The following is a 72,089-nucleotide window of genomic DNA, read 5'->3' as shown; positions in this document are numbered from 1 at the left end:
GTTTAGTTCTTAGGGTTAGGGGGGGCTAGGGTTTGGGTTAAAGTTAGGGGATAGGGTTGGGGGTTAGGAATAAAGTTGGAAGGTTAAGGTTAGGTTAGAGGGTTAGGATTTAGGGTGAGTTAGAATTAGGGTGATAGGGTTTGGGGGTTAGCATTAGGGGCTAGGGTTAGAGTTAGGGATTTTCCAGAAGCGAAATCCCTGGCCAGGGCGTTGCTGATGCTTTGGTTGGGGATTCCGGCATCTTAAAGCCCCTAATGTTACTTGTTTTTTATGTGGACAGTAACCTCAGGGGCTCCCTCTAGGAGCGGAATCCCTAGCCAGAGTGTTGCCTACCCTCTAGCCGGGTATTCTCGCATTACAAATCCCTTCATGTAACTCTCTATCAATGAACAGTGATGTCAAGGTCTTTCTCAAGACAGGAGTACCTGGCCAGAGCGCATGCTGTAAAGCGCTTGGGTGAGTGGGTTAGGGTTGGGGATAGGGTTGGGTTGTTAGGGTTGGGGTTAGGAGTTTAGGGTTAGAATTATGGATACGGTTAGTGGGTTAGGGAATTAGGGGTTACGGTTAGGGCTTTTCCAGGAGTGAAATCCCTGGCCAGAGCCATAATGGCTTAGGAATAGGGTTAAGGTGTTAGGGGTTGGAGTTAGGATTCGGGGGTTCTAATACGGTTAGGTTGATGGGGTAGGGTTAGGGTAAGTGTGGTTAGGGAGTTAGGGGCTTGGATTTAGAGGTTAGGTTGAGGGCTAGGAATAGGGTTGGGGTTACGAATGGGGTGAGGGGGTTAGAGTATTAGGGGTTAGTAATAGGGTAGGGGGTAAGAGCTAGGGGTTATGAATTGGGTTAAGGTAAGGGTGATGGTGTAGGGTTGGGGTAAGTGTTGGGGTTAGGCGGTTAGGGAGTTAGGGTTTTGAGGTTAGAGTTGGGTTTAGGAATAGGGTGAAGGTTAGTGGTTAGGGGGTAGGGTACTGGATAGGGGGTTAGGGGTAGGGATTAGGAATAGAGTCAGGGGTTAGGGTTTAGAGGTTAGGGGGTAGAGTTAGGAATAGGGTTAAGGTTAAAGGGTTAGGTTTAGGGGGTTGGGTTTAGGGTGCTAGGGTTAAGTTGTTTGGGGATTAGGGGATAGGGTTTGTGTTAGGGTTTAGAGGTTAGTGGTTAGAAATAGTGTTAGGGAGAGAGTGTTAGGGTTGGATTTAGGTGTCAGGGGGTTGGTGTTAGGGGATTAAGAATAGCGTTAGGGGGGTAGGGTTGGGGTTAGGATTTAGATATCAAGGGTTAAGGTTGGGGGTTAGGAATTGGGTTAGGAATAGTTTGAGTGTAGGGGGTGGGGGTTAGGAATGGGGTTGTGGTTAAGGGATAGGGTTTAGAGGATATGGGCTAGTGTTGGGGGTTAGGAATAGGGTTAGGGAGTTAGAGGTTGGGGCTAGGGTTAGAGTGGTAGGGGGTTGGGGTGCTATTTTAAAGGGGTTTGGGTTAGGCGGTTAGGATTAGGGGTTAGTTGTTAGGGTTGGGGTTGAGGGTAGGAATAGGGTTAGGCTGGGGGTTAGGGTTAGTTGTTAAGGGGCCATATATGAGGTTGGAGTTGGGATAGGGATTATAGTAAGGGGATACGGATATGGAATAACTTTAGAGGTTAATAGTTAGGGTAGGGTTGGGGTTAGGAGTTTAGGGTTAGAGATTGGTTTAGAATTAGGGATAAGGTCAGTGGATTAGGGAATGAGGGGTTAAGGCTTTTCCAGGAGTTAGGGTGTTAGGGGTTTGGGTTAGGATTAATGAGTTCAGAATGTTGTGGTAAGTGTTGTGGTTAGGGAGTTACGGGCTATGGTTTAGAAGTTAGGTTGAGGGTTTAGGAATAGTGCTAGGGTTGGAGTTTGGAATGGGGTGAGAGGGTTAGAGTGTTAGGGGTTAGTAATAGGTTAACTAGGGGTTATGAATAGGGTTAAGGTGAGGGTGATGGTGTAGGGTTGGGGTAAGGGTTGGAGTTAGGCGGTTAGGTTTAGGGAGTTAGAGTTTTGAGGTTAGGGTTGGGGGTTAGGAATAGGGGTAGGGTTGTGGTTTGGATTTAGATATCGGATTATGGTTGGGGGTTAGGAATTGTGTTAGGCGGTTAGGAATAGTGTGAGTGTAGGGGGTGGGGGTTAGGAATGGGGTTGTGGTTAAGAGATATGGTTTAGAGGATAGGGGCTAGTGTTGGGGGTTAGGAATAGTGTTAGGGAGTTAGAGGTTGGGGCTAGGGATAGAATGGTAGGGGTTTGGGGTTAGGTTGCTATTTTAAAGGGGTTTGGGTTAGGGGGTTAGAAGTTAGTGGTTAGGGTGGGGGTTGAGGTTAGTTGTTAGGGGGCCATATATGTAAGGGGGTTAGGAGATATGGATTAGAGTAAGGGGATAGGTTAGGTTTAAGTTTAGAGGTTAGTGGTTAGGGTTGTGGTTAGGGTTGGGTTGTTAGGGTTGGAGTTAGGAGTTTAGGGTTAGAGATTGCGTTAGAATTAGGGATAAGGTCAGTGGGTTAGGGAATTAGGGGTTAGGGCTTTTCCAGGAGTGAAATCCTTGGTCATAGCCATAATGGTTTAGGAATAGGGTTAGGGTGTTAATGGTTGGGATTAGGATTAGGGGGTTCAGAATAGGGTTAGGTTGAGGGGGTAGGGTTGGGGTAAGTGTTGTGATCAGGGAGTTAGGGGCTAGGGTTTAGAGGTTAGGTTGAGGGGTTAGGAATAGTGTTAGGGTTGGAGTTAGGAATGGGGTGAGTGGGTTAGAATATTAGGGGTTAGTAATAGGGTAGGGGTACGGGCTAGGGGTTATGAATATGGTTAAGGTGATGGTGTAGGGTTGGGGTAAAGGTTGGAGTTAGGCGGTTAGGGAGTTAGAGTTAGGGTTTTGAGGTTAGGGTTAGGAATAGGTTTAGGGTTTGGGTTAGAAATAGGGTGAAGGTTAGGGGGTAGGGTAGTAAATAGGGGGTTGGCGTTAGGATTAGGGGTTAGGAATAGAGTCAGGGCATAGGTTTAGGATTTAGAGGTTAGAGGGTAGAATTAGGAATAGGGTTAAATTTAAAGGGTTAGGTTTAGGGGGTTGAGAGTTGGGTTTGGGGCGCTAGGGTTAAGGGGTTAGGGTTTGTAGATTAGGGGATAGGTGGTTTGTGTTAGGGTTTAGAGGTTAGTGGTTAGAAATAGGGTTAGGGGAAAGGGTGAGAGTATTGGGATTAGGGGGTTAAGAATAGGGTTAGTGAGGGGGTAGGATTGGGGTTAGGATTTAGAGATCAGGGGTTAAGGTTGGGGGTTGGGAATTGGGTTAGGTGGTTAGGAATAGTCTGAGGGTAGGGGGTTGGGATTAGAGGGTTAGGAATGGGGTTGTGGATAAGTGATAGGGTTTATAGGATACGTGCTAGTGTTGGGAGTTAGGAATGGGGTTAGGGAGTTACAGTTTGGGGCTAGGGTTAGGGTGTTGGGTTGGGGCTGGGGTGCTATTTTAAAGGGGTATTGGTTAGCGGGTTAGGATTAGGTGTTGGGGTTCAGAGGTTAGTGGTAAGGGTTGGGGGTTAAGGGTAGGGTTAGGGTGGGGGTTAGGGTTAGTTGTTAGGGGGCTATATATGTACAGTAACGTCAGGTGCTCCCTCTAAAAGCGAAATCCCCGGCCAAAGTTTTGTCAATGCTCTGGCCGGGGAATCTTGCATTACAAAGCCCTTCTCATATCACTCTCCATATATGAACATTGACGTCAAGGTCTTTCTCAAGACAGGCGTCCCCGGCGAGAGCGCTTTCTGTAAAGAACTTGGTTAGGGTTAGAGGGTTTGGGTTAGGGGTTTAGGAGTTGGGGTTAAAGGGGTTGGAGTTAAGGTTAGGGACTCGGGAGTAAGAGGGGGTTAGAGGGTGAGGGTTTAGGTGGTTAGAGATTTAAGGGGTTAGAGGGTAGAGGTTATGGGTTAGAGGGTTAGTGTTAGGGGGTTATAGGGTTAGTGGTTGAGTTTAGGGTTACAGCTTTTCCAGAAGCGGAATCCCCAGCCAGAGCATTTCCGACGCTCTGGCTGAGAATTCCGGCATCTTAAATTCCCCAATATCACTGTTTATATATGGACAATGATGTCAGGGGCTTGCATTACAAGGCACTTACCGTCACACTCCATATATGAAGAGTGACATCAAGGTCTTTCTCAAGACAGGAGTCCTTGACCTGAGCGTTTGCTGTAAAGTTCTTGGTTAGCATTTTAGGGGGTTAGGCATTAGGGTTAGGCTTTTAGGGGTTAGGGATAGAGCTTTTCCAGGAGAGAAATCCCTGGCCAGAGCATTGCTGACGCTCTATTTGGGGATTCCGGCATCTTAAAGCCCCTAACGTTACTGTACATGTATGGACAGTGACTTCAGGGGCTTCCTCTAGGAGCGTAATCCCGAGCCAGAGTGTTGCCTACCTTCTGGCCGGGGATTTTCGCATTAATAATCCCTTCATGTCACTCTCCATATGTGAACAGTGATGTCAATGTCTTTGTCAATACAGGAGTACCTGGCCAGAGCGCTTGCTGTAAAGCGCTTGGGTGAGGGGGTTGGGGTTAGGAATATGGGTGGCATTAGGGGATAGGCATTAGAGGTTAGGGTTGCGGGTTAGGAATAGGGTTAAGGTTACAGTGTTAGGGTTAGAGGTTTAGGGGGTTGGGTTAGGGAGTTAGGGGTTTGGGTTAGGGGATTAGGGAATAGGGTTAGAGTCTAGAGGTTAGGGTTCGGGGTTAGAAATAGGGTAAGGGTTAGAGTATTCTGGTTATGTTTAGGGTGTTGGGGCTAGGGGTAGGGTTGAGGTTAGGTGTTAGGGAGTTAGGGGGTTAAGGTTTGGGTTATTGTTAGAATAAGGGGATACAGTTAGGAATAGATTTAGGGTTTAGAGGTTAGTGATTAGGGTTGGGGGTTAGAGTTGGGTTGTTAGTGTTGGGGTTATGGATTTAGGGTTAGGGATAGGGTGAGGGGGTAGGGTTAGGGTAAGAGTTGGGGTTAGGGGCTAGGGTATAGAGATTAGGGTTAGGAATATTGTTATGGTTGTAGGGTTGGGGTTAGAAATGGGGTCAAGGGGTTCGAGTGTTAGGGAAGAGTGTTAGTTAGTGTTAGTTAGAGTGTTACGTTAAGAATAGGGTAGGGGGTTTTGTATAGGGTTAAGCTGAGGGGGTGGGGTTGGGGTTAGGCTGTTAGAGAGTTAGGGTTTTGAGGTTAGGGTTGGGGGTTTTGGTTAGGAATAGGGTCAGGATTGGGATTAGGAATAGGGTGAGGGTTAGGGGTTAGGAATATAGTCAGGGGATAGGATTATGGTTAAGAGGTTAGGGGTTAGAGTTAAGAAAAGGGTTAAGGTAAAAGGGATAGGGGGTTAAGGGGTTGGGGTTAGGGTGATAAGGTTAAGGGGTTAGGTTTTGGTGATTAGGGTTTGGGGTTTGTGTTAGTGTTTTGAATGAGGGAGTAGAGTTGGGGTTAGGGTTTAGAGGTAAGGGGTTAAGTTTGGAAAAGGGTTAGGAATTGGGTGAGGGTAGGGGGTTGGGGTTAGGTGCTGCTGCAGTGTCCTCTGTAGGTGCTGCCACAGTGCCCTCTGTAGGTAGTTCCACAGTGCCCTCAGTAGGTGCTGCCACAGTGCCCTCAGTAGGTGCTGCCACAGTGCCCTCTGTAGGTGCTGCCACAGTGCCCTCTGTAGGTGCTGCCACAGTGCCCTCTGTAGGTGCTGCCACAGTGCCCTCTGTAGGTGCTGCCACAGTGCCCTCTGTAGGTGCTGCCACAGTGATGTCAGGGGCTTGCCCAGAGCTGGAGTCCCGGAGCAGAGCCGCTTCTGCCACTCTGCCTGGGATTCCAGCTCTGCTCCTGACATCACTGTCCATATATGGACAGATGTCAGGGGCAACGCAGGTTGGCGTTAGCGGTTAGGTTTGAGGGTTATGAAGAATTCGGGATAGGGTTTAGGGAGTAAGGGGTTAGGGCTATTCCAGGAGCGAAATCCCCAGCCAGAGCCATAATGGGTTAGGAATAGGGTTAGGGTGTTAGCGTTTGGGGTTAGGATTAGAAGGTTAGGAATAGGGTTAGGTGAAAGGGTAGGGTTGGGTTTAGGGAGTTATTGGCTAATGTTTAAAGGTTAACTTTGGGGAGTTTGGAATAGTGTTAGGGTTGGGGTTAGGAATGAGAAGGGGTTAGAGTGTTAAGGTTTAGGAATAGGGGATGGGGTTAGGGATAAGGGTTATGAATAGGGTTAAGGTGAGGGGTTAGGGTTGGGTAAGGGTTGGGGTTAGAGTTAGGGTTTTATGGTTAGGATTGGGGGTTAGGAATAGGGTGAGGGTAAATGGTTAGGGGGTAGGGTTTGGGATAGGGGGTTGGGGTTAGGGATAGGGTTTATAGGTTAGGGTTGGGGGTTAGAGTTAGGAATATGTTTAAGGTCAAAGGGTTAGGGGTTTGAGGGTTAGGGTGCTAGGGTTAAGAGGTTAGGGTTTGGGGATTAGGGGAAAGGGGTTGTGTTAGAGTTTAGGAGTTAGGAAAATTGTTAGAGTGAGAGTGTTATGGTTAGGCTTAGGGGGTAGGGTTTTAGGGAGAAAGTTAGGGGGTAGGGTTGGAGTTAGGGGGTTGAGGTTAGGGTTAGTAGGTTAGGTTTAGAAAGTTAGGGAGTTAACATTATGGGTTAGGGTTTGGGTTAGTATTAGGGGATAGTATTGGGGTGAAGGTGTTAGGGGTTGGGGTTAGGGGGATAAGTTTGGTTAGGGGGTTAAGGTGTGGGTGATTTGCTTATGGAGTTAGGGGTTGAGGTTAGGCGAAAGGGTTGGGGTTAGGGTTAAGAATAGGGTTAGAGTCTTAAGGTAAAAGACAGGGTTAGAATTAGGGGGTTAGGTGGCTAGGGTTAAGGGTTTAGGGGTTGAAATTATGGGATTAGGGTTAGAGTGTTAGGGTTTTTGGTTTAGGGGGTTGGGGGTCTTAGGTTTAGGGGGTTAGGGATAGTGTGAGGGTAAGTGGTTAGGGGTAGGTTTGGTTTTAGGAATAGGTTTGGTGTTAGGAGATAGGGTTTGGAGTTTAGGGTTGGGGTTTAGGAATAGGGTTAAGGCTATAAGGTTAGGGGGTTAGAGTTAAAAGGTTAGGGGGTTGGAGTTCGGATTAACGAGTTAGGGGATACGGTTAGAGGGTTAGGAATGGGGTTAGGGTTTAGAGGTTAGTGGTTAGGTTTGGGGGTTAGGGATGGGTTGTTAGAGTTGTAGTCAGGGGTTTAGGGTTAGAGTTTGGGTTAGAATTAGGGATAGGGTTAGTGGGTTAGGTCTTTTCCGGGAGAAAAATTCCCGACCAGAGCCATAATTGGTTAGAAATAGGGTTTGGGTGTTAGGGGTTGGGGTTAGTATTATGGGTTTAGGAATAGGGTTAGGATGAGCGGGTGGGGTTGAAGTAGAGGTTAGTGGGTTAGGGGTAGGAATAGAATTAAGGGTTAGAGTGTTAGGGTTTGGTTAGATTTAGTTCTTAGAGTTAGGGAGTTATGGGGGCTAGGGTTTGGGTTAAAGTTAGCGGATAGGTTTGGGGGTTAGGAATAGGTTTAGAAGGTTAGGGTTAAGGTTAGGTTAGAGGGTTAAAATTTAGGCTAAGAGTTAGAATTAGGGTGATAGGGTTAGGGGGTTAGCATTAGGGTTTAGAGGTTAGCGTTGGGGTGTTAGGGTTAGGGGCTAGGGTTTTGGGGTTAGGGGCTAGGGTTAGGGGTTAGGGCTTTTCCAGAAGAGAAATACCCTGCCAGGGATTTGCTTATTCTCTGGTTGGGGATTCCGGCATCTTAAAGCCCCTAATGTTACTTTGTTTTATGTGGACATTGACCTCAGGGGCTCCGTCTAGGAGCGGAATCCCCAGCCAGGGTGTAGCCTACGTTCTGGTTGGGTATTCTCGCATTACAAATTCCTTCATGTAACTCACCATATATGAACAGTTAGGGTTGTGTTGTTAGGGTTGGAGTTAGGAGTTTAGGGTTAGTATTAGGGATACGGTTAGTGGGTTAGGGAATTAGGGGCTACGGTTAGGGCTTTCCCAGGAGTGAAATACCTGGCCAGAGCCATAAAGGCTTAGGAATAGGGTTAGGGGGTTTAGAATAGGGTTAGGTTGAGGGGGTAGGGTTGGGGTAAGTGTTGTGGCTAGGTAGTTAGGGGCTAGTGTTTAGAGGTTAGGTTGAGGGGTTAGGAATAGAGTTAGGGTTGGGGTTAGGAATCAGGTGAGGGGGTTAGAGTGTTAGGGGTTAGTAATTTGGTTGGGGGTAAAGGCTAGGGGTTATGAATAGGGTTAAGGTGATGGTGTAGGGTTGTGGTTAGGCGGTTAGGGAGTAATCGTTAGGGTTTTGAGGTTAGGAATAGGGCTTGAATTAGGAATAGGGTGAGGGTATGTGGTTAGGGGGTAGGTTGTGGATAGGGGATTGGAGTTAGGATTAGGGGTTAAGAATAGAGTCAGGGGATAGGGTTAGGGGGTAGAGTTAGGAATAGGGTTTAGGTAAAGGGTTAGGATTAGGGGGTTGAGGGTTAGTGGGTTGGGTTTAGGGTGCTAGGGTTTGGTGGTTAGGGGCTAGGGCTTGTGTTAGGGTTTGGAGTTTAGTGGTTAGAAATAGGGTTAGGGGCTTAGGGTGAGAGTGTAAGGGTTGGGGGTAGTGTTGGGTTTAGGGGGTTAGAAATATGGTTGGTTTTAGGATTTAGATATCGGGGGTTAAGGTTGGGGTTAGGCATTGGATTAGGGGGTTAGGAATAGTGGGAGGGTAGGGGGTTAGGAACTGGGTGTTAGGGTTAGGGAGTTACAGGTTGGGGCTAGGGTTAGGGGGTTGGGGTGCTATTTTAAAGGGGCTTGGGTTATGGGGTTAGGATTAGGGTTTAGAGGTTAGTGGTTTGGGTTGGGGGTTAAGGGTAGGGTTAGGGTGGGGGTTAGGGTTAGTTGTTAGGGGGCTAGGGTGTGGGTTAAAGTTAGGGGATAGTGTTGTGGGTTAGGAATAGGGTTAGGGTTAATGTTAGAGTTTTAGGATTTAGGGTACGCGTTAGGATTAGAATTAGGGTGTTAGGGTGCCAAGGTTAATGGGTAAGGGTTAGCGGATAGTTAAGTTTTAGCGTTTAGAGGTTAGTGGTTAGGGCTGTGGGGTTAGCGTTGTGGTATTAGGGTTTGGGTTTAGGGGCTATGGTTAGAGTTAGGGAATAGAATTAGGGCTATTCCAGGAGTGAAATCCCCTGCCAGGGCATTGCTGAAGCTCTCGTTAGGGATCCCGGCATCTTAAAGCCCCTAACGTTACTGTTTATATATGGACAGTGACATCAGGGTCTCCCTCTTGGAGCAGAATCCCTGGCCAGATTGTTGCCTACGCTCTGGCCGGGGTTTCTCACATTACAAATCCCTTAATGTCACTCTCCATATATGAACAGTGACGCCAAGGTCTTTCTCAAGAAAGAAGTGCCTGGACAGAGCCCTTGCTGTAAAGCTCTTGGGTAAGGGGGTCAGTGTTCGGGTTAAGAATAGGGTGAGGGTAAGGGATAGAGTTTGGTTTAGAGCGTTAGGAAAAAGGTTGGCGTTAGGGGATAGGGACTAGAGTTTAGGGTTTTTGGGTTGGGGTTTAGGAATAGGGTTAAGGTTAAAGGGTTAGGGTGTTATGGGGCTGGGGTTAGGGTAATATTGTTAGGGGGTATGGGTTAAGATATTAAGGTTAAGGTTTTGGGATTAGGGGATAGACTTAGGGTCTAGGGGTTAGTGGTTAGGGTTGGGGGGTTAGGAATTGGGTTAGGGGGTAAGGGTTAGAGCGTTGGGGTTAGGTTTATGGTTAGGGTGTTGGGGTTAGGAATAGGGTTAGGGTTTAAAGGTTAGTGGTTAAGGTCCGGGTTGTTAGGGTTAGGGGTTTTCGTTTATAGTTTGGGATAGAATTAGAGTTAGGGAGTTGGGGGTAAGGGCTTTTCCAGGAGCGAAATCCTCAGCCAGAGCCATAATGGGTTAGGAATAAGGTTAGGGGGTTTGGGTCTTAGCATTTGGGGTTAGGATTAGTAATAGGGTTAGGATGAGGTTGTAGGGTTGGGGTTAGGGAGTTAGAGTTAGGGGCTAGGGTTTAGAGGTTAGGTTTGAAATAGTGTTGGAGTTAGGAATGAGGAGAAGGGGTTAGAGTGGTAGGGTTTAGGAATAGGGTAGGCGGTTAGGGCTAGGGGTTATGAATAGGGTTAACGTGAGGGTGAGTAGGGTAGGGTTGGGTAAGGGTTAGGGAGTTAGAGTTAGGGTTTTGAGGTTAGAATTGGGGGTTAGAATTAGGGTGAGGGTAAGTGGTTAGGTGGTAGGGTTTTGGATAGTGGGTTGGGGTCAGGGATAGGGTTTATAGGTTAGTGTTGGGGCTTAGAGTTAGGAATATGTTTAAGGTCAAAGGGTTAGGCGTTGAGGGTAAGGGTGCTAGGGTTAAGGAGTTAGGGTTTGGGGATTAGGGGATAGAGTTTGTGTTAGAGTTTAGAAGTTAGGTGTTAGAAATAGGGTTAGGGTGAGAGTGTTATGGTTGGGCTTAGGGGGCTATGGTTTTAGGGGGAAAGTGTTAGGGGTTGGGGTTAGGGGTATAAATTTGGGTTAGTCTTTGTGGGTTAGGGTTAGTGGTTTAGGGAGTTAGGGGTTGAGTTTAGGCAATAGGGTTAGGGTTGGGGTTAGGGTTAAGAAAAGGGTTTAGAGGCTTAGGGTAAAAGATAGGGTTAGAATTAAGTGGGTTAGGTGGCTAGGGTTAAGGGGTTAGGGGTTTGAGTTATGGGATTAGGTTTAAAGTTTTAGGGTTTTTGGTTTAGGGGGTTGGGGTGTTAGGTTTAGGGGGTTAGGAATAGTGTGAGGGTAAGTGGTTAGGGGTAGGTTTGGTTTTAGGAATAGGGTTTGTGTTAGGAGATAGGGTTTAGAGGTTGGGGTTAGGGTTCGGGGTTAGGAATAGGGTTAAGGCAAAAGGGATAGGGGTTGGGGTTGGAGTTTGGATTAACGGGTTAGAGTTAAGGGATACGGTTAGGGGATTAGGAGTAGGACTAGAGTTAGAGTTTTTGGTTTAGGGGGTTAGTTATAGGGTGAAGTTTAGCGAGTAGGGTTGAAGTTAAGGGTAGCAGGTTAAAGTTAGAAAGTTAGGGAGTTAACATTATGGGTTTGGGTTAGGGGTTTAGTATTAGGAGATAGGGTTAGATTTGGAGTTAAGGTGTTAGGGCTTGGGTTTAGGGGGTTATGTTTGTATTAGTGTTAGGGTCTGAGTTAGCGGTTTAGAGAGTTAGGGGTTGAGGTTAGGGGTAGGCGATAGGGTTGTGAGGTTAGGGTTAAGAATAGGGTTAGAGGGTTAGGGTAAGTGTTAGAATTAGGGTTCTGGGGTTAGGGGTTTGGTTATGGGGTTAGGGCTAGGGAATTAGGGTTAGAGTGTTAGGGTTTTTGCTTTAGGTGGTTGGGGTGTTAGGTTTAGGGGGTTAGGAATAGGGCGAGGGTAAGTGGTTAGGGCTAGGATTAGTTTTAGGAATATGGTTGGTGTTAGGGGAATGGGTTTAGAGGTTAGGGTTGGGGGTTAGGAATAGGGTTAAGGCTAAAGGGTTGCGTTGGGATTAGAGTTAGAGGGTTAGGGGGTTGGAGTTTGGATTAATGGTTTAGAGTTAGGTGATACGGTTAGGGGGGTTAGGAAAATGGTTAGGGTTTAGAGGTTAGGGATAGCGGTTAGGGTTGGGTTGTTAGGGTTGTAGTTAGGGATTTATGGTTAGAGTTTGGTTTAGAATTATGGTTAGGGTATAGTGGGTTAAGGCTTTTCGGGGAACAAAATCCCCGGCCAGAGCCGTAATTGGTTAGGAATAGGGTTAGGGTGTTATGGGTTGGGGATAGTATTATGGGTTTAGGAATAGTGTTAGGGTTGGGGTTAGGGAGTTAAGGCATTGAGATTAGGGTTTGGGGTTAGGAATAGGTTGAGGGTAAGTGGTTAGGGTTTTGGAAAGGGGGTTGGGGTTAGAAATAGGGTTAGGGGATATGGTTAGGGTTAAGAGGTTAGGGTTGGGGGTTAGAGTTAGGCATAGGGTTAAGGTCAAAGGGTTAGGTTTGGGGTTTAGGGTTAGAGTTTGGGATAGAATTAGGGTTAGAGAGTTGGGGGTTAAGGCTTTTCCAGGAGCAAAATCCCCAGCCAGAGCCATAATGGGTTAGGAATAGGGTTAGGGTGTTAGCGTTTGGGGTTAGGAAAAGGTTAGGATGAGGGGGGTAGGATTGGGGTTAGAGTTAGGGGCTGGGATTTAGACGTTAGGTTTGGGGATTTAGAATAGTGTTAGGGTTTTAGTGTTAGGGTTAGGAATTGGGAGAAGGGTTTAGATTGTTAGGGGTTAGAAATAGGGTAGGGGATTATGAATAGGGTTAACGTGAGGGTGAGTGGGTAGTGTTGTGGTAAAGGTCGGGGTTAGGGAGTTAGAGTTAAGGTTTTGAGGTTAGGGTTTGGGGTTAGGAATAGGGTTAGGGTGAGAGTGTTAGGGTTGGACTTAGGTTTAGGGGGTTTTAATATAGGGTTGGGGTTAGGTTTTTGGCTGCGGGGCTAGGGGATTAGTGTGTTAGAGTTTTAGGGTGAAGGTTAGGGGTAGGGTTGAAGTTAGGGTTAGGGGCTTGCGGTTAGGTTTAGCAGGTTAGAGTTAGAAAGTTAGGGAGTTAACATTATGGGTTTGGGTTGGGGTTTAGTATTAGAGGATAGGGTTAGGTTTGGCATCAAGGTTTTATGGGTTGGGTTTAGGAGGTTAGTGTTCGGGTTAGTGGCTTAGGGAGTTAGGGGTTGAGGTTAGGGTTAGGCAATAGGGTTGGGGGTTAGGGTTAAGAATAGGGTTAGAGTAAGAGTTAAGGTTAGAATGTGAGGGATAAGGGGTTAGGGGTTTGAGTTATTGGGTTAGGGCTAGGGAATTTGGGTTAGAGTGTTTTGGTTTTTGGTTCAGGGGGTTGGGATGTTAGGTTTAGGGGGTTAAGAATAGGGTGAAGGTTAGGGGTAGGGTTGGAGTAAGGTGTTAGCGGGTTAGCAGGTTAGGGTTAGAAATTTAGGGAGTTAACGTTATGGTTTAGGGGGCTAGTATTAGGGGATTGGGTTAGGGGTTGGGGTTAAGTTTAGGTTAGTGTTAGGGGGTTAGGGTTTGGATTAGCGGCTTAGGGTGTTAGGGGTTGAGGTTAGGGTGAGGCAATAGGGTTAGGGGGTTAGGGTTCGAAGGTTGGTGGCTTAGGGTAAGAGTTATGATTAGAATTACGGGGTTAAGGTGTTAAGCTTAAGGGGTTCCAGTTAGGGTAAAGAGTCTCAGGCCAGAGCGCCTTACATTCATTTTAAAGCCCCTTATATGCACAGTGACATCAGGGGATTCACCGGGCTCAGCGCTTAAAGTAGCGCTGTGCCCAGGGGCTACGGGGGACGTATCCATCATTACTCACATAAACATAGATATATACACATTGTACACACATACACATATACGCATTATAAAGATATTTACATAACAAACATACACACTTATACATACATATATACACATATTACACACACCTACATATATACACATACACGTTGCACATAGATACATACATATATATACATTACACACATAGACACGCATATACACACTATACACATGCATATGTATACATATTACATACACATACATGTTACACATAGATACATACACATATATATATATATATATATATATATATATATACATATATCTACAATTATACACATACATATATACACATTACACAGACATTGGCACAAGTATATAAACTTTAAACACTTTACATACATATATACACATTACACAGATACATATATCCACATTATACACATACATATATCCACATTACAGAAATACATATATCCACATTACACACATACATATATCCACATTACACACATACATATATCCACATTACACACATACATATATCCACATTACACACTTACACATATATCCACATTACACACTTACACATATATACACATTACACACATACATATATCCACATTACACACTTACATATATCCACATTACACACATACATATATCCACATTACACACTTACATATATCCACATTACACACTTACATATATCCACATTACACACTTACATATATCCATGTATATATGTGTAAGTGTGTAATGTGTATATATGTGTAAGTGTGTAATGTGTATATATGTGTAAGTGTGTAATGTGGATATATGTAAGTGTGTAATGTGGATATTTGTGTAAGTGTGTAATGTGTATATATGTGTAAGTGTGTAATGTGGATATATGTGTAAGTGTGTAATGTGGATATATGTATGTGTGTAATGTGGATATATGTATGTGTGTAATGTGTATATATGTGTAAGTGTGTAATGTGGATATATGTATGTGTGTAATGTGTATATATGTGTAAGTGTGTAATGTGGATATATGTGTAAGTGTGTAATGTGGATATATGTATGTGTGTAATGTGGATATATGTATGTGTGTAATGTGGATATATGTATGTGTGTAATGTGGATATATGTATTTCTGTAATGTGGATATATGTATGTGTATAATGTTGATATATGTATCTGTGTAATGTGTATATATGTATGTGTATGTATGTAAAGTGTTTAAAGTTTATATACTTGTGCCAATGTCTGTGTAATGTGTATATATGTATGTGTATAATTGTAGATATATGTATATCCACATTACACACTTACACATATATCCACATTACACACTTACACATATATACACATTACACACTTACATATATCCACATTACACACATACATATATCCACATTACACACTTACACATATATACACATTACACAAAAGAAAGGAGGAGACCTCCAGCTCACCAGTAGTTGCGTCTCCAGACACCTCGCACGGATCCCCGCTACGGCCAGCGGTAGGTATATCAGGAAAGAGAAAATCCAGCGCTGTTTTTGATTAAAAAGGAAAATTGTTCCCAATTTTATTGAAAAAATGGTTAAAAGTTACACGGAGACGCAGTCTCAGGGTGTATATATAGCGGGCTGGATGACCTTGGCCTACGCGTTTCGAGCAAGCGTGTTGCTCTTAATCATGGCAAAAAGGATATGAGTGCCCCCAATGCTGTGTCTGCTTTATATACAAAGCAAACTACTATTCCAGAGTCAGCATAGGCTGACATTGATTGATAATTAATTCCGCAGGTGGAAACTTTAACCCATGTAGTGAACATGGGTGGAGTGTGTTTTCGTTACTTTGTATAACATGGTAAATTGGCTCTGAGTATCAGCGATCCACTGGTTGGTTTTTTACAAAACCAGAGCACTAATATAATGCTCTGGTTTTTCAGATCGTATTTGTTGAACCTTGGATCGTTTGATATTGATTTTATTATGAGTACTGGCCAGAAATACAAATTGAGATAGTCAGCGAACAGAAAATAGACTCAGCATAAAGGGGGCAAACATATATTAAACATTCCAAATATATAACAAGCGAAATAAGAATAAAAGTAAAAATGAATACAGATATAAAAAGACATTTACAGATCATGATCTAGTAATCTAGCTTCTAATATATCTGAATCACATTAGGATATAAACAAAAACAACGAGACATCCGCTTGTATATAATATTTAACCCCTTCCCTCTTTGGCCGCTTTTGACCTTCCTGACAGAGCCTCATTTTTCAAATCTGACATGTTTCACTTTATATGGTAATAACTCCGGAATGCTTTTACCTATCCAAGTGATTCTGAGATTGTTTTCTCGTGACACATTGGACTTTATGTTACTGGCAAAATTTGCCCGATACATTCAGTATTTAATTGTGAAAAACACCAAAATTTAGCGAAAAATTGCAAAAATTTGCATTTTTCTCAATTTAAATGTATCTGCTTGTAAGACAGGCAGTTATACCACACAAAAATGTTGCTAACTAACATCCCCCATATGTCTACTTTAGATTGGCATCGTTTTTTGAACATCATTTTATTTTTCTAGGACGTTACAAGGCTTAGAACTTTAGCAGCAATTTCTCACATTTTCAAGAAAATTTCAAAATGCTATTTTTACAGGGGCCAGTTCAGTTGTGAAGTGGCTTTGAGGTCCTTAGATATTATAAACCCCCAATAAGTCACCCCATTTTAAAAACTGCACCCCTCAAAGTATTCAAAACAGCATTTAGAAAGTTTCTTAACCCTTTAGACATTGCACAGGAATTAAGGCAAAGTAGAGGTGAAATTTACAAAGTTCATTATTTTTTTCCAGAAATTCATTTTGAATCCATTTTTTTTGTACCACAGAATGTTTTACCCAAGAAATGCAACTCAATATTTATTGCCCAGGTTCTGCAGTTTTAGGAAATATCCCACATGTGGCTCTAGTGTGCTACTGGACTGAAACACCGGCCTCAGAAGCAAGGGAGCACCTGGTGGATTTTGGGTCTCCTTTTTATTAGAATATATTTTAGGCACCATGTCAGCTTTGAACAGGTCTTGTGGAACTAAAACAGTGGAAACCCCCCAAAAGTGACCCCATTTGGGAAACTACACCCCTCAAGGAATTTATCTAGGGGTGTAGCAAGCATTTTGACCGGCCAGTTTTTTTGAAAAAATTTTTGGAACTAGGCCATGAAAATGAAAATCTAAATTTTTTCAAATAAAATGTAGGTTTAGCAAATTTTTTTTCATTTCCAAAAGAACTAAAGTAGAAAAAGCACCACAACATTTGTAGAGCAATTTCTCCCGAGTAAAACAATACCCCACATGTGGTAATAAACGGTTATTTGGACACACAGCGAGGCTGAGAAGGGAAAGAGCGCCATTTGGCTCTTGGAGCTCAAATTTAGCAGGAATGGTTTGCAGAGGCCATGTCGCATTTGCAAAGCCCCCTAGGGGACAAAACAGTGGAAACCCCCAACAAGTGACCCCATTTTGGAAACTATACCCCTCGAGGAATTTATCTAGGGGTGTAGCAAGCATTTTGACCGGCCAGTTTTTTTGCAAAAATTTTTGGAACTAGGCCATGAAAATGAAAATCTACATTTTTTTCAAATAAAATGTAGGTTTAGCTAATTTTTTTTCATTTCCACAAGGACTAAAGGAGAAAAAGCACCATAAAATTTGTAAAGAAATTTCTCCCGAGTAAAACAATACCCCACATGTGGTAATAAACGGTTGTTGGGACACACGGCAGGGCTTAGAAAGAGCGCCATTTGGCTCTTGGAGCTCAAATTTAGCAGGAATGGTTTGCGGAGGCCATGTCACATTTGCAAAGCCCCTAAGGTGACAAAACAGTGGAAACCGCCAACAAGTGACCCCATTTTGGAAACTATACCCCTTGAGGAAATTATCTAGTGGTATAGTGAGCATTTTGACCCCACAGGTTTTTTGCAGAAATTTTTGGAATTAGGCTGTGAAAATGAAAATCTACATTTTTTCAAATAAAATGTAGGTTTAGCTAATTTTTTTTCATTTCCACAAGGACTAAAGGAGAAAAAGAATTTGTAAAGCAATTTCTCCCGAGTAAAACAATACCCCACATGTGGTAATAAACGGCTGTTTGGAGACACGGCGAGGCTGAGAAGGGAAAGAGCGCTATTTGGCTTTTGGAACTCAAATTTAGCAGGAATGGTTTGCGGAGGCCATGTCGCATTTGCAAAGCTCCTGAGGGGACAAAACAGTGGAAACCCCCAACAAGTGACCCCATTTTGGAAACTACACCCCATGAAGAAATTGTCTAGGAGTATAGTGAGCAGTTTGACGCTACAGGTGTTTTACAGAACTTATTGGAAGTAGGCCGTAAAAATGAAAATCTACATTTTTTTCAAATAAAATGTAGGTTTAGGTATTTTTTTTTCATTTCCACAAGGACTGAAGGAGAAAAAGCACCATAAAATTAGTAAAGCAACTTCTCCCGGGTTAAACAATACCCCACATGTGGTCATAAACGGCTGTTTGGACACACGGTAGGGCTCAGAATGGAACTAGCACCATTTGGATTTTGGATAGTGTCTGGGCGCCATGTCACATTTGCTGAGCCCCTGTAGTACTAGTACAGTGGAAACACCCCAAAAGTGACTCCATTTGGGAAACTGCACCCCCTGAGGAATCATCTAGGGGTATAGTGAAAATTTTGATCCCAAAGGTTTTTTGCTGAATTAATTAGAATTAAGCTATGAAAATGAAAAATATTTTTTTTTTCCAACAAGATGTAGTTTTAGATCAACATTTTTCATTTTTACAAGGAATAGAGAAGAAAAAGCACCCCAACATTTGTGAAGTAATTTCTCCCGAGTACGGTAACCCCCCATATGTGGTTATAATAGGCTATTTACGTATATGGGAGCATTCAGAAGAAAAGGAGCGGTACTTATCTTTTGGAGCGTAGATTTTGCTGGGATGGTTTGCGGACGCCATGTTGCATTTGCAAAACCCCTGATGTACCAAACAAAAGTGATCCCGTTTTAGAAACTACACCCCTAAAGGCATTTATCAAGGGGTGTAGTGAGAATTTAGACTCCACAGGTGTTTTTCAGAAATGAATACGCAGTGGATGGTGCAAAGTGAAAATTGCAATTTTTCCACTGATCTGCCCATTCACCGCACAACATGTTGTGCCCCTAGAGAATCTTACCCCATAAATTGTTAAGCGGGTTCTCCCGGGTATGGTAATGCCTTACTTGTGGCCATAAATTGCTGTTTGGGCACACTGTAGGGCTAAGAAGGAATAGACCGCCATTTTGAGCATGGATTTTGCTTGGTAACAGTTCTGTTTGGGGTTTTGCTGGTATTTCAGTTTATAATGTGGTGGCATATGTAATCTGTGCGGAGTATATCAGGGGTATATGTAAGCTGGGTGGAGTACATCAGGGCATAATAAAAGGGTATAATAATGGGGTAAATAATACAATTATCCATAGAAGTGTGTTACGCTGTGAAGCGATCCGTTATGCGCAGGCCGGTGTCACACTGATAAACGGTTTTCTTTCTTATCCCCCTTCTGTAACGCTCTGCACCTTTTGGGGACTTTTTCTCCTTCGTAGTTTGGGAAATATTACTGGGAACGTTTTGCGCTGGTATAATACGGGCGCCCTCGCTTCCAGCGGATGTGCTATGTCCCTTCCCTTTCCTAGTTCCTAAATACTAGGGCTCTGAAACTGAAGGAATGTTCCTATCCGGCCTGCGCATTGAGATGTTTTTCATCACCGCATTACTAGTGCCGTAACTTTTTTGTTTTCCAGTTGATTGAGCGGTGTGCGGGCTTGTTTTTTGCGAGACGGGCTGTAGATTTTATTGGTACCATTTTAGAACACATACGACTTTTTGATCACTTTTTATTTCATTTTTTGGTAAAGGAAATTACCAAAAACAAGCAATTCTGGAATCGTTTTTTATTGTTTTTTTTTATCGGCATCCACAGTGCGCCCTAGATTACATGTTAGCTTTATTCTGCGGGTCGATACGATTACGGCGATACCAAATTTATATAGTTTTTTTTATGTATTGCAGCTTTTGCACAATAAAATCACTTTTTTTATAAAATCATTTGTTTTCTGTGTCGCCATTCTAAGACCCATAACTTTTTTATTTTTGCGTGCACGAAACGGTGTCAGGGATTATTTTTTGCGGGACGGATTGTAGTTTTTATTAGTACTATTTTGGAGTAAATGTGACTTTTTGATCACTTTTTATAGCATTTTTTGGAAGGAGATATGACCTAAAAACAAAGATTCTGGCGTTGTTTTTCATGTTTTTTTTTTACGGCGTTCACCGTGCGGGATAAATTACATAATAGTTTTGTAGTTTGGGTCGTTACGGACGCGGCGATACCAATTATGTATAGTTTTTTTACGTATTGCGGCTTTTGCACAACAAAATCACTTTTTTTATAAAATCATTTGTTTTCTGTGTCGCCATATTGTAAGACCCATAACTTTTTTATTTTTGCGTGCACAAAGCGGTGTCAGGGATTATTTTTTGCGGGACGGATTGTCGTTTTTATTAGTACTATTTTGGAGTAAATGTGACTTTTTGATCACTTTTTATAGCATTTTTTGGAAGGAGATATGACCTAAAAACAAAGTTTCTGGCGTTGTTTTTCATGTTTTTTTTTTACCGCGTTCACCCTGCGGGATAAATTACATAATAGTTTTGTAGTTTGGGTCGTTACGGACGCGGCGATACCAATTATGTATAGTTTTTTTAATTTTTACGGTTTTTCCCATAATAAAAGACTAACTATGGGAAAAAAGTCAGTTTAGCTTTATTTTTATTTGAAATGTGTGTGTTTTTATTGTTTTACCACATTTTTATTAACTTTTTTTTACTTTTCTGACTTGTCACACTAGGGGACATGAGGGCCTGATGCCCCGATCGCTACTCTAATACACTGCACTACATACGTAGTGCAGTGTATTAGCGCTGTCAGTTATTCACTGACAGCAAGCCTATGAGGACGCGCCGCAGGCGGGTCCTCATCGGCTCCCGTACAAGGCAGACTCGGACGCCATTTTCTGGCGTCCGATTGCCACAGCAACCCAGCGATTGCATCACAGGGTTGCTGATCGGGTGAAAACCTATCAGATGCTGCGCTCTATTGAGCGCAGCATCTGAGGGGTTAATCTGCCGGATCGGAGAATAGCTCCGGTCCTGGCAGTTACAGGAGGGTGCCAGCTGTATAATACAGCTGTCACCCCGCGGTGATGGTGCCGGCTCTGCTTCTGAGCCCGCACAATCACTGCGCCGTACATGTACGGCGCTTTGCGGGAAGCACCTCCCGACAGCGCCGTACATGTACGGTGCATGTCGGGAAGGGGTTAAACAGAACATTGTATTCTTTTTAATCAAACCACATGTGCCAATACAATGCTCTGTTTAAATATTATATACAAGCGGATGTCTCGTTGTTTTTGTTTATATCCTAATGTGATTCAGATATATTAGAAGCTAGATTACTAGATCATGATCTGTAAATGTCTTTTTATATCTGTATTCATTTTTACTTTTATTCTTATTTCGCTTGTTATATATTTGGAATGTTTAATATATGTTTGCCCCTTTTATGCTGAGTCTATTTTCTGTTCGCTGACTATCTCACTTACATATATCCACATTACACACATACATATATCCACATTACACACATACATATATCCACATTACACACTTACACATATATACACATTACACACTTACACATATATCCACATTACACACTTACACATATATACACATTACACACTTACACATATATCCACATTACACACTTACATATATCCACATTACACACATACATATATCCACCTTACACACTTACACATATATACACATTACACACTTACACATATATCCACATTACACACTTACACATATATACACATTACACACATACATATATCCACATTACACACTTACATATATATCCACATTACACACTTACACATATATACACATTACACACATACATATATCCACATTACACACTTACATATATATCCACATTACACACTTACACATATATCCACATTACACACTTACATATATCCACATTACACACATACATATATCCACATTACACACTTACATATATCCACATTACACACATACATATATCCACATTACACACATACATATATCCACCTTACACACTTACACATATATACACATTACACACATACATATATCCACATTACACACTTACATATATCCACATTACACACTTACACATATATCCACCTTACACACTTACACATATATCCACATTACACACTTACATATATCCACATTACACACATACATATATCCACATTACACACATACATATATATACACATTACACACTTACACATATATCCACATTACACACTTACATATATCCACATTACACACATACATATATCCACATTACACACACTTACATATATCCACATTACACACTTACATATATCCACATTACACACTTACACATATATCCACCTTACACATATATCCACATTACACACTTACACACTTACACATATATACACACATTACACACTTACATATATTCACATTACACACTTACACATATATACATATTACACACTTACATATATCCACATTACACACTTACACATATATACACATTACACACATACATATATCCACATTACACACTTACACATATATTCACATTACACACTTACATATATCCACATTACACACTTACACATATATACACATTACACACTTACACATATATACACATTACACACATACATATATCCACATTACACACTTACACATATATACACATTACACACTTACATATATTCACATTACACACATACATATATATACACATTACACACTTACACATATATCCACATTACACACTTACATATATCCATATTACACACTTACACATATATGCACATTACACACTTACACATATATACACATTACACACTTACACATATATACACATTACACACATACATATATACACATTACCCACTTACATATATCCACATTACACACATACATATATCCACATTACACACATACATATATCCACATTACACACTTACACATATATACACATTACACACATACATATATACACATTACACACTTACATATATCCACATTACACACATACATATATCCACATTATACATATATTCACATTACACACATATATATCCACATTACACACTTACATATATATCCACATTACACACATACATATATACACATTACACACATACATATATACACATTACACACTTACACATATATACACATTACACACTTACATATATATCCACATTACACACATACATATATCCACATTACACACATACATATATCCACATTACACACATACATATATACACATTACACACTTACATATATCCACATTACACACATACATATATCCACATTACACACATACATATATACACATTACACACTTACACATATATACACATTACACACTTACACATATATGCACATTACACACTTACACATATATACACATTACACACTTACACATATATACACATTACACACATACATATATACACATTACCCACTTACATATATCCACATTACACACATACATATATCCACATTACACACATACATATATCCACATTACACACTTACACATATATACACATTACACACATACATATATACACATTACACACTTACATATATCCACATTACACACTTACATATATCCATATTACACACTTACACATATATGCACATTACACACTTACACATATATACACATTACACACTTACACATATATACACATTACAAACATACATATATACACATTACCCACTTACATATATCCACATTACACACATACATATATCCACATTACACACATACATATATCCACATTACACACTTACACATATATACACATTACACACATACATATATACACATTACACACTTACATATATCCACATTACACACTTACATATATCCACATTACACACATACATATATCCACATTATACATATATTCACATTACACACATATATATCCACATTACACACTTACATATATATCCACATTACACACATACATATATCCACATTACACACATACATATATCCACATTACACACATACATATATACACATTACACACATACATATATACACATTACACACATACAGATATGTGATTACTCCGGGGCTCCTGGAGATCTCCACACTTTATGAGTGCGTTCAAAAGTCTATTCCGAAAAACTTGCCTCTGGTAGAAAAGCAAAGGTCATTCCCAAATATATCGTTCAAGCTGATCATTTTTATTACTTTCTGGTATTCCAAATAGACGGATGTTATCTAACAAGACCTATTCTCTAGGTCCAGAAGTTTATTATTGTTATATAGCTTTATCTCTTCCTCCATGAATAGGTTACGGCCTAGAAGGACATTAAGGTTGTGAGTAATGCATGTAGTCTGATATTCCAATTGGTTAGATCTAGTGTTCAAACTGATCAAATCATCTTTTACTTCTTTAAAATCCATTTTCATTTGTTTGCGCTTCTCAGGCATCATCCTTTGCATCACGACCTCCATTGTTTTTTTTTATTAGCGCTGGCGGTATCTGCAGAGTGTCCGTACTAGAGGCCACCATTACTTCCGCCATCTGTGAAATTGTGCTCTCCTGTAAACTTACTTTCTGTGTGGGATCAGTTATTTTAGTTAAATCCCCAATTGTTCTTCTTCTTTACCCCTCCACCACCCATCAGAGAATTCTGAAAGTAAACTGATTTAAAGCAAGAAAGTTAAACCTCCCTTAAAGTTGTAACTTGCGCTTTGGAATGGAGAAGTTTCTTTGTTGCACTGGTTCTCAATACTTATTAGGTAAAAAAGAAAGGTTCAATGACACCCCTTCCAGTAGTAAACGTTTTCCTCCTGCAGCCACCCCTAAAACAGGAGAAGAGTTCCTTGTTTGTAGTCGGCGCCCTCCAGGGTTTAGATGCGTTCTACAATGCTGTTCTGTAAGGGGTCTTACATGTGCCGCTGCCGGAGCCGCCAGCCAAAGTGGCGTACAAAGTAAGTGCAGAGTTGCCAGCTTCAGTAGCAGTACGCAGTCCACAGCTTGCCTGCACATCACCTCCTGATCAGTGTTTGGGCATCCACTTGGCAAATGAGATTTCATGTGGATAAGTGTGAAGTTGTGCCTTATAGTCTTGGGAAGAGATGTCTAAGGGTGACATAATAAATCTATATCAGTATATAAATAGCCTGTATAAAAAATTATGGTGAAAAGCTGTTCCCTTTAAACTCCCCTTAAAAGACATGGGGCAACTCCCTCCATCTGGAGAAAATAAGGTTCAGTCTCCAGATGCGACAAGCCTTCTTTAGGGCATGACCACACATGGCGGAATTCCTCCGCAACTGTCCGCATCAATGCCGCACAGAATCTGCGTTGCAGATTCTGCAGCGGATCTGCACAAAATGTGCAGAAAATTGATGCGGACTGGCCGCTGCGGACTGCAGGAAAAGTGCTTCTCTTCTCCCTATTCAGTGCAGGATAGAGAGAAGGGACAGCACTTTCCCTAGTGAAAGTCAAAGAAATTCATACTTACCGCCCGTTGTCTTGGTGACGCGTCCCTCTTTCGGCATCCGGCCCGACCTCCCTGGATGACGCTCCAGTCCATGTGACCGCTGCAGCCTGTGCTTGGCTGCAGCCGTCACTTACACTGAAACGTCATCCTGGGAGGCCGGACTGGAGACAGACACAGGGAGTTCTCGGTAAGTATGAACTTATATTTTTTTTTTACAGATACATGTATATTGAGATCGGTAGTCACTGTCCCGGGTGCAGAAACAGTTACTGCCGATCGCGTAACTCTTTCAGCACCCTGGACAGTGACTATTTACAGACGTCTCCTAGCAACGCTCCCGTCATTACGGGAGCCCCATTGACTTCCTCAGTCTGGCTGTAGACCTAGAAATACATAGGTCCAGCCAGAATGAAGAAATGTCATGGTAGTAAAAACAATACGCTCCGCAGCACACATAAGATCTGCGGACTTCATTGCGGAATTTTGACTCTCCATTGAAGTCAATGGAGAAATTCCGCCATGAGTCCGCAACCAGTCCGCCACTGCTCCGCAACAGACAGAGCATGCTGCGGACACCAAATTCCGCTCCGCAGCCTATGCTCCGCAGCGGAATTGTACGCATCGTGTAAACGAACACTGCTAAATTAAAGTGAAAGTCAATGGAGAAACGGCTCCGCTGCGGATTAACGCTGCGGAGTGTCCGCAGCGGAATTTAAGTGAAATTCCGCTATGTGTGAACCCGCCCTAACTGTAAGAGCGGTGAATCTGGGGAATAGTCACCTCAGGAGCTGGTCACAGCAGGGACAGGTGATGGCTTCAAAAAAGGCAAAGATAATTTCTTACGGCAAACAAAATCCACACTTACTTAAATGTATAGAATTCTTGTATGAACAATTCTCCAGTCTGATCACCACATAGGATCAGGATGGAAATGTTTCCCTTTTGGGCAGATATGAGTTTGTTTTATTCCTTCCTCTTGATCAGTAGGAGGAAACAATGGTCTAAAATGTACCGCTACCTCTTACCTTCATCCACATCCTCTCTGATGCTTTGGTTGAACTTGATGTACATGTGTCTTTTCCCAGCGATGTAACTATATAACTATGTGAATGGAAATCATCGCTCCTCCTGCTAATAATTCTGCTTCTTTATGTTGGGTGAACTATAGGCCCACAAGATGTCAGGGCCCAGTTGTGAATGTGACCTCTGTATCCCCCACAGCTGCACCGCTGCCTCTCTCCTGCTGTATTCTGTCACTGCTGACAATTGTGCTTGTGTTTAACCCCTTCACGACCAGCCCACGTAGATTAACGGGCTGCCGTGCTGGGCTTTTCTCCTGCAGCCCGTTAATTCACGTGGTGTCAGAACAGCGTGCACAGCGCTCTCCCTGTGCTCTGAATCTCTCAGCACACGCTGCTACTAGCAGCCTAAGTGCTGAGAGAAGACATCAGGACCGGATTGGTGTCGGTCCTGATCACGTGATCACCATGATAAACTTATCATGATGATCACAGCAAAGTTTGTTGCAGCAACAAACTTTCGTGCTGTTTGTTACAAGGTTTCTCCTCCCTCCCTGTCAGATCGTTCTGAGACAGTGGGGGAGAAGAAGCTGTGCCGAGCAGCTGCTGTGTGTCTCATATAAAGACACAATGACTGTGAAACACACAAAAACACCTCCACATAGATAGTTTAGTGTAGGCAGCTAGTTATAGTTTAGGTAGATAGTACTCAGACTAGGACAATTAATTAGTTAATTAATAATCAATTAGGGCTTAGAATGTGTGTGTGTGTGTGTGTGTGTGTGTGTGTGTGTGTGTATATATATATATATATACACACATACACACACAGTATATAAATATATATATATATATATATATATATATATCTATATGATTTTATATATATATCTGTCTCTCTCTCTCTCTCTATATATATATATATATATATACCTATAAAATCATATATATATATATATATATATATATATATATTTATATACTGTGTATGTGTGTATATATATATATATATATATATATACACATGCACGTCTATATTATATATATATATATATATATATATACATACAAACACACACACGTAATATATATTATATGTAGACATATATTTGAAATTTGTTAATACTAAAAATTAATAATTAGGGATGTTATATATCTATATCATCAAATAGATATATACGTACATGTATACACACATATACTTATATAAATCTCTTCATATATTTGACACGTCTGTAAATTCTAAATACATTGATTCATTGTTAGGCTGTGTTCACACAGAATTTTTTGCAGGAGGAAAATTCCTCCTGCAAAAACTGCTCCAGACGTTTTTTGAACAGTGGTTTGCCAAAACACTCGTCGAGATGTTTTTTTTTACTCTTCTGACTGATTGAAATGGAGTTTTGGAGGCGGAAACCGCCTCAAGATAGGTCATGTCGCTTCTTTTTACCGCGATGCGTTTTTTTTGCTCACGGTAAAAAAGCTTGTCCAACTCCCATTGAAATCAATGGTAGACATTTTCGGGCGGTTTTTGACGAGTTTTGCGGAGCGGTTTCCGCGCCGAAAAACTCGTTAAAAAAACTCTGTGTGAACAGGGCCTTAGGGTTGTTCATAAATGTATTGATCAATGGATTAGTGGACTTTTTCTTTGTTACTTTTATTAAAACTGTTACAAAAAATAAGTAAAAAAAAAAATACGTAAAAAATGGCACGCAAGTTATATACCACTGAAGAGGCATTTGCTCTGTTGGATTCTGATAGTGAATGGGGTCACTTTTGGGGGGTTTTCGCTGTTTTGGTCCCTCCACGGCGTTGCAAATGGGATATGGCACCGAAAACCGTTATAGCAAAATTTGAGCTCCAAAACCCAAATGGCGCTCCTTCCCTTCTGAGGGCTGTAATGTGTTCAAATATAAGTTTATGACCACATATGGGGTATTGCCGTAATCAGGATACATTTCTTTACAAATGTTGGGGCGCTTTTTCTCCTTTATTCCTTGCAAAAATTAAAAAATGTCTATGTTTCTTCAGAAGAAATGTAGATTTTCATTTTCACAGAATATATACACCAATAAATTCAGCAAAAAATCTGTGGGGTTAAAATGCTCACTATACAACTAGATAAATTCCTTGAGGGGTGTAGTTTCCAAAATGGGGTCACTTTTTTGGGGGTTTCTACTGTTTAGGTACCACAAGACCTCTTCAAACCAGACATGGAGCCTAAAATATATTGTAATAAAAAGGAGGCTTCAAAATCCACTAGGTGCTCCTTTGCTTCTGAGGCCGGTGCTTCAGTCCATTATCACACTAGGGCCACATGTGGGATATTTCTAAATACTGCAGAATCTGGGCAATAAATATTGAGTTGCGTTTCTCTGGTAAAACCTTCTGTGTTACAGACATTTTTCTATTACAAATGAATTTCTGCAAAAAAAATTACATTTGTAAATCTCACTTCTACTTTGCTTTAATTCCTGTGAAATGCCTAAAGGGTTAAGAAACTTTCTAAATGCTGTTTTGAATACTTTGAGGGGTGACGTTTTTAAAATGGGGTGAATTATGGGGAGTTTCTAATATATAAGGCCCTCAAACCCACTTCAGAACTGAACTGGTCCATGAAAAAATAGGTTTTGGAAATTTCTTGAAAATGAGAAATTGCTGCTAAAAATCTAAGCCTTGTAACGTCCTAGAAAAATAAAAGGATGTTCAAAAAACTATGCCAACATAAAGTAGACATATGGGGAATGTTAACTAGTAACTATTGTGTGTGGTATTAATATCTGTTTTGCAAGCAGATACATTCAAATTTAGAAAAATTCAATTTTTTGCAAATTTTCTATAAATTTTGGTGTTTTTCACAAATAAATATTGAATTTATCGACCAAATTTTTTCACAGACGTAACGTACAATATGTCACGAGAAAACAATCTCAGAATCGCTTGGATAGGTAAAAGCATTCCGGAGTTATTACCACATAAAGTGACACATGTCAGATTTGAAAAAATTGCCTGCGTCCACAAGGCCAAAACGGCTGTGTCCTGAAGGGGTTAAAACCATGCACTTCTGATAATGATGATGATGATGATGATACATATTCATATAGTGAGAAAAGAACCTTATGATTTGTTATATATTTCTATAAGCTTAAACCCATATGTGAAGTCCAGTAGTGAATATAATTTTAGTCATGGAGTGAAAGAGCAGATCAGTAAAGGCCCATTTATAAGGGACAATTCTATCCCAGTTATATTTACATTCAGATACAAATAATCATTTTTTTTTTTATAAGAATGCTTTATATAAAGTACATTATCCTGATAATCTCCTCATGTAAATGGGCCTTTACAGCAGCTACCTGACTGTGAGAAAGGAACAAAGCTCCTTATTCAGATCCAAATCAAAAATACAAAGCAATAAAAATAATCAAAATGATATGAATCTGATAAACAGAAAAGGCAAATTACAGAAATTCTCAAATATATTCCTATCAGTGAAGAATTATACAAATCTTTCTGAAATTTCTTCTTCATAGACCTCTTTATACAATGTCCGTAGTGATCTAGTTGACCTGTTAAGAAGGAAATTAGTGTAGATTTTTTAGGGATTGGTCAATTTAGGATTTGAAAAATTAGCTTTATCCAGAAATAAGAAAGAAATTGTATTTTTTATTAATAGAGTAATTTTATGTTCTTTCTAGTTTTTGGTGCCACAATGGGGTGGGGTGTCGCTTTTTTATAAAATGGTGCATCCTTCCCATGTGCTGGAACTGAAAGGGTCCCTGGTGTGTGAGTGCGATGAGGAAATTAGATTGTGAGCCCCTCTGGGGACAGGGACTGATGTGAGTTACTATAATCTATCTATAGAGATGTATTTTGTAGCTGCTCTGGGCTCCCGCTGACTAATAAGGGTCCTGTATGAGTGCCCCCCATATAACAATGCTGTAGTAGGGTCAGAGAACCCCTGTAATGTATGAAATATAACAATTGTCTACATGTTTTGGACCTTTATAAAATATTTGTAAAATCTTTGAATCTGTTTCTGCTGCTTTTGTGGATATTTGTTATAATAAAAGGTTCCGCTGTTTACTACTTATTCTTGTCGTCTTTGTCTTTTTTTATACCGGTGATTGAGTGTTGGTTTATGTGTGTAATACAAAAAAAGAGAAAAGTTCTTTTAATCTGGAATTCAGTATTCCGGAAATTCTGATAAACCGACCCCAAATTGTAAGATAATCTGGAATCTGAGAAAACAAGAAGCAGAAGACTTAGGAGGGAGAAGCTATGATGAGACTCCCGGATTTCTACTTCTACAAGGACATTTTATAAACTTGTTTATTTTTCATCTAATCGTACAGAATGTCTGATAATCTGGGATCTGTCAGATCCCTCTACTGTTGGATTTACAGAATAATACTGCACTCGGATAAAGAACCAAGCTTTACGGGAGCTCCAATTCATTAACAAGTCTTACGTTACAGTTAGGTCCGGAATTATTTGGGCAGTGACACAAGGGGCTTAAAGTGCAGACTCTCATCTTTAATTTGAGGGTATTCACATCCTAATTTGAGGAATGTCTTAGGAATTATAGCTCTTTAATATGTAGCTGCCTCTTTTTCAAGGGACCAAAGGTAATTGAACAATTATCTCAATGACTATTTAATGGACTGCATGGGCTATTCCCTCGTTAATCCATCATCAATTAAGCAGGTAAAAGGTCTGGTGTTGATTCCAGGTGTGGCATTTGCATTTGGAAGCTGTTACTGTGAACCCACAACATGAGGTCAAAGGAGCTCTCAATGCAAGTGAAACAGACCATCGTTAGGCTGAAAAAAATGAAGAAATCCATCAGAGAGATAGCACAAATGTTAGGAGTTGCCAAATAAACTGTTTGATACATTCTTGAAAAGAAAGAGCGCACTCCAAAAGGCCTGGACGTCCACGAATGAAAACAGTGGTGGATGATCACAGAATCCTTTCCATGGTGAAGAAAAACCCTTTCACAACATCTACCCAAGTGAAGAACACTCTCCTGGAAGTAGGAGTAACAGTATCTAAGTCTACCATAAAGAGAAGACTTCATGAGAGCAAATACAGAGGGTTCACCACAAGGGGCAAACCATTAATCAGCCTCAAAAATAGAAAGGCCAGATTAGACTTTGCCAAACAACATGTAAAGAAGCCGCCCAGTTCTGGAACAGCATGAAACTAAGATCAACCTGTACCAGAATGATGGGAGGAAGAAAGTATGGAGAAGGCTTGGAACGGCTTATGATCCAAAGCACAAAACATCCTCTGTAAAACATGGTGGTGACAGTGTGATGGCATGGGCATGCATGGCTGCCGTAGGCACTGGGTCACTAGTGTTTATTGATGATGTGACTGAAGACAAAAGCAGCCGGATGAATTCTGAAGTGTTCAGGGATTTACTTTCTGCTCAGATTCAACCAAATGCAGCAAGGACGTCGCTTCACAGGACAGATGGACAATGACTCAAAACATATTGCGAAAGAAACCCAGGAGTTCTTTAAGGCAAAGAAGAGGAATATTCTGCAATGGCCAAGTAAATCACCAGATCTCAACCCGATCAAGCTGCATTTCACTTGCTTAAGACAAAACTTAAGGCAGAAAGACCCACAAACAAGCAACAACTGAAGACGCTGCAGTAAAGGCCGGGCAAAGCCTCACAAAGGAGGAAACCCAGCGTGTGGTGATGTCCATGGGTTCCAGACTTCAGGCAGTCATTGCCTGCAAAGGATTCTCCACAAAGTATTAAAAAAAAAAACATTTTATTTATGGTAATGTTAATTTGTCCAATTACTTTTGAGCCCTTGAAATGAGGAGGTTGTGTAGAAAAATGGTTACAATTCCTAAACGTTTCACAGGTTATTTTTGTTCAACCCCTTTTATTAAACCTGAAAGTCTACACTTCAATTGCATCTGAGTTGTTTCATTTCAAATAGAGCCCAAATCATGAAGACTGTGTCACTGTCCAAATAATTCTGGACCTAACTGTATAAAATGTGGCTACCTAAGCAGGGGTGTAACAAGGAGCCATGGGGCGCAGGAGAAAAACAGAACGGGCCTCACTGCAAAGATGATCATCACCAGCAGCAAGTGTGTCCAGGAAATTGAGAGTTATGATTTGTATGGTTTTCAGTCCCAGTAGGTGCACAAAAAACAAATTCTGGCACCCCTCCATCATGCACAGTGAATCCCAACTATTCCTCCCCTTTAATAATATGGAGATGACCCCTTAGATGCTGGATTCTATAAAAGCTGCTATGTCTGATACAGCGGCAGACACAGACAGCTGAACAGTATATGGGCCCAATACCAATAATATGTCTGCCCCTAGCCTTCTACCTTGGTTGTTATACACTTGTGACTAGGATCATATGCAAAAATCCTAAGGCCCTAAAGCAAAACTCAGAATGGGTCCCACGTCCAACTGAGAGCTCCAGCAAGTGTACTACACCTTTATTAAAGGTAACATCCTTTATTATGTTTTTGGATCCAAAATTCTGTGCCAATAAATTTCATAATACACCGCATTCCAAATTATTATGCAAATGTTATTTTTCGCTGATTTTCCTAAATAGTCGATGCAAATGACAGTCAGTATAATCTTCAAGCCATCAACCATTGGAATATAATGCTAATTTTATTGAACAAATCTCCTAATGATAATAGATTTTTTTTTAGAAGTAAAAAACTCAAAATGCACGGTTTCAAATTATTATGCACAACAGAAATCAAAACATTTTAAAGGTTGTAAAGAGAACTAAAATGGTAATTTGTTGAATTTGCAGCGTCAGGAGGTCATATTTACAGAAATCAAAAGCTCTTTCAATCAAAAAAAACTTAGCAGGCCAAGTTCCATGTTAACATAGGACCCCTTCTTTGATATCACCTTCACAATTCTTGCATCCATTGAATTTGTGAGTATTTGGACAGTTTCTGCTTGAATATCTTTGCAGGATGTCAGAATAGCCTCGCAGAGCTTCTGTTTTGATGTGAACTGCCTCCCACCCTCATAGATATTTTGCTTGAGGATGCTCCAAAGGATCTCAATAGGGTTGAGGTCAGGGGAACATGGGGGCCACACCATGAGTTTCTCTCGTTTTATGCTCATAGCAGCCAATGACACAGAGGTATTCTTTGCAGCATGAGATGGTGCATTGTCATGCAGGGAGATAATTTTGCTACAGAAGGCACGGTTCTTCTTTTTGTATCACGGAAGAAAGTGGTCAGTCATAAACTCTACGTACTTTGCAGAGGTCATTTTCACACCGTCAGGAACCCTAAAGGGGCCTACCAGCTCTCTCTCCCCATGATTCCAGCCCAAAACATGACTCCGCCACCTCCTTGCTGACGTTGCAGCCTTGTTGGGACATGGTGGCCATTCACCAACCTTCCACTACTCCATCCATCTGGACCATCCAGGGTTGCACAGCACTCATCAGTAAACAACACGGTTTGAAAATTAGTCTTCATGTATTTCTGAGCCCACTGCAACCGTTTCTGCTTGTGAGCATTGTTTAGGGGTGGCCGAATAATAGCTTTATGCACACTTGCAAACCTCTGGAGGATCCTACACCTTGAGGTTCGCGGGACTCCAGAGGCACCAGCGGCTTCAAATACCTGTTTGCTGCTTTGCAATGGCATTTTAGCAGCTGCTCTCCTAATCCTATTAATTTGTCTGGCAGAAACCTTCCTCATTATGCCTTTATCTGAACTAACCCGTCTGTGCTCTGAATCAGCCACAAATATTTTCACAGTACGATGATCACGCTTAAGTTTTCTTGAAATATCCAATGTTTTCATACCTTGTCCAAGGTATTGCACTATTTCACGCTTTTCGGCAGCAGAGAGATCCTTTTTCTTTCCCATATTGCATGAAACCTGTGGCCTGCTTAATAATGTGGAACGTCCTTCTTAAGTAGTTTTCCTTTGATTGGGCACACCTGGCAAACTAATTATCACAGGTCTCTGAGATTGATTACAATGATCCAAAGAGCCCTAAGACACAATACCATCCATGAGTTTAATTGAAAAACGAATAATTAAATGTTTATGACACTTAAATCCAATGTGCATAATAATTTGGAACACGGTGTAAAAATATATATAATGAATGTTATTTATCCATTAGGGGATTTGATTTATGCATAGAGGTGCTATTGTATGTTCTCTTTTCCTGGCCAGGAGATTCTTTTAAACTTTTGTTGTATATATTAATATTGCCGGTATTATCTGGAATTGAAAATAAAGTATTTTGATAAATGTTTATATAACCCAAGAGTGCCCAGTTATATTTCTGGATCATTTTTTTCTTTTTTCAATAATCTTTATCAGAAATGGCACCGTGCTATATTATATTGCAATTTTGGGTTCTTTAGGTATGGTTTAGTTATAACCACATCTTTTTTCTATACAAATTATTTTGGAGGGTGCTTTTTTCCCTCCCTTTTTGCTTATATACCTTGAGAATTGAATTAACTATATTTTCTCTTTGGATTTGAGGGCGATCAGTGGTGTGTCCTCAGTATGGCTTATTGCCTAGATTTAGAGGTGGATGCTCGGATTGCTGCACTTTTGAATTGTGAAATGATTATACCTGGAGGCAAAATACAAGCAGGATCTTCCTCCGGAGGACGGCTGGCCATGAAGCTACGCGACAGTGCATCAGCCTTAATATTTTTATACCCAGCCCTATAGGTAACCAAAAAGTTGAATCTGGTAAAAAATAACGCCCATCGAGCTTGTCTCGGGTTTAGCCTCCAGGCAGATTCTAGGAAAACCAGATTCTTGTGGTCGGTAAGGACCGTTACCTGGTGCCTAGCCCCCTCCAGGAAGTGGCGCCACTCTTCAAATGCCCATTTAATGGCTAAGAGTTCACGGTTGCCAATATCATAGTCACTCTCAGTGGGCGGAAACTTCCTGGAGAAGTAGGCACAGGGACGGAGATGGGTGAGGGAACTGGTACCCTGGGACAAGACAGCCCCCACTCCCACCTCGGACGCGTCAACCTCCACGATAAATGGCTCCATTTGGTTTCGCTGAACCAGCACTGGGGCCGAGATAAAGCACTTCTTAAGGACCTCAAAAGCCTGGACCGCCTCCGGAGGCCAGTGGAGGAGATCAGCACCTTTACGAGTGAGATCCGTAAGAGGCTTAGCGATGACCGAGAAGTTAGCAATAAATCTCCTGTAATAATTAGCGAACCCCAAGAAGCACTGTAACGCCTTCAGGGAGGCAGGTTGGACCCATTCCGCCACAGCCTGGACCTTGGCGGGGTCCATGCAGAATTCATGAGGAGTGAGGATTTGACCCAAAAATGGTATCTCCTGCACCCCAAACACACATTTTTCGGTCTTCGCAAACAGTTTGTTTTCCCGAAGGACCTGGAGCACCTTCCTGACATGCTCAATGTGGGAGGACCAGTCCTTGGAAAACACAAGTATGTCATCAAGGTAATCATGTTTTCAGTACGGGACAGTAGTTCCACGGAGAGGCAGGGACTCCTAGCGTCGTACATAACTACGACGCTAGGAGCCCGGCTCCCTGCACTGAGTTCGGTCCGGGACTTCCGGCCGAAATACGTCCGTCCATTACGGACGTTAATGTGCTCGTGTGAACCCAGCCTTATGCAGGCAGCCTAGTAATACGCTGAGCAGCAGCGCCATCGTGTGGTCAATGCAGGGAAATGCACACTATATCTATTTATTATATATTTTAGAAAGTTTGTTTGAAGCCCGATCGTGATACACTAGGCAGCAGCGCCATCGTGTGGTCAATGCTGAGAAATCTCACTAAATTTAATGTAAGGCAGGCAGCCTAGTGATACCCTGAGCAGCAGCGCCATCGTGTGGTCAATGCTGGGAAATGCACGCTATATCTATATATTATATATTTTAGAAAGTTTGTTTGAAGCCCGATTGGGATATGCTAAGCAGCAGCGCCATCGTGTGGTCAATGTTGAGAAATCTCACTAAATTGGATGTAATGCGGGCAGCCTAGTGATACGCTGAGCTGCAGCGCCATTGTGTGGTCAATGCAGGGAAATGCACACTATATCTATGTATTATATATTTTAGAAAGTTTGTTTGAAGCCCGATTGTGATACGCTAAGCAGCAGCACCATCATGTGGTCAATGTAGGGAAATGCACACTATATCTATACAATATATATTTAGAAAGTTTGTTTGAAGACCGATTGTGATACGCTAAGCAGCAGCGTCATAGTGTGGTCAATGCTGAGAAATCTCACTAAATTGAATGTAATGCAGGCAGCCTAGTGATACGCTGAGCAGCAGCAGCGCCATCGTGTGGTCAATGTTGGGAAATGCACACTACATCTATTTTATATATTTTAGGAAGTTTGCTTGAAGCCTGATTGTGATACGCTAAGCAGCAGCGCCATCGTGTGGTCAATGCTGAGAAATCTCACTAAATTGAATTTAATGCAGGCAGCGCCATCGTGTGGTCAATGCAGGGAAATGCACACTATATCGATTATATATTTTAGAAAGTTTGTTTGAAGCCCGATTGTGATACGCTAAGCAGCAGCACCATCGTGTGGTCAATGCTGAGAAATCTCACTAAATTGAATGTAATGCAGACAGCCTAGTGATACTCTGAGCAGCAACGCCATCGTGTGGTCAATTCTGGGAAATGCACACTACATCTATATTATATATTTTAGGAAGTTTGTTTGAAGCCCGATTGTGATACGCTAAGCAGCAGCGCCATCGTGTGGTCAATGCTGAGAAATCTCACTAAATTTAATGTAAGGCAGGCAGCCTAGTGATACGCTGAGCAGCAGCGCCATCGTGTGGTCAATGCTGGGAAATGTACACTATATCTATATATTATATATTTTAGAAAGTTTGTTTGAAGCCCGATTGTGATATGTTAAGCAGCAGCGCCATCGTGTGGTCAATGCTGAGAAATCTCTCTAAATTGGATGTAATGGAAGCAGCCTAGTGATACGCTGAGCAGCAGCGCCATCGTGTGGTCACTGTTGGGAAATGCACACTATATCTATATATTATATATTTTAGAAAGTTTGTTTGAAGCCCGATTGTGATACGCTAAGCAGCAGCGCCATCGTGTGGTCAATGCTGAGAAATCTCACTAAATTGGATGTAATGCGGGCAGCCTAGTGATACGCTGAGCAGCAGCGCCATCGTGTGGTCAATGCAGGGAAATGCACACTATATCTATATATTATATATTTTAGAAAGTTTGTTTGAAGCCCGATTGTGATACGCTATGCAGCAGCGCCATCGTGTGGTCAATGCTGAGAAATCTCACTAAATTGAATGTAATGCAGGCAGCCTAGTGATACGATGAGCAGCAGCGCCATCGTGTGGTCAATGCTGGGAAATGCACACTATATCTATATATTATATATTTTAGAAAGTTTGTTTGAAGCCCGAATGTGATACGCTAAGCAGCAGCACCATCATGTGGTCAATGTAGAGAAATGCACACTATATATATATATATATATATAATATTATATATTTTAGAAAGTTTGTTTGAAGACCGATTGTGATACGCTAAGCAGCAGCACCATCATGTGGTCAATGTAGGGAAATGCACACTATATATATATATATATATATATATATAATATTATATATTTTAGAAAGTTTGTTTGAAGACCGATTGGGATACGCTAAGCAGCAGCGCCATCCTGTGGTCAATGCTGAGAAATCTCACTAAATTTAATGTAAGGCAGGCAGCCTAGTGATACGCTGAGCAGCAGCACCATCGTGTGGTCAATGCTGGGAAATGTACACTATATCTATATATTATATATTTTAGAAAGTTTGTTTGAAGCCCGATTGTAATACGCTAAGCAGCAGCGCCATTGTGCGGTCAATGCTGAGAAATCTCCCTAAATTGGATGTAATGGAAGCAGCCTAGTGATACGCTGAGCAGCAGCGCCATCGTGTGGTCACTGCTGGGAAATGCACACTATATCTATATATTATATATTTTAGAAAGTTTGTTTGAAGCCCGATTGTGATACGTTAAGCAGTAGCGCCATCGTGTGGTCAATGCTGAGAAATCTCACTAAATTGGATGTAATGCGGGCAGCCTAGTGATATGCTGAGCAGCAGCGCCATCGTGTGGTCAATGCAGGGAAATGCACACTATATCTATATATTATATATTTTAGAAAGTTTGTTTGAAGCCCGATTGTGATACGCTATGCAGCAGCGCCATCGTGTGGTCAATGCTGAGAAATCTCACTAAATTGAATGTAATGCAGGCAGCCTAGTGATACGATGAGCAGCAGCGCCATCGTGTGGTCAATGCTGGGAAATGCACACTATATCTATATATTATATATTTTAGAAAGTTTGTTTGAAGCCCGAATGTGATACGCTAAGCAGCAGCACCATCATGTGGTCAATGTAGAGAAATGCACACTATATATATATATATATATATATATATATATATATATATATATATATATAATATTATATATTTTAGAAAGTTTGTTTGAAGACCGATTGTGATACGCTAAGCAGCAGCACCATCATGTGGTCAATGTAGGGAAATGCACACTATATATATATATATATATATATAATATTATATATTTTAGAAAGTTTGTTTGAAGCCCGAATGTGATACGCTAAGCAGCAGCACCATCATGTGGTCAATGTAGAGAAATGCACACTATATATATATATATATATATATATAATATTATATATTTTAGAAAGTTTGTTTGAAGACCGATTGTGATACGCTAAGCAGCAGCACCATCATGTGGTCAATGTAGGGAAATGCACACTATATATATATATATATATATATATATATATATATATATAATATTATATATTTTAGAAAGTTTGTTTGAAGACCGATTGGGATACGCTAAGCAGCAGCGCCATCCTGTGGTCAATGCTGAGAAATCTCACTAAATTTAATGTAAGGCAGGCAGCCTAGTGATACGCTGAGCAGCAGCACCATCGTGTGGTCAATGCTGGGAAATGTACACTATATCTATATATTATATATTTTAGAAAGTTTGTTTGAAGCCCGATTGTAATACGCTAAGCAGCAGCGCCATTGTGCGGTCAATGCTGAGAAATCTCCCTAAATTGGATGTAATGGAAGCAGCCTAGTGATACGCTGAGCAGCAGCGCCATCGTGTGGTCACTGCTGGGAAATGCACACTATATCTATATATTATATATTTTAGAAAGTTTGTTTGAAGCCCGATTGTGATACGTTAAGCAGTAGCGCCATCGTGTGGTCAATGCTGAGAAATCTCACTAAATTGGATGTAATGCGGGCAGCCTAGTGATATGCTGAGCAGCAGCGCCATCGTGTGGTCAATGCAGGGAAATGCACACTATATCTATATATTATATATTTTAGAAAGTTTGTTTGAAGCCCGATTGTGATACGCTATGCAGCAGCGCCATCGTGTGGTCAATGCTGAGAAATCTCACTAAATTGAATGTAATGCAGGCAGCCTAGTGATACGATGAGCAGCAGCGCCATCGTGTGGTCAATGCTGGGAAATGCACACTATATCTATATATTATATATTTTAGAAAGTTTGTTTGAAGCCCGAATGTGATACGCTAAGCAGCAGCACCATCATGTGGTCAATGTAGAGAAATGCACACTATATATATATATATATATATATATATATATATATATATATATATAATATTATATATTTTAGAAAGTTTGTTTGAAGACCGATTGTGATACGCTAAGCAGCAGCACCATCATGTGGTCAATGTAGGGAAATGCACACTATATATATATATATATATATATATATATATATATAATATTATATATTTTAGAATGTTTGTTTGAAGACCGATTGTGATACGCTAAGCAGCAGCACCATCATGTGGTCGGTGTAGGGAAATGCACACTATATATATATATATATATATATATATATATATATATAATATTATATATTTTAGAAAGTTTGTTTGAAGACCGATTGGGATACGCTAAGCAGCAGCGCCATCCTGTGGTCAATGCTGAGAAATCTCACTACATTTAATGTAAGGCAGGCAGCCTAGTGATACGCTGAGCAGCAGCGCCATCGTGTGGTCAATGCTGAGAAATGCAAACTATATCTATATATTATATATTTTAGAAAGTTTGTTTGAAGCCCGATTGTGATACGCTAAGCAGCAGCGCCATCGTGTGGTCAATGCTGAGAAATCTCACTAAATTGGATGTAATGCGGGCAGCCTAGTGATACGCTGAGCATCAGTGCCATCGTGTGGTCAATGCAGGGAAATGCACACTATATCTATATATTATATATTTTAGAAAGTTTGTTTGAAGCCCGATTGTGATACGCTAAGCAGCAGCACCATCATGTGGTCAATGTAGGTAAATGCACACTATATATATATATATATATATATATATATATATATATATAATATCATATATTTTTGAAAGTTTGTTTGAAGACCGATTGTGATACGCTAAGCAGCAGCACCATCATGTGGTCAATGTAGGGAAATGCACACTATATATATATATATATATATATATATATATATATAATATTATATATTTTAGAATGTTTGTTTGAAGACCGATTGTGATACGCTAAGCAGCAGCACCATCATGTGGTCGGTGTAGGGAAATGCACACTATATATATATATATATATATATATATATATATATATATATATATATATATATATATACCAAAGACAAAAGAACAAGTAACAGCACCAGGACTTCAGCGTTGGGGAGATGTTGGTTTATTCACCACCAGGTGGAAGAATGAGCAACGTTTCGGTTCACACCTGAACCTTTCTCAAGCTAATTCAAACAGTGTGCAGTACCACATATATATAGGAGGATACACAAAGTATACAGTACACAGTGCAATTATATAATATGCATAAAAAATTGAATCCATGTATAGAATATATTCATATAATTAGTGAAGACATATATTAAAGTGACCAGTGCATTGATTTCAGTGCAACATCTCTCAATATAGAATACAGATATGTATATAACACAGGTAATACTATAATTACCCTATTTAATGATATCATATCCTAATGAAGGGGCGGAGCAGAGGAATCATATCGAAAACTAGTAAAATACAGGAAGATTTTAAACTTGTATTGTAAAACTTACATTATCGGCTCTCGGTGAAGCATGGAACAAGCAATGGCGTCCCACGATCAGTAATGCGCATGCGCAAGATGGCGGACTGGCGGAAGTGCGTCACATGGAACGCATCCCCGGAACGCAGTACAGCTGCGCATGCGCAGATGGCTCATTCCGTCACAGCGCATATTATAGCAGGACAGAGTAATAATCAACTGCTGGATTTATCCGGCAATGAGTATTTTAATGTAGATACCCTGCCACCAATGTGTATGTATAGTTTTATGTCTATATATAATTCTGAGACTCAATATGGAGTCTAGAAAAGAAGGGGGCCACGGACTATAGCATAAGTAGGAGAAGTGGCTGTGTCCCAATAGGACGAACAGCCATATATCCTGGAACAAAAGTTAAAGTGGTGTATCCCACCCGTCTATGTATTTACATAGGACCTTATCGATATAAATTATAGAACAAGACATATATAAAGGTGGGGGAGTCATATATAAGTTCAAAATGCCATATAAGCTTTATTCCAAATCTTTCACAGAGTGCATAGATTATACAAATATGTAAATAATGAGCAATCAATAAAACATAACTAGCCGAAAAAAAAACGTAGCCTCTGCTCCCATGTTGTACATCCCTTCATATGGATCAGTATCTGTAATAGAAAATAAATTGGTGAGATCCTGAGGAGGGACTGGAAGGTTCTGAGCAGAGCCTTTCCGGAAATAATTGAATTCCAGGAGAGACCCATGATGGCCTACAGAAGAGGCAAAACGATTAAGAATAGTCTGGTGAGAGCTGATATTGGGTCGAATCGAATGAGTCAAAGATTTTTGGCACCTCCCAAATTGGGTTGCTACCCCTGCCTGGGCTGTAATATTTGCGAGTACATGTTGAAGGGTGATTCGTTTAATCATCCACAAACTGGTAGTGTTATCAAAATTAAGGGCTTTTTCACATGTCATTCATCTTTTGTGATCTATCTATTGAGTTGCCCTTGTGGTCTACACTATGTTGGTGAGACTACAACGGAAATACATCTCAGATTGAGAAACCATAAATCTAACATCAAAACAAAGAGACAGGATCTACCAGTGTCGAGACACTTTTGCGAAAAAAATCATAGCTTGTCACAGTTGAGGTTCAGAATCATTGACTCTGTACCTCAAATGAGACGCGGTGGGGATAGAGGTTTGGCTCTCAAAAGAAAAGAGCTAGAGTGGATCTATAAGTTGGAAACAATGTCTCCTAAGCGGCTGAATATAGAATATTCTTATGGCCCACATATCTAAAAATGTATCTTGCTACATAAAAAATGGGGGGCAACTTGCCTGATGGTCTGGGGGATACGATTGGTCAACATTCCCGATTGGTATTGTATGTGCCTTGTGTATACATAATTTGGAGTCTTATTTTGTCTCTGCTTATGCTTGCCTTTTTAATTTTTAAATGTTAATTTTCATTATAATTTTGGGTTTAGTGTTTATATCAATATTATATGGTAATTTGCCTCTCTTTTCTCTTTCTTTTTCTATATGTTCGTAGAAATATACGGATATGTCAATCACTTTGAAGGATTCCGGAGAACAGCAGAGGCCTAGTTTTGGGATTATTATGCCCCACTTGAAATCGCATACCTACGTCTCTCTATATCCAGCATTGATTTTAGCATCACAGCATATCTATCGTGTATGAATTTATAGTTAATTATATTCATTCTGGAGTATGGCCCCTATCGTATTGTAGATTTGTTATCTTTCTATTTATCAGCATGTTTTTAATGGAAATATATTATCTATGATATACATGCTTTATATGAGTTATTTTCGATATATTTAATATATTTGACATTTATGTCGGGGATCATCAATGCCTATCCATCATGGTTACTTATTAAATCCCATGGTTGACTATAGTCATATTCTCATTTCTATGGGATATCTGAGATATATATATATATATATATATAAATCTCCATTCTTTTCAAAATCATGCCCATAGACATTGATGATCTCTTTACATTTTGATCTGTACGATATTGGTCCACATATTACCCTCCAGACAGTTCATAGAACTGAATTGTTTATATTCAGTTCATTCTATATCTTATCGCTACTCGCGCCTGCGCAATGGGATTGGAACGCAAGCTCCATCCCCGCGCATGCGCGATAGCGATTGCGTTCCACGATGCGCTTCACCGGATTTGATATCCGGTATCAATGCCATCTTGGAGCATGCGCAGTGCATGCGCGCGAACTCTACACGCTGGCCATATGGAGAGAGTTCAAACTGTAAGTTTATTAAATCTAATTAATTGATAATGAGCCTCTGCTGTTCTCCTAATTAATCCCATTACACTTAGTTTACACTATCTATGATATGTATAAATCATGTCTTCAAATATATTGCCGTTTATTAATAGCGTTTTGAAGACTCATTGCTGCACTGTCTGTATAAAAGTCATAATACACTGCTATGTACACATTTTTATGGATTTTATGAGAATTGTACTGTCAATTTGTTTGATTGTCAGTTGATGTACGTTCACCCTATATATACTTGGCACTTTTGTTAGTTTGTCATGGCTTGAGAAAGGTTCCTGTTGAACCGAAACGTTGCTGTGTTTTTTTGAGGTGAATAAATCCACTTTGCTTGCATCTGCCTTGAAGTCCTGGTGCCATCACTGCTTTCTACGTTGTCTTCTATCTATAAAATAGGGGAATTGATTCATCCCCTGGTGACGAGCACATTGCCTGATTTTCTGTTATTTTGGAGTGCTGTGTTTTTCCATTGCTGGACTATATGTATATATATATATAGTATGCATTTCCCTACATTGACCACATGATGGTGCTGCTCCTTAGCGTATCACAATCGGTCTTCAAACAAACTTTCTAAAATATATAATATTATATATATATATATATATATATATATATATATATATATATATATATATATATATATATATATATATATATAGTGTGCATTTCCCTACATTGACCACGTGATGGTGCTGCTGCTTAGCGTATCACAATCGGGCTTCAAACAAACTTTCTAAAATATATAATATATAGATATAGTGTGCATTTCCCTGCATTGACCACACGATGGCACTGCTGCTTAGCGTATCACTAGGCTGCCTGCATTACATTCAATTTAGTGAGATTTCTCAGCATTGACCACACGATGGCGCTGCTGCTTAGCGTATCACAATCGGGCTTCAAACAAACTTTCTAAAATATATAATAGATATAGTGTGCATTTCCCTGCATTGACCACACGATGGCGCTGCTGCTCAGCGTATCACTAGGCTGCCTGCATTACATTCAATTTAGTGAGATTTCGCAGCATTGACCACACGATGGCGCTGCTGCTTAGTGTATGACAATCGGGCTTCAAACAAACTTCCTAAAATATATCATATAGATGTAGTGTACATTTCCCAACATTGACCACATGATGGCGATGTTGCTGCTCAGCGTATCACTAGGCTGCCTGAATTACATTCAATTTAGTGAGATTTCTCAGCATTGACCACACTATGACGCTGCTGCTTAGCGTATCCCAATCGGGCTTCAAACAAACTTTATCAAATATATAATCTATAGATGTAGTGCGCATTATCCAGCATTGACCACACGATGGCGCTGCTGCTTAGCGCATCACTATCGGTCGTCAAACAAACTTTCTCAAATATATAATATATAGATATAGTGTGCATTTCCCAGCTTTGACCACATGATGGCGCTGCTGCTCAGCGTATCACTAGGCTGCCTGCATTACCTCCAATTTAGTGAGATTTCTCAGCATTGACCACACGATGGCGCTGCTGCTTAGCGTATCACAATCGTGCTTCAAACCAACTTTCTAAAATATATAATATATAGATATAGTGTACATTTCCCAGCATTGACCACACGATGGCGCTGCTGCTCAGCGTATCACTAGGCTGCCTGCCTTACATTCAATTTAGTGAGATTTCTCAACATTGACCACACGATGGCGCTGCTGCTTAGCATATCCCAATCGGGCTTCAAACAAACTTTATCAAATATATAATCTATAGATGTAGTGCGCATTTCCCAGCATTGAACACACGATGGCGCTGCTGCTCAGCGTATCACTAGGCTGCCTGCATAACATTCAATTTAGTGAGATTTTTCAGCATTGACCACACTATGACGCTGCTGCTTAGCGTATCACAATCGGTCTTCAAACAAACTTTCTAAAATATATAATATATAGATATAGTGTGCATTTCCCTACATTGAACACATGATGGTGCTGCTGCTTAGCGTATCACAATCGGGCTTCAAACAAACTTTCTAAAATATATAATATATAGATATAGTGTGCATTTCTTTGCATTAACCACACGATGGCGCTGCTGCTCAGCGTATCACTAGGCTGCCTGCATTACATCCAATATAGTGAGATTTCTCAACAATGAGCACACGATGGCGCTGCTGCTTAGCATATCCCAATCGGGCTTCAAACAAACTTTCTCAAATATATAATATATAGATATAGTGTGCATTTCCCAGCATTGACCACACGATGGCGCAGCTGCTCAGAGTATCACTAGGCTGCCTGCATTACATTCAATTTAGTGAGATTTTTCAGCATTGACCACACAATCGCGCAGCTGCTTAGCGTATCACTATCGGTCGTCAAACAAACTTTATCAAATATATAATATATAGATATAGTGTGCATTTCCCAGCTTTGACCACATGATGGCGCTGCTGCTCAGCGTATCACTAGGCTGCCTGCATTACCTCCAATTTAGTGAGATTTCTCAGCATTGACCACACGATGGTGCAGCTGCTCAGAGTATCACTAGGCTGCCTGCATTAAATTCAATTTAGTGAGATTTCTCAGCATTGACCACACAATGACGCTGCTGCTTAGCGTATCACAATCGGGCTTCAAACAAACTTTCTAAAATATATAATAGATATAATGTGCATTTCCCTGAATTGACCACACGATGGCGCTGCTGCTCAGCGTATCACTAGGCTGCCTGCATTACATTCAATTTAGTGAGATTTCTCAGCATTGACCACACGATGGCGCTGCTGCTTAGCGTATCACTATCGGTCGTCAAACAAACTTTCTCAAATATATAATATATAGATATAGTGTGCATTTCCCAGCTTTGACCACATGATGGCGCTGCTGCTCAGCGTATCACTAGGCTGCCTGCATTACCTCCAATTTAGTGAGATTTCTCAGCATTGACCACACGATGGCGCTGCTGCTTAGCGTATCACAATCGTGCTTCAAAAAACTTTCTAAAATATATAATATATAGATATAGTGTGCATTTCCCAGCATTGACCACACGATGGCGCTGCTGCTCACCTTATCACTAGGCTGCTTGCATTACATCCAATTTAGTGAGATTTCTCAGCATTGACCACACGATGGCGCTGCTGCTTAGCGTATCACAATCGGGCTTCAAACCAACTTTCTAAAATATATAATATATAGATATAGTGTACATTTCCCAGCATTGACCACACGATGGCACTGCTGCCCAGCGTATCACTAGGCTGCCTGCCTTACATTCAATTTAGTGAGATTTCTCAACATTGACCACACGATGGCGCTGCTGCTTAGCATATCCCAATCGGGCTTCAAACAAACTTTATCAAATATATAATCTATAGATGTAGTGCGCATTTCCCAGCATTGACCACACGATGGCGCTGCTGCTCAGCGTATCACTAGTCTGCCTGCATAACATTCAATTTAGTGAGATTTCTCAGCATTGACCACACTATGACGCTGCTGCTTAGCGTATCACAATCGGTCTTCAAACAAACTTTCTAAAATATATAATATATAGATATAGTGTGCATTTCCCTACATTGAACACATGATGGTGCTGCTGCTTAGCGTATCACAATCGGGCTTCAAACAAACTTTCTAAAATATATAATATATAGATATAGTGTGCATTTCCCTGCATTAACCACACGATGGCGCTGCTGCTCAGCGTATCACTAGGCTGCCCGCATTACATCCAATATAGTGAGATTTCTCAACAATGAGCACACGATGGCGCTGCTGCTTAGCATATCCCAATCGGGCTTCAAACAAACTTTCTCAAATATATAATATATAGATATAGTGTGCATTTCCCAGCATTGACCACACGATGGCGCAGCTGCTCAGAGTATCACTAGGCTGCCTGCATTACATTCAATTTAGTGAGATTTCTCAGCATTGACCACACAATGGTGCTGCTGCTTAGCGTATCACAATCGGGCTTCAAACAAACTTTCTAAAATATATAATAGATATAATGTGCATTTCCCTGAATTGACCACATGATGGCGCTGCTGCTCAGCGTATCACTAGGCTGCCTGCATTACATTCAATTTAGTGAGATTTCTCAGCATTGACCACACGATGGCGCTGCTGCCTAGCGTATCACAATCGGGCTTCAAACAAACTTTCTAAAATATATAATATATAGATATAGTGTGCATTTCCCTACAATGACCACATGATGGTGCTGTTGCTTAGCGTATCACAATCGGGCTTCAAATAAACTTTCTAAAATATATAATATATAGATATAGTGTGCATTTCCCAGCATTGACCACACGATGGCGCTGCTGCTCACCATATCACTAGGCTGCTTGCATTACATCCAATTTAGTGAGATTTCTCAGCATTGACCACACGATGGCGCTGCTGCTTAGCGTATCACAATCGGACTTCAAACCAACTTTCTAAAATATATAATATATAGATATAGTGTACATTTCCCAGCATTGACCACACGATGGCGCTGCTGCTCAGAGTATCACTAGGCTGCCTGCATTACATTCAATTTAGTGAGATTTCTCAGCATTGACCACACGATGGTGCTGCTGCTTAGCGTATCACAATCGGGCTTCAAACAAACTTTCTAAAATATATAATAGATATAGTGTGCATTTCCCTTCATTAAATTCAATTTAGTGAGATTTCTCAGCATTGACCACACGATGGTGCTGCTGCTTAGCGTATCACAATCGTGCTTCAAACAAACTTTCTAAAATATATAATATATAGATATAGTGTGCATTTCCCAGCATTGACCACACGATGGCGCTGCTGCTCACCTTATCACTAGGCTGCTTGCATTACATCCAATTTAGTGAGATTTCTCAGCATTGACCACACGATGGCGCTGCTGCTTAGCGTATCACAATCGGGCTTCAAACCAACTTTCTAAAATATATAATATATAGATATAGTGTACATTTCCCAGCATTGACCACACGATGGCACTGCTGCCCAGCGTATCACTAGGCTGCCTGCCTTACATTCAATTTAGTGAGATTTCTCAACATTGACCACACGATGGCGCTGCTGCTTAGCATATCCCAATCGGGCTTCAAACAAACTTTATCAAATATATAATCTATAGATGTAGTGCGCATTTCCCAGCATTGACCACACGATGGCGCTGCTGCTCAGCGTATCACTAGTCTGCCTGCATAACATTCAATTTAGTGAGATTTCTCAGCATTGACCACACTATGACGCTGCTGCTTAGCGTATCACAATCGGTCTTCAAACAAACTTTCTAAAATATATAATATATAGATATAGTGTGCATTTCCCTACATTGAACGCATGATGGTGCTGCTGCTTAGCGTATCACAATCGGGCTTCAAACAAACTTTCTAAAATATATAATATATAGATATAGTGAGCATTTCCCTGCATTAACCACACGATGGCGCTGCTGCTAAGCGTATCACTAGGCTGCCCGCATTACATCCAATATAGTGAGATTTCTCAACAATGAGCACACGATGGCGCTGCTGCTTAGCATATCCCAATCGGGCTTCAAACAAACTTTCTCAAATATATAATATATAGATATAGTGTGCATTTCCCAGCATTGACCACACGATGGCGCAGCTGCTCAGAGTATCACTAGGCTGCCTGCATTACATTCAATTTAGTGAGATTTCTCAGCATTGACCACACAATGGCGCTGCTGCTGCTTAGCGTATCACAATCGGGCTTCAAACAAACTTTCTAAAATATATAATAGATATAATGTGCATTTCCCTGAATTGACCACATGATGGCGCTGCTGCTCAGCGTATCACTAGGCTGCCTGCATTACATTCAATTTAGTGAGATTTCTCAGCATTGACCACACGATGGCGCTGCTGCCTAGCGTATCACAATCGGGCTTCAAACAAACTTTCTAAAATATATAATATATAGATATAGTGTGCATTTCCCTACAATGACCACATGATGGTGCTGTTGCTTAGCGTATCACAATCGGGCTTCAAACAAACTTTCTAAAATATATAATATATAGATATAGTGTGCATTTCCCTGCATAAACCACACGATGGCGCTGCTGCTCAGCGTATCACTAGGCTGCCCGCATTACATCCAATATAGTGAGATTTCTCAACAATGAGCACACGATGGCGCTGCTGCTTAGCATATCCCAATCGGGCTTCAAACAAACTTTCTCAAATATATAATATATAGCTATAGTGTGCATTTCCCAGCATTGACCACACGATGGCGCAGCTGCTCAGAGTATCACTAGGCTGCCTGCATTACATTCAATTTAGTGAGATTTCTCAGCATTGACCACACAATGGCGCTGCTGCTTAGCGTATCACAATCGGGCTTCAAACAAACTTTCTAAAATATATAATAGATATAATGTGCATTTCCCTGAATTGACCACATGATGGCGCTGCTGCTCAGCGTATCACTAGGCTGCCTGCATTACATTCAATTTAGTGAGATTTCTCAGCATTGACCACACGATGGCGCTGCTGCCTAGCGTATCACAATCGGGCTTCAAACAAACTTTCTAAAATATATAATATATAGATATAGTGTGCATTTCCCTACAATGACCACATGATGGTGCTGTTGCTTAGCGTATCACAATCGGGCTTCAAATAAACTTTCTAAAATATATAATATATAGATATAGTGTGCATTTCCCAGCATTGACCACACGATGGCGCTGCTGCTCACCGTATCACTAGGCTGCTTGCATTACATCCAATTTAGTGAGATTTCTCAGCATTGACCACACGATGGCGCTGCTGCTTAGCGTATCACAATCGGACTTCAAACCAACTTTCTAAAATATATAATATATAGATATAGTGTACATTTCCCAGCATTGACCACACGATGGCGCTGCTGCTCAGAGTATCACTAGGCTGCCTGCATTACATTCAATTTAGTGAGATTTCTCAGCATTGACCACACGATGGTGCTGCTGCTTAGCGTATCACAATCGGGCTTCAAACAAACTTTCTAAAATATATAATAGATATAGTGTGCATTTCCCTTCATTAAATTCAATTTAGTGAGATTTCTCAGCATTGACCACACGATGGCGCTGCTGCTTAGCGTATCACAATCGTGCTTCAAACAAACTTTCTAAAATATATAATATATAGATATAGTGTGCATTTCCCAGCATTGACCACACGATGGCGCTGCTGCTCACCTTATCACTAGGCTGCTTGCATTACATCAAATTTAGTGAGATTTCTCAGCATTGACCACACGATGGCGCTGCTGCTTAGCGTATCACAATCGGGCTTCAAACAAACTTTCTAAAATATATAATAGATATAGTGTGCATTTCCCTGCATTGACCACACGATGGCGCTGCTGCTCAGCGTATCACTAGGCTGCCTGCATTACATTCAATTTAGTGAGATTTCTCAGCATTGACCACACGATGGCGCTGCTGCTTAGCGTATCACAATCGGGCTTCAAACAAACTTTCTAAAATATATAATAGATATAGTGTGCATTTCCCTGCATTGACCACACGATGGCGCTGCTGCTCAGCGTATCACTAGGCTGCCTGCATTACATTCAATTTAGTGAGATTTCTCAGCATTGACCACACGATGGCGCTGCTGCTTAGTGTATGACAATCGGGCTTCAAACAAACTTCCTAAAATATATCATATAGATGTAGTGTACATTTCCCAACATTGACCACATGATGGCGATGTTGCTGCTCAGCGTATCACTAGGCTGCCTGAATTACATTCAATTTAGTGAGATTTCTCAGCATTGACCACACTATGACGCTGCTGCTTAGCGTATCCCAATCGGGCTTCAAACAAACTTTATCAAATATATAATCTATAGATGTAGTGCGCATTATCCAGCATTGACCACACGATGGCGCTGCTGCTTAGCGCATCACTATCGGTCGTCAAACAAACTTTCTCAAATATATAATATATAGATATAGTGTACATTTCCCAGCATTGACCACACGATGGCGCTGCTGCTCAGCGTATCACTAGGCTGCCTGCCTTACATTCAATTTAGTGAGATTTCTCAGCATTGACCACACGATGGCGCTGCTGCTTAGCGTATCACAATCGTGCTTCAAACCAACTTTCTAAAATATATAATATATAGATATAGTGTACATTTCCCAGCATTGACCACACGATGGCGCTGCTGCTCAGCGTATCACTAGGCTGCCTGCCTTACATTCAATTTAGTGAGATTTCTCAACATTGACCACACGATGGCGCTGCTGCTTAGCATATCCCAATCGGGCTTCAAACAAACTTTATCAAATATATAATCTATAGATGTAGTGCGCATTTCCCAGCATTGAACACACGATGGCGCTGCTGCTCAGCGTATCACTAGGCTGCCTGCATAACATTCAATTTAGTGAGATTTTTCAGCATTGACCACACTATGACGCTGCTGCTTAGCGTATCACAATCGGTCTTCAAACAAACTTTCTAAAATATATAATATATAGATATAGTGTGCATTTCCCTACATTGAACACATGATGGTGCTGCTGCTTAGCGTATCACAATCGGGCTTCAAACAAACTTTCTAAAATATATAATATATAGATATAGTGTGCATTTCTTTGCATTAACCACACGATGGCGCTGCTGCTCAGCGTATCACTAGGCTGCCTGCATTACATCCAATATAGTGAGATTTCTCAACAATGAGCACACGATGGCGCTGCTGCTTAGCATATCCCAATCGGGCTTCAAACAAACTTTCTCAAATATATAATATATAGATATAGTGTGCATTTCCCAGCATTGACCACACGATGGCGCAGCTGCTCAGAGTATCACTAGGCTGCCTGCATTACATTCAATTTAGTGAGATTTTTCAGCATTGACCACACAATGGCGCTGCTGCTTAGCGTATCACTATCGGTCGTCAAACAAACTTTCTCAAATATATAATATATAGATATAGTGTGCATTTCCCAGCTTTGACCACATGATGGCGCTGCTGCTCAGCGTATCACTAGGCTGCCTGCATTACCTCCAATTTAGTGAGATTTCTCAGCATTGACCACACGATGGTGCAGCTGCTCAGAGTATCACTAGGCTGCCTGCATTAAATTCAATTTAGTGAGATTTCTCAGCATTGACCACACAATGACGCTGCTGCTTAGCGTATCACAATCGGGCTTCAAACAAACTTTCTAAAATATATAATAGATATAATGTGCATTTCCCTGAATTGACCACACGATGGCGCTGCTGCTCAGCGTATCACTAGGCTGCCTGCATTACATTCAATTTAGTGAGATTTCTCAGCATTGACCACACGATGGCGCTGCTGCTTAGCGTATCAATATCGGTCGTCAAACAAACTTTCTCAAATATATAATATATAGATATAGTGTGCATTTCCCAGCTTTGACCACATGATGGCGCTGCTGCTCAGCGTATCACTAGGCTGCCTGCATTACCTCCAATTTAGTGAGATTTCTCAGCATTGACCACACGATGGCGCTGCTGCTTAGCGTATCACAATCGTGCTTCAAAAAACTTTCTAAAATATATAATATATAGATATAGTGTGCATTTCCCAGCATTGACCACACGATGGCGCTGCTGCTCACCTTATCACTAGGCTGCTTGCATTACATCCAATTTAGTGAGATTTCTCAGCATTGACCACACGATGGCGCTGCTGCTTAGCGTATCACAATCGGGCTTCAAACCAACTTTCTAAAATATATAATATATAGATATAGTGTACATTTCCCAGCATTGACCACACGATGGCACTGCTGCCCAGCGTATCACTAGGCTGCCTGCCTTACATTCAATTTAGTGAGATTTCTCAACATTGACCACACGATGGCGCTGCTGCTTAGCATATCCCAATCGGGCTTCAAACAAACTTTATCAAATATATAATCTATAGATGTAGTGCGCATTTCCCAGCATTGACCACACGATGGCGCTGCTGCTCAGCGTATCACTAGTCTGCCTGCATAACATTCAATTTAGTGAGATTTCTCAGCATTGACCACACTATGACGCTGCTGCTTAGCGTATCACAATCGGTCTTCAAACAAACTTTCTAAAATATATAATATATAGATATAGTGTGCATTTCCCTACATTGAACACATGATGGTGCTGCTGCTTAGCGTATCACAATCGGGCTTCAAACAAACTTTCTAAAATATATAATATATAGATATAGTGTGCATTTCCCTGCATTAACCACACGATGGCGCTGCTGCTCAGCGTATCACTAGGCTGCCCGCATTACATCCAATATAGTGAGATTTCTCAACAATGAGCACACGATGGCGCTGCTGCTTAGCATATCCCAATCGGGCTTCAAACAAACTTTCTCAAATATATAATATATAGATATAGTGTGCATTTCCCAGCATTGACCACACGATGTCGCAGCTGCTCAGAGTATCACTAGGCTGCCTGCATTACATTCAATTTAGTGAGATTTCTCAGCATTGACCACACAATGGTGCTGCTGCTTAGCGTATCACAATCGGGCTTCAAACAAACTTTCTAAAATATATAATAGATATAATGTGCATTTCCCTGAATTGACCACATGATGGCGCTGCTGCTCAGCGTATCACTAGGCTGCCTGCATTACATTCAATTTAGTGAGATTTCTCAGCATTGACCACACGATGGCGCTGCTGCCTAGCGTATCACAATCGGGCTTCAAACAAACTTTCTAAAATATATAATATATAGATATAGTGTGCATTTCCCTACAATGACCACATGATGGTGCTGTTGCTTAGCGTATCACAATCGGTCTTCAAATAAACTTTCTAAAATATATAATATATAGATATAGTGTGCATTTCCCAGCATTGACCACACGATGGCGCTGCTGCTCACCATATCACTAGGCTGCTTGCATTACATCCAATTTAGTGAGATTTCTCAGCATTGACCACACGATGGCGCTGCTGCTTAGCGTATCACAATCGGACTTCAAACCAACTTTCTAAAATATATAATATATAGATATAGTGTACATTTCCCAGCATTGACCACACGATGGCGCTGCTGCTCAGAGTATCACTAGGCTGCCTGCATTACATTCAATTTAGTGAGATTTCTCAGCATTGACCACACGATGGTGCTGCTGCTTAGCGTATCACAATCGGGCTTCAAACAAACTTTCTAAAATATATAATAGATATAGTGTGCATTTCCCTTCATTAAATTCAATTTAGTGAGATTTATCAGCATTGACCACACGATGGCGCTGCTGCTTAGCGTATCACAATCGTGCTTCAAACAAACTTTCTAAAATATATAATATATAGATATAGTGTGCATTTCCCAGCATTGACCACACGATGGCGCTGCTGCTCACCTTATCACTAGGCTGCTTGCATTACATCCAATTTAGTGAGATTTCTCAGCATTGACCACACGATGGCGCTGCTGCTTAGCGTATCACAATCGGGCTTCAAACCAACTTTCTAAAATATATAATATATAGATATAGTGTACATTTCCCAGCATTGACCACACGATGGCACTGCTGCCCAGCGTATCACTAGGCTGCCTGCCTTACATTCAATTTAGTGAGATTTCTCAACATTGACCACACGATGGCGCTGCTGCTTAGCATATCCCAATCGGGCTTCAAACAAACTTTATCAAATATATAATCTATAGATGTAGTGCGCATTTCCCAGCATTGAACACACGATGGCGCTGCTGCTCAGCGTATCACTAGGCTGCCTGCATAACATTCAATTTAGTGAGATTTTTCAGCATTGACTACACTATGACGCTGCTGCTTAGCGTATCACAATCGGTCTTCAAACAAACTTTCTAAAATATATAATATATAGATATAGTGTGCATTTCCCTACATTGAACACATGATGGTGCTGCTGCTTAGCGTATCACAATCGGGCTTCAAACAAACTTTCTAAAATATATAATATATAGATATAGTGTGCATTTCTTTGCATTAACCACACGATGGCGCTGCTGCTCAGCGTATCACTAGGCTGCCTGCATTACATCCAATATAGTGAGATTTCTCAACAATGAGCACACGATGGCGCTGCTGCTTAGCATATCCCAATCGGGCTTCAAACAAACTTTCTCAAATATATAATATATAGATATAGTGTGCATTTCCCAGCTTTGACCACATGATGGCGCTGCTGCTTAGCGTATCACTATCGGTCGTCAAACAAACTTTCTCAAATATATAATATATAGATATAGTGTGCATTTCCCAGCTTTGACCACATGATGGCGCTGCTGCTCAGCGTATCACTAGGCTGCCTGCATTACCTCCAATTTAGTGAGATTTCTCAGCATTGACCACACGATGGTGCAGCTGCTCAGAGTATCACTAGGCTGCCTGCATTAAATTCAATTTAGTGAGATTTCTCAGCATTGACCACACAATGACGCTGCTGCTTAGCGTATCACAATCGGGCTTCAAACAAACTTTCTAAAATATATAATAGATATAATGTGCATTTCCCTGAATTGACCACACGATGGCGCTGCTGCTCAGCGTATCACTAGGCTGCCTGCATTACATTCAATTTAGTGAGATTTCTCAGCATTGACCACACGATGGCGCTGCTGCTTAGCGTATCACTATCGGTCGTCAAACAAACTTTCTCAAATATATAATATATAGATATAGTGTGCATTTCCCAGCTTTGACCACATGATGGCGCTGCTGCTCAGCGTATCACTAGGCTGCCTGCATTACCTCCAATTTAGTGAGATTTCTCAGCATTGACCACACGATGGCGCTGCTGCTTAGCGTATCACAATCGTGCTTCAAAAAACTTTCTAAAATATATAATATATAGATATAGTGTGCATTTCCCAGCATTGACCACACGATGGCGCTGCTGCTCACCTTATCACTAGGCTGCTTGCATTACATCCAATTTAGTGAGATTTCTCAGCATTGACCACACGATGGCGCTGCTGCTTAGCGTATCACAATCGGGCTTCAAACCAACTTTCTAAAATATATAATATATAGATATAGTGTACATTTCCCAGCATTGACCACACGATGGCACTGCTGCCCAGCGTATCACTAGGCTGCCTGCCTTACATTCAATTTAGTGAGATTTCTCAACATTGACCACACGATGGCGCTGCTGCTTAGCATATCCCAATCGGGCTTCAAACAAACTTTATCAAATATATAATCTATAGATGTAGTGCGCATTTCCCAGCATTGACCACACGATGGCGCTGCTGCTCAGCGTATCACTAGTCTGCCTGCATAACATTCAATTTAGTGAGATTTCTCAGCATTGACCACACTATGACGCTGCTGCTTAGCGTATCACAATCGGTCTTCAAACAAACTTTCTAAAATATATAATATATAGATATAGTGTGCATTTCCCTACATTGAACACATGATGGTGCTGCTGCTTAGCGTATCACAATCGGGCTTCAAACAAACTTTCTAAAATATATAATATATAGATATAGTGTGCATTTCCCTGCATTAACCACACGATGGCGCTGCTGCTCAGCGTATCACTAGGCTGCCCGCATTACATCCAATATAGTGAGATTTCTCAACAATGAGCACACGATGGCGCTGCTGCTTAGCATATCCCAATCGGGCTTCAAACAAACTTTCTCAAATATATAATATATAGATATAGTGTGCATTTCCCAGCATTGACCACACGATGGCGCAGCTGCTCAGAGTATCACTAGGCTGCCTGCATTACATTCAATTTAGTGAGATTTCTCAGCATTGACCACACAATGGTGCTGCTGCTTAGCGTATCACAATCGGGCTTCAAACAAACTTTCTAAAATATATAATAGATATAATGTGCATTTCCCTGAATTGACCACATGATGGCGCTGCTGCTCAGCGTATCACTAGGCTGCCTGCATTACATTCAATTTAGTGAGATTTCTCAGCATTGACCACACGATGGCGCTGCTGCCTAGCGTATCACAATCGGGCTTCAAACAAACTTTCTAAAATATATAATATATAGATATAGTGTGCATTTCCCTACAATGACCACATGATGGTGCTGTTGCTTAGCGTATCACAATCGGGCTTCAAATAAACTTTCTAAAATATATAATATATAGATATAGTGTGCATTTCCCAGCATTGACCACACGATGGCGCTGCTGCTCACCATATCACTAGGCTGCTTGCATTACATCCAATTTAGTGAGATTTCTCAGCATTGACCACACGATGGCGCTGCTGCTTAGCGTATCACAATCGGACTTCAAACCAACTTTCTAAAATATATAATATATAGATATAGTGTACATTTCCCAGCATTGACCACATGATGGCGCTGCTGCTCAGAGTATCACTAGGCTGCCTGCATTACATTCAATTTAGTGAGATTTCTCAGCATTGACCACACGATGGTGCTGCTGCTTAGCGTATCACAATCGGGCTTCAAACAAACTTTCTAAAATATATAATAGATATAGTGTGCATTTCCCTTCATTAAATTCAATTTAGTGAGATTTCTCAGCATTGACCACACGATGGCGCTGCTGCTTAGCGTATCACAATCGTGCTTCAAACAAACTTTCTAAAATATATAATATATAGATATAGTGTGCATTTCCCAGCATTGACCACACGATGGCGCTGCTGCTCACCTTATCACTAGGCTGCTTGCATTACATCCAATTTAGTGAGATTTCTCAGCATTGACCACACGATGGCGCTGCTGCTTAGCATATCACAATCGGGCTTCAAACCAACTTTCTAAAATATATAATATATAGATATAGTGTACATTTCCCAGCATTGACCACACGATGGCACTGCTGCCCAGCGTATCACTAGGCTGCCTGCCTTACATTCAATTTAGTGAGATTTCTCAACATTGACCACACGATGGCGCTGCTGCTTAGCATATCCCAATCGGGCTTCAAACAAACTTTATCAAATATATAATCTATAGATGTAGTGCCCATTTCCCAGCATTGACCACACGATGGCGCTGCTGCTCAGCGTATCACTAGTCTGCCTGCATAACATTCAATTTAGTGAGATTTCTCAGCATTGACCACACTATGACGCTGCTGCTTAGCGTATCACAATCGGTCTTCAAACAAACTTTCTAAAATATATAATATATAGATATAGTGTGCATTTCCCTACATTGAACACATGATGGTGCTGCTGCTTAGCGTATCACAATCGGGCTTCAAACAAACTTTCTAAAATATATAATATATAGATATAGTGTGCATTTCCCTGCATTAACCACACGATGGCGCTGCTGCTCAGCGTATCACTAGGCTGCCCGCATTACATCCAATATAGTGAGATTTCTCAACAATGAGCACACGATGGCGCTGCTGCTTAGCATATCCCAATCGGGCTTCAAACAAACTTTCTCAAATATATAATATATAGATATAGTGTGCATTTCCCAGCATTGACCAAACGATGGCACAGCTGCTCAGAGTATCACTAGGCTGCCTGCATTACATTCAATTTAGTGAGATTTCTCAGCATTGACCACACAATGGCGCTGCTGCTTAGCGTATCACAATCGGGCTTCAAACAAACTTTCTAAAATATATAATAGATATAATGTGCATTTCCCTGAATTGACCACATGATGGCGCTGCTGCTCAGCGTATCACTAGGCTGCCTGCATTACATTCAATTTAGTGAGATTTCTCAGCATTGACCACACGATGGCGCTGCTGCCTAGCGTATCACAATCGGGCTTCAAACAAACTTTCTAAAATATATAATATATAGATATAGTGTGCATTTCCCTACAATGACCACATGATGGTGCTGTTGCTTAGCGTATCACAATCGGGCTTCAAACAAACTTTCTAAAATATATAATATATAGATATAGTGTGCATTTCCCTGCATTAACCACACGATGGCGCTGCTGCTCAGCGTATCACTAGGCTGCCCGCATTACATCCAATATAGTGAGATTTCTCAACAATGAGCACACGATGGCGCTGCTGCTTAGCATATCCCAATCGGGCTTCAAACAAACTTTCTCAAATATATAATATATAGATATAGTGTGCATTTCCCAGCATTGACCACACGATGGCGCAGCTGCTCAGAGTATCACTAGGCTGCCTGCATTACATTCAATTTAGTGAGATTTCTCAGCATTGACCACACAATGGCGCTGCTGCTTAGCGTATCACAATCGGGCTTCAAACAAACTTTCTAAAATATATAATAGATATAATGTGCATTTCCCTGAATTGACCACATAATGGCGCTGCTGCTCAGCGTATCACTAGGCTGCCTGCATTACATTCAATTTAGTGAGATTTCTCAGCATTGACCACACGATGGCGCTGCTGCCTAGCGTATCACAATCGGGCTTCAAACAAACTTTCTAAAATATATAATATATAGATATAGTGTGCATTTCCCTACAATGACCACATGATGGTGCTGTTGCTTAGCGTATCACAATCGGGCTTCAAATAAACTTTCTAAAATATATAATATATAGATATAGTGTGCATTTCCCAGCATTGACCACACGATGGCGCTGCTGCTCACCGTATCACTAGGCTGCTTGCATTACATCCAATTTAGTGAGATTTCTCAGCATTGACCACACGATGGCGCTGCTGCTTAGCGTATCACAATCGGACTTCAAACCAACTTTCTAAAATATATAATATATAGATATAGTGTACATTTCCCAGCATTGACCACACGATGGCGCTGCTGCTCAGAGTATCACTAGGCTGCCTGCATTACATTCAATTTAGTGAGATTTCTCAGCATTGACCACACGATGGTGCTGCTGCTTAGCGTATCACAATCGGGCTTCAAACAAACTTTCTAAAATATATAATAGATATAGTGTGCATTTCCCTTCATTAAATTCAATTTAGTGAGATTTATCAGCATTGACCACACGATGGCGCTGCTGCTTAGCGTATCACAATCGTGCTTCAAACAAACTTTCTAAAATATATAATATATAGATATAGTGTGCATTTCCCAGCATTGACCACACGATGGCGCTGCTGCTCACCTTATCACTAGGCTGCTTGCATTACATCCAATTTAGTGAGATTTCTCAGCATTGACCACACGATGGCGCTGCTGCTTAGCGTATCACAATCGGGCTTCAAACCAACTTTCTAAAATATATAATATATAGATATAGTGTACATTTCCCAGCATTGACCACACGATGGCACTGCTGCCCAGCGTATCACTAGGCTGCCTGCCTTACATTCAATTTAGTGAGATTTCTCAACATTGACCACACGATGGCGCTGCTGCTTAGCATATCCCAATCGGGCTTCAAACAAACTTTATCAAATATATAATCTATAGATGTAGTGCGCATTTCCCAGCATTGACCACACGATGGCGCTGCTGCTCAGCGTATCACTAGTCTGCCTGCATAACATTCAATTTAGTGAGATTTCTCAGCATTGACCACACTATGACGCTGCTGCTTAGCGTATCACAATCGGTCTTCAAACAAACTTTCTAAAATATATAATATATAGATATAGTGTGCATTTCCCTACATTGAACACATGATGGTGCTGCTGCTTAGCGTATCACAATCGGGCTTCAAACAAACTTTCTAAAATATATAATATATAGATATAGTGTGCATTTCCCTGCATTAACCACACGATGGCGCTGCTGCTCAGCGTATCACTAGGCTGCCCGCATTACATCCAATATAGTGAGATTTCTCAACAATGAGCACACGATGGCGCTGTTGCTTAGCGTATCACAATCGGGCTTCAAATAAACTTTCTAAAATATATAATATATAGATATAGTGTGCATTTCCCAGCATTGACCACACGATGGCGCTGCTGCTCACCGTATCACTAGGCTGCTTGCATTACATCCAATTTAGTGAGATTTCTCAGCATTGACCACACGATGGCGCTGCTGCTTAGCGTATCACAATCGGACTTCAAACCAACCTTCTAAAATATATAATATATAGATATAGTGTACATTTCCCAGCATTGACCACACGATGGTGCTGCTGCTTAGCGTATCACAATCGGGCTTCAAACAAACTTTCTAAAATATATAATAGATATAGTGTGCATTTCCCTTCATTAAATTCAATTTAGTGAGATTTCTCAGCATTGACCACACGATGGCGCTGCTGCTTAGCGTATCACAATCGTGCTTCAAACAAACTTTCTAAAATATATAATATATAGATATAGTGTGCATTTCCCAGCATTGACCACACGATGGCGCTGCTGCTCAGCGTATCACTCGGCTGCCAGCAGTACATTTAATTTAGTGAGATTTCTCAGCATTGACCACACGATGGCGCTGCTGCTTAGCGTATCACTATCTGTCATCAAACAAACTTTCTCAAATATATAATATATAGATATAGTGTGCATTTCCCAGCATTGACCACAAGATGGCGAAGCTGCTCAGCGTATCACTAGGCTGCCTGCATTACATTCAGTTTAGTGAGATTTCTCAGCATTGACCACACGTTTGCGCTGCTGCATAGCGTATCACAATCGGGCTTCAAACAAACGTCCTAAAATATATCATATAGATGTAGTGTGCATTTCCCAACATTGACCACATGATGGCGCTGCTGCTGCTCAGCGTATCACTAGACTGCCTGCATTAAATTCAATTTAGTGAGATTTCTCAGCATTGACCACACAATGACGCTGCTGCTTAGCGTTTCACAATCGGGCTTCAAACAAACTTCCTAAAATATATAATATAGATGTAGTGTGCATTTCCCAACATTGACCACATGATGGCACTGCTGCTGCTCAGCGTATCAATAGGCTGCCTGCATTACATTCAATTTAGTGAGATTTCTTAGCATTGACCACACTATGACGCTGCTTCTTAGCGTATCACTATCGGTTTTTCAAACAAACTTTCTAAAATATATAATATATAGATATAGTGTTCATTTCCCTACATTGACCACATGATGGTGCTGCTGCTTAGCGTATCACAATCAGGCTTCAAACAAACTTTCTAAAATATATAATATATAGATATAGTGTGCATTTCCCTACATTGAACACATGATGGTGCTGCTGCTTAGCGTATCACAATCGGGCTTCAAACAAACTTTCTAAAATATATAATATATAGATATAGTGTGCATTTCTTTGCATTAACCACACGATGGCGCTACTGCTCAGCGTATCACTAGGCTGCCTGCATTACATCCAATATAGTGAGATTTCTCAACAATGAGCACACGATGGCGCTGCTGCTTAGCATATCCCAATCGGGCTTCAAACAAACTTTCTCAAATATATAATATATAGATATAGTGTGCATTTCCCAGCATTGACCACACGATGGCGCAGCTGCTCAGAGTATCACTAGGCTGCCTGCATTACATTCAATTTAGTGAGATTTCTCAGCATTGACCACACAATGGCGCTGCTGCTTAGCGTATCACAATCGGGCTTCAAACAAACTTTCTAAAATATATAATAGATATAATGTGCATTTCCCTGAATTGACCACACGATGGTGCTGCTGCTCAGCGTATCACTAGGCTGCCTGCATTACATTCAATTTAGTGAGATTTCTCAGCATTGACCACACGATGGCGCTGCTGCCTAGCGAATCACAATCGGGCTTCAAACAAACTTTCTAAAATATATAATATAGATGTAGTGTGCATTTCCCAGCATTGACCACACGATGGCGCTGCCTGCATTAAATTCAATTTAGTGAGATTTCTCAGCATTGACCACACGATGGCACTGCTGCTTAGAGTATCACAATTGGGCTACAAACAAACTTCTTAAAATATATAATATAGATGTAGTGTGCATTTCCCTGCATTGACCACACGATGGCGCTGCTGCTTAGCGTATCACAATCGGTCTTCAAACAAACTTTCTAAAATATATAATTATTATATATATATATATATATATATATATATATATATGTATATATATATATATATAGTGTGCATTTCCCTACATTGACCACATGATGGTGCTGCTGCTTAGCGTATCACAATCGGTCTTCAAACAAACTTTCTAAAATATATAATATTATATATATATATATATATATATATATATATATATATGTATATATATATATATATATATATATAGTGTGCATTTCCCTACATTGACCACATGATGGTGCTGCTGCTTAGCGTATCACAATCGGGCTTCAAACAAACTTTCTAAAATATATAATATATAGATATAGTGTGCATTTCTCAGCATTGACCACACGATGGCGATGCTGCTTAGCGTATCACTAGGCTGCCTGCATTAAATTCACTTTAGTGAGATTTCTCAGCATTGACCACACGATGGCGCTGCTGCTTAGCGTATCACAATCAGGCTTCAAACAAACATCCTAAAATATATAATATAGATGTAGTGTGCATTTCCCAACATTGACCACATGATGGCGCTGCTGCTGCTCAGCGTATCACTAGGCTGCCTGCATTACATTCAATTTAGTGAGATTTCTCAGCATTGACCACACTATGACGCTGCTGCTTAGCGTATCACAATCGTTCTTCAAACAAACTTTCTAAAATATATAATATATAGATATAGTGTGCATTTCCCTACATTGACCACATGATGGTGCTGCTGCTTAGCGTATCACAATCAGGCTTCAAACAAACTTTCTAAAATATATAATATATAGATATAGTGTGCATTTCCCTGCATTGACCACACGATGGCGCTGCCTGCATTAAAATCAATTTAGTGAGATTTCTCAGCATTGACCACATGATGGTGCCGCTGCTTAGCGTATCACAATCAGGCTTCAAACAAACTTCCTAAAATATATAATATATTGATATAGTGTGCATTTCCCACACGATGGCGCTGCTGCTCAGAGTATCACTAGGCTGCCTGCATTACATTCAATTTAGTGAGATTTCTCAGCATTGACCACACGATGCCGCTGCTGCTTAGCGTATCACAATCGGGCTTCAAACAAACTTTCTAAAATATATAATATATAGATATAGTGTGCATTTCCCTGCATTGACCACACGATGGCGCTGCTGCTGCTCAGAGTATCACTAGGCTGCCTGCATTACATTCAATTTAGTGAGATTTCTCAACATTGTCCACACAATGGCGCTGCTGCTTACCATATCCCAATCGGGCTTCAAACAAGCTTTCTAAAATATATAATATATAGATATAGTGTGCATTTCCCAGCATTTACCACACGATGGCGCTGCTGCTCAGAGTATCACTAGGCTGCCTGCATTACATTCAATTTAGTGAGATTTCTCAGCATTGACCACACAATGGCGCTGCTGCTTAGCGTATCACAATCGGGCTTCAAACAAACTTTCTAAAATATATAATATATAGATATAGTGTGCATTTCCCTGCATTGACCACACGATGGCGCTGCTGCTGCTCAGCGTATCACTAGGCTGCCTGCATTACATTCAATTTAGTGAGATTTCTCAGCATTGACCACACGATGGCGCTGCTGCTTAGCGTATCACAATCGGTCTTCAAACAAACTTTCTAAAATATATAATATATAGATATAGTATGCATTTCCTGCATTGACCACACGATGGCACTGTTTCCCAGCGTTTTACTAGGCTGCCTGCCTTACATTCAATTTAGTGAGATTTCTCAACATTGACCACACGATGGCGCTGCTGCTTAGCATATCCCAATCGGGTTTCAAACAAACTTTCTCAAATATATAATATATAGATATAGTGTGCATTTCCTGCATTGACCACACGATGGCGCTGCTGCTCAGCGTATCACTAGGCTGCCCGCATTACATCCAATATAGTGAGATTTCTAAGCATTGACCACACGATGGCGCTGCTGCTTAACATATCACAATCGGGCTTCAAACAAACTTTCTCAAATATATAATATATAGATATAGTGTGCATTTCCTGCATTGACCACACGATGGCGCTGCTGCTCAGCGTATCACTAGGCTGCCCGCATTACATCCAATTTAGTGAGATTTCTCAGCATTGACCACACAATGGCGCTGCTGCTTAGCGTATCACAATCGGGCTTCAAACAAACTTTCTAAAATATATAATATATAGATATAGTGTGCATTTCCCAGCATTGACCACACGATGGCGCTGCTGCTGCTCAGCGTATCACTAGGCTGCCTGCATTACATTCAATTTAGTGAGATTTCTCAGCATTGACCACACGATGGCGCTGCTGCTTAGCGTATCACAATCGGGCTTCAAACAAACTTCCTAAAATATATCATATAGATGTAGTGTGCATTTCCCAACATTGACCAGACGATGGCGCTGCCTGCAATACATTCAATTTAGTGAGATTTCTCAGCATTGACCACACGATGGAGCTGCTGCTTAGCGTATCACAATCGGTCTTCAAACAAACTTTCTAAAATATATAATATACCGTATAGATATAGTGTGCATTTCCTGCATTGACTACACGATGGCGCTGCTGCTCAGCGTATCACTAGGCTGCCCGCATTACATCCAATATAGTGAGATTTCTCAGCATTGACCACACGATGGCGCTGCTGCTTAACATATCACAATCTGGCTTCAAACAAACTTTCTCAAATATATAATATATAGATATAGTGTGCATTTCCTGCATTGACCACACGATGGCGCTGCTGCTCAGAGTATCACTAGGCTGCCTGCATTACATTCAATTTAGTGAGATTTCTCAACATTGACCACACGATGGCGCTGCTGCTTAGCATATCCCAATCGGGCTTCAAACAAACTTTCTAAAATATATAATATATTGATATAGTGTGCATTTCCCACACGATGGCGCTGATGCTCAGAGTATCACTAGGCTGCCTGCATTACATTCAATTTTGTGAGATTTCTCAGCATTGACCACACGATGGCGCTGCTGCTAAGCATATCCCAATCGGGCTTCAAACAAACTTTCTAAAATATATAATATATAGATATAGTGTGCATTTCCCTGCATTGACCACACGATGGCGCTGCTGCTGCTCAGCGTATCACTAGGCTGCTTGCATTACATCCAATTTAGTGAGATTTCTCAGCATTGACTACACGATGGCGCTGCTGCTTAGCGTTTCACAATCGGGCTTCAAACAAACTTTCTAAAATATATAATAGATATGGTGTGCATTTCCCTGCATTGACCACACGATGGCGCTGCTGCTCAGCGTATCACTAGGCTGCCTGCATTACATTCAATTTAGTGAGATTTCTCTAAATTGCTGCTGCTGCTGCTGCTTAGAATAAATCCCAATCGGGCTTCAAACAAACTTTCTCAAATATATAATATATAGATATAGTGTGCATTTCCCAGCATTGACCACATGATGGCGCTGCTGCTCAGCGTATCACTAGGCTGCCTGCATTACATTCAGTTTAGTGAGATTTCTCAGCATTGACTACACGATGGCGCTGCTGCTTCAAACAAACTTCCTAAAATATATCATATAGATGTAGTGTGCATTTCCCAACATTGACCACATGATGGCACTGCTGCTGCTCAGCGTATCACCAGGCTGCCTGCATTACATTCAATTTAGTGTGATTTTTCAGCAATGACCACACGATGGCGCTGCTGCTTAGCGTATCACAATCGGTCTTCAAACAAACTTTCTAAAATATATCATATATAATATATAGATATAGTGTGCATTTCCCTACATTGACCACATGATGTTGCTGCTGCTTAGCGTAACACAATCGGGCTTCACACAAACTTTCTAAAATATATAATATATAGATATAGTGTGCATTTCCTGTATTGACCACACGATGGCGCTGCTGCCCAGCGTATCACTAGGCTGCCTGCATTACATTAAATTTAGTGAGATTTCTCAACATTGACCAGACGATGGCGCTGCTGCTTAACATATCACAATCGGGCTTCAAACAAACTTTCTAAAATATATAATATATAGATATAGCATGCATTTCCCAGCATTGACCACACGATGGCGCTGCTGCTCAGGGTATCACTAGGCTGCCTGCCTTACATTAAATTTAGTGAGATTTCTCAGCATTGACCACACGATGGCGCTGCTGCTTAACATATCACAATCGGGCTTCAAACAAACTTTATAAAATATATAATATATAGATATAGTGTACATTTCCCAGCATTCACCACACGATGGCACTGCTGCCCAGCGTATCACTAGGCTGCCTGCCTTACATTCAATTTAGTGAGATTTCTCAACATTGACCACACGATGGCGCTGCTGCTTAGCATATCCCAATCGGGCTTCAAACAAACTTTATCAAATATATAATCTATAGATGTAGTGCGCATTATCCAGCATTGACCACACGATGGCGCTGCTGCTCAGCGTATCACTAGGCTGCCTGCATTACATTCAATTTAGTGAGATTTCTCAGCATTGACCACACGATGGCGCTGCTGCTTAGCGTATCACTATCGGTCGTCAAACAAACTTTCTCAAATATATAATATATAGATATAGTGTGCATTTCCCAGCTTTGACCACATGATGGCGCTGCTGCTCAGCGTATCACTAGGCTGCCTGCATTACATTCAGTTTAGTGAGATTTCTCAGCATTGACCACACGTTTGCGCTGCTGCTTAGCGTATCACAATCGGGCATCAAACAAACGTCCTAAAATATATCATATAGATGTAGTGTGCATTTCCCAACATTGACCACATGATGGCGCTGCTGCTCCTCAGCGTATCACTAGACTGCCTGCATTACATTCAATTTAGTGAGATTTCTCAGCATTGACCACACTATGACGCTGCTGCTTAGCGTATCACAATCGGTCTTCAAACAAACGTTCTAAAATATATAATATATAGATATAGTGTGCATTTCCCTACATTGACCACACGATGGCGCTGCTGCTTAGCGTATCACAATCGGTCTTCAAACAAACTTTCTAAAATATATAATATATAGATATAGTGTGCATTTCCTGCATTGACCACACGATGGCGCTGCTGCTCAGCGTATCACTAGGCTGCCTGCAGTACATTCAATTTAGTGAGATTTCTCAGCATTGACCACACGATGGCGCTGCTGCTTAACATATCACAATCGGGATTCACAAAAACTTTCTAAAATATATAATATATAGATATAGTATGCATTTCCTGCATTGACCACACTATGGCACTGTTTCCCAGCGTATCACTAGGCTGCCTGCCTTACATTCAATTTAGTGAGATTTCTCAACATTGACCACACGATGGCGCTGCTGCTTAGCATATCCCAATCGGGTTTCAAACAAACTTTTTAAAATATATAATATATAGATATAGTGTGCATTTCCCTGCATTGACCACACGATGGCGCTGCTGCTGCTCAGCGTATCACTAGGCTGCTTGCATTACATCCAATTTAGTGAGATTTCTCAGCATTGACTACACGATGGCGCTGCTGCTTAGCGTTTCACAATCGGGCTTCAAACAAACTTTCTAAAATATATAATAGATATGGTGTGCATTTCCCTGCATTGACCACACGATGGCGCTGCTGCTCAGCGTATCACTAGGCTGCCTGCATTACATTCAATTTAGTGAGATTTCTCTAAATTGCTGCTGCTGCTGCTGCTGCTTAGAATAAATCCCAATCGGGCTTCAAACAAACTTTCTCAAATATATAATATATAGATATAGTGTGCATTTCCCAGCATTGACCACATGATGGCGCTGCTGCTCAGCGTATCACTAGGCTGCCTGCATTACATTCAGTTTAGTGAGATTTCTCAGCATTGACTACACGATGGCGCTGCTGCTTCAAACAAACTTCCTAAAATATATCATATAGATGTAGTGTGCATTTCCCAACATTGACCACATGATGGCACTGCTGCTGCTCAGCGTATCACCAGGCTGCCTGCATTACATTCAATTTAGTGTGATTTTTCAGCAATGACCACACGATGGCGCTGCTGCTTAGCGTATCACAATCGGTCTTCAAACAAACTTTCTAAAATATATCATATATAATATATAGATATAGTGTGCATTTCCCTACATTGACCACATGATGTTGCTGCTGCTTAGCGTAACACAATCGGGCTTCACACAAACTTTCTAAAATATATAATATATAGATATAGTGTGCATTTCCTGTATTGACCACACGATGGCGCTGCTGCCCAGCGTATCACTAGGCTGCCTGCATTACATTAAATTTAGTGAGATTTCTCAACATTGACCAGACGATGGCGCTGCTGCTTAACATATCACAATCGGGCTTCAAACAAACTTTCTAAAATATATAATATATAGATATAGCATGCATTTCCCAGCATTGACCACACGATGGCGCTGCTGCTCAGGGTATCACTAGGCTGCCTGCCTTACATTAAATTTAGTGAGATTTCTCAGCATTGACCACACGATGGCGCTGCTGCTTAACATATCACAATCGGGCTTCAAACAAACTTTATAAAATATATAATATATAGATATAGTGTACATTTCCCAGCATTCACCACACGATGGCACTGCTGCCCAGCGTATCACTAGGCTGCCTGCCTTACATTCAATTTAGTGAGATTTCTCAACATTGACCACACGATGGCGCTGCTGCTTAGCATATCCCAATCGGGCTTCAAACAAACTTTATCAAATATATAATCTATAGATGTAGTGCGCATTATCCAGCATTGACCACACGATGGCGCTGCTGCTCAGCGTATCACTAGGCTGCCTGCATTACATTCAATTTAGTGAGATTTCTCAGCATTGACCACACGATGGCGCTGCTGCTTAGCGTATCACTATCGGTCGTCAAACAAACTTTCTCAAATATATAATATATAGATATAGTGTGCATTTCCCAGCTTTGACCACATGATGGCGCTGCTGCTCAGCGTATCACTAGGCTGCCTGCATTACATTCAGTTTAGTGAGATTTCTCAGCATTGACCACACGTTTGCGCTGCTGCTTAGCGTATCACAATCGGGCATCAAACAAACGTCCTAAAATATATCATATAGATGTAGTGTGCATTTCCCAACATTGACCACATGATGGCGCTGCTGCTCCTCAGCGTATCACTAGACTGCCTGCATTACATTCAATTTAGTGAGATTTCTCAGCATTGACCACACTATGACGCTGCTGCTTAGCGTATCACAATCGGTCTTCAAACAAACGTTCTAAAATATATAATATATAGATATAGTGTGCATTTCCCTACATTGACCACACGATGGCGCTGCTGCTTAGCGTATCACAATCGGTCTTCAAACAAACTTTCTAAAATATATAATATATAGATATAGTGTGCATTTCCTGCATTGACCACACGATGGCGCTGCTGCTCAGCGTATCACTAGGCTGCCTGCAGTACATTCAATTTAGTGAGATTTCTCAGCATTGACCACACGATGGCGCTGCTGCTTAACATATCACAATCGGGATTCACAAAAACTTTCTAAAATATATAATATATAGATATAGTATGCATTTCCTGCATTGACCACACTATGGCACTGTTTCCCAGCGTATCACTAGGCTGCCTGCCTTACATTCAATTTAGTGAGATTTCTCAACATTGACCACACGATGGCGCTGCTGCTTAGCATATCCCAATCGGGTTTCAAACAAACTTTATCAAATATTTAATATATAGATATAGTGTGCATTTCTCAGCATTGACCACACGATGGCGCTGCTGCTTAGCGTATCACTAGGCTGCCTGCATTACATTCAATTTAGTGATATTTCTCAGCATTGACCACATGATGGCGCTGCTGCTCAGCGTATCACTAGGCTGCCTGCATTACATACAGTTTAGTGAGATTTCTCAGCATTGACCACACGATGGCGCTGCTGCTTAGCGTATCACAATCGGGCTTCAAACAAAGTTCCTAAAATATATCATATAGATGTAGTGTGCATTTCCCAACATTGACCACACGATGGCGCTGCTGCTGCTCAGCGTATCACTAGACTGCCTGCATTACATTCAATTTAGTGAGATTTCTCAGCATTGACCACACTATGACGCTGCTGCTTAGCGTATCACAATCGTTCTTCAAACAAACTTTCTAAAATATATAATATATAGATATAGTGTGCATTTCCCTACATTGACCACATGATGGTGCTGCTGCTTAGCGTATCACAATCAGGCTTCAAACAAACTTTCTAAAATATATAATATATGGATATAGTGTGCATTTCCCTGCATTGACCACACGATGGCGCTGCCTGCATTAAAATCAATTTAGTGAGATTTCTCAGCATTGACCACACGATGGCGCTGCTGCTTAGCGTATCACAATCGGGCTTCAAACAAAGTTCCTAAAATATATAATATAGATGTAGTGTGCATTTCCCAACATTGACCACATGATGGCGCTGCTGCTGCTCAGTGTATCACTAGGCTGCCTGCATTACATTCAATTTAGTGAGATTTCTCAGCATTGACCACACGATGGCGCTGCTGCTTACCGTATCACAATCGGTCTTCAAACATACTTTCTAAAATATATAATATATAGATATAGTGTGCATTTCCCAGCATTGACCACACGATGGCGCTGCTGCACACCGTATCACTAGGCTGCTTTTTTAGAAAGTTTGTTTGAAGCCCGATTGTGATACGCTAAACAGCAGCGCCATCGTGTGG

This window comes from Rhinoderma darwinii, unplaced genomic scaffold (assembly GCF_050947455.1).
Source record: "Rhinoderma darwinii isolate aRhiDar2 unplaced genomic scaffold, aRhiDar2.hap1 Scaffold_138, whole genome shotgun sequence".
NCBI lineage: Eukaryota > Metazoa > Chordata > Amphibia > Anura > Rhinodermatidae > Rhinoderma > Rhinoderma darwinii.
Note: the sequence above shows the minus strand (reverse complement) of the source record.